The sequence below is a fragment of the Camellia sinensis genome, chromosome 3 (assembly GCF_055761805.1).
Source record: "Camellia sinensis isolate YWXY chromosome 3, ASM5576180v1, whole genome shotgun sequence".
Lineage (NCBI taxonomy): Eukaryota > Viridiplantae > Streptophyta > Magnoliopsida > Ericales > Theaceae > Camellia > Camellia sinensis.
Genome location: NC_138963.1, coordinates 110,630,557 through 110,696,607, shown reverse-complemented (window position 1 = coordinate 110,696,607; position 66,051 = coordinate 110,630,557). Strand labels below are relative to the sequence as shown.

Sequence of the window (66,051 nt, the reverse complement as noted above, 5' to 3'; positions counted from 1 at the left end):
CCCCGAGTGAGGTGACGTGCCTCCACTGGTCAAAACTCTAAAAAAAAAAAATAAAATAAAATAGTTTTTTTTTTTACCCAATCACCACCTGCCACCTCACTGGGGGTCAACCCCCAATGGAGGTCCGAAGCATTAATCTAAATATTTTATGTTTTAAATATTTATTTATTTTTTTAATGTGCACTATATTTCGGGGCTTTTCCCATATTAAGCCAATTTATCATCTTAATTCTCAAACTAGGCCTAGTTTGAACGGAATTCCCAAACTAGGCTAAAGCGCAATTACAAAACACGTTTTCACTATTTGGGCCGAAAATTTGATGAACATTGAAAGCGCTATTAGAAATCACGCTTTTAATTAAGAAAACCACGCTTTTAACATAATTTTTTTTTTAAATTAAGAAAGCGTTATTGGTAGTGTAGTTTTTTGTAAGAATGAGAACGTTATTTGTTATATTCAATGAATAATTGTTACATTATTGGGTTCTCACGATTGAGAAGATGAACAAGTTAAGAGAATGTGTATTTTTCCTAAAATAAATTTTGTCAACATTTTTGTAATAAAACTTAATACATAATATAAGAAGTCACTAATTTACTAAATACTCATACAGGCATGAAAACAACATAACTGAAGTTGCAAATGTAACAATTTTCAGTTACATAGGTAGTACAGACATAAGTCTCCCACAAAAATACATTCTGGACACCTTGAACTGAACACACAATACATACATCCTAGACACCTTGAACGGAACACGCAATACATAAACATAACAGTTAGACAGACAAATATTAGGCAGACAATCTGACAAACTCATTACGAAAACACTTAGTCTAACACAGACATTACATATTAATGCAAGTTGTTATATTGCCAAAGTGTAGACATTAACACCTAATTCGGGCTTAAATCGACAGATGGCTCAGAGTCTGAATAATCCGAAAGCTCAGCGTCAGAGACAAGTTCAGGATCCTCCATGATACTCTTGATAGCCGTAACATTTGGTTTTGTTCTGTTCTTCTGGGCATCCTTCTTAACTATGTGTAGCTGCATATCGCGGGCTAACCTATGCCGCATTTGAGAAATCTCACGTTGTAGTCTTTCACATAGTCGATCAACATTACCAGGATCTTCCTTTTGGATCTCAACAGAACGTGCTTTTGGCACCTTCAGTCGATTTTCCCGACATAATCTTTCCATTTGCACTCGCTCTATAAATAGTGCGAGCCACTTCAGAAGTCTAGCGTTTGCTAAACCATATCCTGTTTGATTATCTGATGGATCCTCCACCAAACCACATGAATCTCGATAGTACTTGGGCATGACAAAATGTCGCTTCCCAAACCTATCATGATAAGCACAAGAGGCATCTAACAAAGTAAATGGTGTTTCATCTTCAGCATCGCCATTTCCCCTTTCCCCTCCTCGTCGTGAATTGTCACCCCTTTGCAAGTTCCTACCACCTCTGCGATTCCCACTCCCTCCCATGAACCATGTAGCCATGCTAATTTTTTAAAACAAATGAATGATAATTTCGTAGGGCGAAATGAGTTGTAAGGTTGTGTCTTCACCTTTAGTCGTTTATATAGTTGGTTATGAACGGTTTTAGAAAGATGCCTCTGCATGACAATCCCACATATACGAACAAGGTATGAGTTGTCACTAAAATGAAAAAACAGAGTAAAGCAAATACTGTGTACCAAGTCACGTGACTTGACAATCCATCTGCATATACCGACAAAATGAGGGCATGCTCACTGTAAGGTAAATCAGTGAATTCACTGTTGCCATGTGACTTTCTGAATTGAGAATCCCACATATATCAATAAGAGATAAGTTGTCACTGTAATAAAAAATCGATCAAAAAATCGAGAAAAACAAAGCCTGTGCACCAAGTCACGTGACTTGACAATCCATCTGCATATACGGACAAAATAAGGGCACGCTCACTGTAAGGTAAATCAGTGAATTCACTGTTGCCATGTGACTTTATGAATTGAGAATCTCACATATATCAATAAGAGATGAGTTGTCACTGTAATCAAAAAATCGAGCAAACCAAAGCCTGTGCACCAAGTCACATGACTTGACAATCCATCTGCATATAAGGACAAAATAAGGGCATGCTCACTGTAAGGTAAATAAGTGAATTCACTGTTGCCATGTGACTTTCTGAATTAAGAATCTCACATATATCAATAAGAGATAAGTTGTCACTGTAATCAAAAAATCAAGCAAAAAATCAAGAAAACCAAAGCCTGTGCACCAAGTCACATGACTTGACAATCCATCTGCATATACGGACAAAATAAGGGCATGCTCACTGTAAGGTAAATCAGTGAATTCACTGTTGCCATGTGACTTTCTGAATTGTCACTGTAATAAAAAATGAAGCTTATGTAGGCAATGTTGTGTTTCACTTAGCTATGCATCATTCGTTGTAACGACCAACTATTTGTATTTCATTGAAAAATATGACTATTTGAATTTTTGTTGTCATTTGGAATTATTTTAAAATCAACTTTTGAATATTCAATTTGTAATATTTTGGGAAACATTTACAATCTCAACTTTTGAAATAAACTTTAAAATAATGGTGGATCTTGTGAGTGAAACGTGGGTTAGGTAAGAGTACTTGGCCACCAATGTTTGTGAATATCATGGTGCATTCAAATTTGTCCAGAAAATTGGTGCATTCAAATCTGTCCAGAAAACTTATGTTACATAGTAATTTCGGAAGTGTTGTTCTCTTTGGGTATAAATCCGAAAAATATGAAATCAGCGTCATTAGAACTGGTTATAAGTCTAGTTTTTTACATTTTTTCCCTTGCGTTGATTGCTATTCTATACTAAGAGAATCGTCAATTTCTTCAAAAAGTTGTAGAAAACAATATGTTTGGGTATAATTAATTGTAAATAGTGATTTTGACAAGCAAATCAAGTAAAACCAATTGGGTTTTAAACTTAGTCCCCCAGCTGGACCAAACACTTGGCTTTGACCTTGTCTATGTGGGAGCTCTAAGACATTACTTAAGGTCTCATTATCATTGATTAGCAGCAACCTATACTTTCCCCGACATGGGAGTTTACATTTAAACTCTAATCGCATTATTTCCCCATGCGTACCAACCTTCGGCACCATCATAGCCTCCAACTCGGCCAATGTTATCCCCCTGTGCACATTATACAACCCCTGAGGTTCGATGTCGTACGACACACCTTCATCGCGATTGCGCAAAATCTTTCCACCGCAATAGAACATAATACTCACAACTTCCATACCTACACTTTGCATTCAAAGTAACTCAATTATTTCAAAATAACAAAGTAAGCACATTTGAGAGCAAACACCACATATATTACACAGGAGTGCCTTTACGCATGGGTCTTTTGGTATTACAAAATATTTAAGTGGCATATCGACATGAACATGGAAATGAAAGTTATTTGCTCCATATATAATAGCATCCTACATGACTTATATTTCTTGTATTATTTAGAAGAATTATCTATTTGTACATTTAAACAAAAAACCATGTGTGGGATCATTTCTCCAATTATCATGAATTAACATTTGAATTCTTTTGTTGTGATTTGTCATGATTTCTTCATCCCTTCTTACGAGCATATGTTTTCCTTTACTCTTTGTTTTATGTTGTTATGCTTTCCCTTTGGTATTATTATTATTATTTTTAAATAATTTTTTCAATTAAAACTCTTTTTTGGGGGCTTTCATGGGTGGGTGTTTTCAAATGCTTTGAAAGAACCTTTTCCATATCTCTAATTGACCATTTGTTCAGGTTTATCAAACCCGTTTTCGTCATGTGTTTCGCGTGTAATTGCTTTCATACTTTGATTTTTTTAATTTCACATTCTATGAAATAGCATGCACATACTGTAAGAACTCTTCCCACAACCTCACTATGCGTGCCATAATTTCTTATTTCATCTTCATGTATTAAACCATCCGTGTAAGACATTATAACCAATAGGCCTTTGATACAGAAAAACTCTACTAAACTAATTCTTCATACTATAAGAACCTAATTTTACAAGCCCTAATTTTTCATACTATAACAACCTAAGAACTTCCAACAGGAAAATCCTAAATTGTTTACAAGTTCAAACTCTAAACTACCATGCCCACAATTGTTCAGTCTGAAACAATAGTATAAAATATTGAAATTCCAACTTTCCATGAAGAATAAAAAGTATCTTGCCTTCTAAAAATATAAACACATTAAGCTTTTGGGTCAATCTCTAATCTAATAGATTCATGTGGCTACAGCTAATCAATTCACTCATGGAGTTACAACACCTCAGTTTAGAAGAAGCTCTGAGGATTGTTGAATAAACATTTGTTTTCTTAACTCCGTTTGATTGGGCTAATTACATTGATAAAGAGGTTATCTTTGCAAATTGGTAAAGTAAATGCCAGTCAAACAGATGTCAGATCAAGTGCAAATCAATGACACATAGACCCTTTGAACTTCTTTTGACTAAAAATCACCACAAGAATTAAGACCAACCAAAAAAGATTTTTTGAGACTTTATTGTGATAACAAATTAGCTACCAATTGTGCTCGTAGTCTAGAATCCATTAAGGAGCAATGCACCGATTGTTTATTTTTCCATGCCTACTGTTACAAGAATTTCGTAATTTCTTTTAATATATTTTTCTTAAAATGGGAAACCCCTTTATCCAGCTAAGCATTCATAACACTCAACATGTTCAAGTAATTAACTATTGAGAATTTATTAACATCAATAAAAGTTTTTGTCTTTTTCCTAAATATTTTCGTACACTTTCAAATCCTTTTGTTATTTCTCATGTTTTCGAAAAGTTTGAAAAGTTTCCAATTCTATTTTCATTTCCAACCTAATCGAAAGAACGTACGGAAACGAAATTTTGATCCTATTAGAGAAGACGGGAAAATTATTACATTTTAATAACAACATTTGATTTCTTTAACATCAATTTATAACCCAAGTTTGACATCACATATGCACACCCATACAGTACCACCGAACAAAGTACTAGCCAAAATTAACAACAAACAAAGAAAAAAAGAAAAAAAAAGCTTACTAAAAATAAAAATAAAAATAAGAAAAAATAAGCACTTTTTCATATTTTTTATTTTTTAGTGAAATTTTTTTCAGACTTCTCATAAATATTAAAATTTTAAGTATATTTATATTAGGTGCATCAAAATAAATAGATTTTTAATTAAAATCTAAAAAAAATCCAAAATAGATGAAGACAAAAATAAAAGCTCTTTTCTTTTTTTTTTTAATTTCTAAACTCTATTAGAATGTGTGTATTTCTTAAATTTAAATTTATCGCAATAGTACCTGTAACCCCGTGCAAGGCATGGGCATTTTACCCTAGTATCTATATATTTGGCCCTAAAGGGTTGCACTCTATCAAAAAAATATGGTTTTACCATAAAATTGTGTAACATCAATAACAAAATGTATAATCTCGTTACAAATTAGCATAATAAAATGTCCAAAAATTTGTGGTTAATAATGTAAAATTTTTTGGCTTAGTTACGATATTCTTTATTATGCCAATTTGTAGTTAGGTTATGCATGATGTAAAAGTTTACGGTTTTGTTGCGGCATTTTTTGTTACGTCAATTTGTAATACGATTACACATTTTGTGGCAGGTGCATATGGTAGCATTTTCCATATATCTAGGCTTGAATAACTCGATTTAGATCTGTTGTTATTGCATACGATGTAATGGGTTGGGCTAGGTTATGGGCTCATTCAAGAAAATTGTGGGCTTATTGTGGGCTTATTGTAGGCCTTGGTCCAAACGGGCCAGACTTCTATATCTAGAGGCTCTTAATTATAGGATTTTCCTTTCTTCAAAAAAGGTTTGATTCCCTTATTAGATGTGGGCTTTTTCTTTTTATATTTGTTTTGAGGATCTTTCTTGCACATATTTATAATTTTCTTTTTATGTACTAAAAAAAATGTAATTAAAATACAAGGAAAAATATGTTAAGTTTGTTGTGAAGTTTTCTCAAACCTATTATATTATTATTTGAAGGCATTTGTTATTCCCAAACTTTTAGAATTATGAACTTTTTTATCTTGTTTTTTCTTTTCTTTTCTTGCCATTTCTATTGACAAATTTAAAATCCAAATGTAGAAATTAAAATTAAATCTTCTAAAATATGCCCCTCCATTCCTCGGTCATTTGGCATATTAATTCCATGTTGATCATTTAAGAGGTAAAGTCTCAGAAAATTATGAAGTCCAAGTGTCCATCTATGGCCGTAGGGTGTTCGAGGACAACAATGTGATGTTCAATCACCAAAAACTCCAAGCAACTCATTGTTGTCCTTTGTTTTTAATCTTTCCTCAACCCACTTACAAAAATATATATATTTTTTGATTGGTATCCGGTCGTAATGACTGACTAATATGATCTCAAAAATACATATATATATATATATATATATATTTGGATTGGTATTCGGCCGTAATGACTAACTAATTTGAGAGATCAATCCCAATGTAGTGGACAGTGGGATTAAGGGAAGAAGAAGAAGAAGAAATCATGGAGTCCACTCTTTTGCTTATGTCTCATCTCTTTACTGACTGACTATAAAGCTAGTGTTTATATGGGTCAATCGTGAATAAGATAGTCTCTTGCTTAAAAATACTATCTGTATAATTTGCATTTATTGAGAGAAAATTATACTACTAATACGTCTTGAATGTGGAGATTGAAAAGGTTGAATTTGGATATTTTAAAGGTTTTGAATCACTAGGAACTCCAATGATGTGTTAAAAATACCAAGTAAAATAGATGCACTACTTGAAATTGACAAGTTGAGAGTTAGCGAGTTAGCAAAACTCTTGCATCAATTCAAAGAGAAGATTGAAAGCTTTCACGAGGAATTTGCGTTAAGGATGTGGTCGTATTAGGCGGGGAATAATGTCACAACTTGGGGATTTTATCAAATATTTGAGTTACGAATTCAATTTTAGATTTATGTGAAATTTTGTAGAAATCCCTATAATTAGGTAGATAATTGTAGAATTTATTCATCATAAGGTGGTGGAAGGATGTAGATAGCTTTCATACTACTAGATCATTGAAATTTATACATATGTAGACTATTAATTAAAATATATAATAGGCAATCATTTGGTTATAAAATGGAAGAATTAGATAGTTTCCACACCATTGGATTGTTGATATTTGTATATATATCTAGACTATTAATTGAAGATTTGAAGGCCAAAGGCATCATTTGGCCAAACTAACAAAGCAATGGTAAACTCTCCGTACTTCCAATTCAAACTTTACTTCTTGTGAACTTGCTATTTTCAATTCAAACTATCTCTACTTCCAACTCAAACTCTATACCATCCTGAAAGTCCATCAGGGTGAGTACCACATGCACACAAACCATGGAAGGCCATGGCCTCCCTGCCTAGTATATATATATATATGGGTTCATTTTATGAGACGTGAACTACCTTATCTAATTTTCAATTTTATGCTCACAAGATATATGGCTATGCATTTAAAAAATTTGATTTTTAGAATTTTGATTTTTTAGGTGTGTATATAAAATTTTGATTTTTATAAAATTTTGATTTTTTAGGTGTATTAGCTTATGGCCAAACGTGTGGTGTGTATACTTGTATAAATCTGTGTGTAGTGTGCTCAGCATCTCCATTGGAGATGTCCCAAGGATCCTAATAATGAGCCAAGGCCAGTAGTATTGCCCCAACTAGGAATGGTGTAAGAATAGAACACCACAAATCCAATCCCACTCTACTTCATTGCTATTCCTACTTTTGTTCTAAAATTTTGCCCTATATTCCCAATATATTTCCAAACACAAGATTATGTCTCAAGATTTCAATATTTCAAAATTCCACTACATCTTGTGGCTAAGAGTGTATTGAAAAAGAGGAAAATAAGGATATTATATGATAAACAAAAAATAGTGAACAGATGAGGGTTTTCAATGCCCTAGAAAATCATATAATATCCACAAAAGTGAACTGAGATACACTGAATCGTATAATGCCCTAGAAAAGTGAACTGAGATACAGAAAATCGTAAACTATATCCTACGAATAACAAAATTTGTAACTTTTCAATGCCCTAGATTCAGCAATGAAATGAAAACCCCAAATTTCGAAATATAATGCCCTAACTTTTCAATGTCCTAATTTCAAAATTTAAAATCCCAAATTTGAAATGAAAACCCTCATTTATGCGATACAAACCTGAATGTGGGTGTTTGATGAAGGTGCTCCCCGTTTTTCCGGTGGTGTACTGTTGGCCGTTGTTCGTTGCTTCCTCTTCGTCGTTGGTCTTCCCTTCGGAGTTCGGCTGAGTGAGGGAGAAAAAGATGGGCTAGAAAAGAAGAAACAGCTTTCATAAAGGGAGAAGGAGATGGGTTTTGTGTAAAATGAAGCGGCTTTCCAAAAACCCTTTTCCATTTATGATAAAATTCTTATTTTAGGCAAACAATATTTGTAAATTGAAAAAAAAAAATTATTAAAAATAAAAATGGTTTTACAAAAACCGTTTTCTATTTATTTTCAAATTATTATTTTAGGCAAACAATATTTATAAATTGAAAAAAATTTAATAAAAATAAAAACAGTTTTAGAAAAGCCATTTTATATAAACTTAAAATTAATTAGGTGTTAAGTAAAAACGGTTTTACAAAAACCGTTTTTATGAAGGAAAATTTTATTATTTTTTTATTCATCAAAAATGGCTTTGCCAATGCCGTTTTAATGAAAACGGTATTGGTAAACCTGTTTCACCCTATATTGGGAATAAAGTAGAAAACACAATATAGAGTCGGACTAAAATATTCAAAATGCCTCAAACAGGGAAATTGGCCTGGAGGGAGGGAGGGAGGGAACGAGGATGTTGTTTCCGCCTTGGAAAATAATTCCCAATAATTATCCGAATTTGTTCAAATGAGGGTCTTTTGGGGAATTAAAAAAAAGAAAAAAAAAAAGAGAAAGGGTCAAATTTTCATTTTGAGTGACATCACTTTCCGTATTTTTTATTTATAAAAAGATAAAATGAACTAAAAAAATTAAAAAATTAATTTTTTATCAACTTTTCAAAACACTCCTAAGTCACTTCTCAAAAAGAAAATCATAGGGTTTGGATTGTTTGGCATGATAAATATAAGTGTATTTATTTAAATAAGTATATTTATTTAACTTATATTATCTCTTTATTTTTTATATATATTTTTATAAAAAAATTAAAAAATATATTTATTTACATCATTTCAAATAAATAAATTCAAAAAATAATTTTAAATTAAATAAATTCAGTAAATATAATAATGGAATAGTGATGTACGTTACGTTTATGCCAAATAAAAACAAAAGTAAAAATAATGATAACCAATAATTAATAGTAGTCACGTTTACGTACAAACGGTTAGATTATGTATTATATTAGTATTTTATTAATTATTTTGAATTTTTGAATTTTGAATTTTTTTTATTATAATAATAATTTCAAATGAAATTATTAAAAGGGATATCAATAATTTAAGGACACCTCATCTCACAATTAAACTCACACATAAAAAAAAGTCAAAAAGTTACTATCATATTTAAGTCATATCATTTTATTTAAGTCACGCCACATCTCTATTACATTACTTCAAACACAACCCATTCCCAATCCATATTTAATAAGAAATCAAAAAGTACACTTATTTAGATCATCCCAAACCATCATAACTTAAGATTTATGAGAGCACTCACTTCTACCACCACTCATCCATCTTTTTTAAACCCCACATTCAAAAACTCTCAAAACCTTAAAACCCTTTGGAGGCAATATTCCTGCGACAACAATGGCAACTATTTGATTGCATACACTTCTCTAGTAATAACAATGAGTAGAAGTTTTTCCAACAATCACAACTCTATGAGACAAAATAAGTATAACAATAAAAACTTAAAAGAGATTCATAACTTTAATGGTATTTTTATCTCAGATGAGATTAATCTTAAGAGGGTAAGTTTCTTAAAAAAAAAATAGCAAAAATAATAAAAAATATTCGTCATTTTTTAAGGACTGAACTCCTGAATATATGACCGACATTCGAGAATACAGGCCCAAACATTTTTTATTTGCTCGGGAACAGGTAACCGAACATTTCTTATTTGTTTGGGAACAAATAACCGAAGCAGCAGTAAAAGCAGACAAACAGATGAGCTCAGATCACCCTTGGGTGGTCAACTGCCCGGTTGACTAAAGGATTGACTAGTCAGTGAAATCTTGCCCAATTTCACTCACACAGAGAGCATACAAGTACAGTGAGGCCATAGATGAATAACGGGAACCAACCAGAGAAACATGAAAATGGATTGTATTGTGCGTGTGAAAAGAGGTAATAAAAAAAAATCAAATAGATTTACAAATCTCATAATGAAGTTGAGAAAAAATTTCTTAATCACCACAAAATTTTTCCACTGTTTTGGGAGGTTCCACCGCCATGAGTTTTGTTAGGATTTTGAGAAAAAGGCTTTTGGGGGTGTATGGGGTGTGCATTTGAATGGGTGAAATGTTTTTATAAGGATAATTTTGGTAATATTTGGGGGGATAAATTTTTTTTAGGGGTTTTACAATTTATAAGTGGGGGTCCAAAATAATTGATGGGATGCTATCTTTATGTTTTTATTTTTAAAAATATTCATATTTTTCACATTTCAATTTTTTTAATTAACAAAGTCGTGAAAAACTGGAGATAAATTATAAATACATATATCTTGGAATTTATTTAAAATACAAATTATCCTACATAGTTTTAAAAATTACAAGTACTCTCTTATCATAATTTTTTATTTAAAAGATTAATAAAAATAAATAAAATTTCTAACTACTCTTATATACAACAATAAAATTGCCTAAACTATTAGTTGAAATATATTTTTAAAATCATTAAAAATTATTAATTAACTTGGTGATTTAATAATAAAATGAGTCATTTGTTATACGATTATAAACTTGAAGGGGCCAAATGTAATTTTCAAAATTATAGAAAACCTCAGAGGCTATATTTGTAATTTATCCAAAATAGGGAGAGCCTTCTCTTCGATCTTCATGTAGACCGGAGAGGTAATGATCTTAGGAGTAGACAAATATAGGGTTAAACATTATTTAGTAAGAGTATGTGTGTCATCCCAAACTTGGCATGGCCCAACATCAGACCTAACTTAGCAATCCCAAAAATAATGTCTAAATTTCAAATCAACCCACTTAACCTAATAAATATGAACTATTCATTTTTTTCGTCTTCAAAGGCTATTAAATTATTTAAACATTTTTAATAATTATTTAAATTTGATATAATAGTAAAATTCAATTATAAAATAAATATAATCTTTTAAGAAGTGTTTTAGTTTTAGCTATGGAAAATAATATATATGTATTTTTCTTTAGCTTTTATTATTTTATTTTGTAACTAAATAATATAAAATTTAATGTTAATATTTTCTAATTGGTCGGGTCGGATCGGGCTAAACTCTTCCAGCCCTAATCCAAAAATTAAATAGGCTACAAAATTTTGTCCAATATGGCCCTATGAGCTAAATATTTTTTCCAAACCCTAAAACTATTAGCTTAAAGGGAAATTATTCAATAATCCTGAAACACCAAGTGGCCATATTCCAAGCCAATCATCAATTATTTAGCCCCATGTTGTTCTCCCATCCCCAACATAAATCGTAATCCCCTACCCTTCTCTACCAATCAAAACCTTATGAAACACCACATGTACATACTCCAAGAATACTGAATAATCACCTTAGGCAAAAATGGGAGGGCCAATAGCCACCACTAGCTATCTCCCGTTTCGATGATCCAAACCGTTTTTTTTTTAGAACTCTTCGTGTATATCATCCACACAAAAAAATTATATAGATCTAATAATTGCAATATTTTCATAAAAACATGAGTGGTCTATTTTTAAAAATATACTTTTTGATTTTTTTTTAACGACAAATATGATAAAATAAAAATATAATGTTTATTAAATCGACGTAATTTTTTTTTTATGTTGATAATATACACAAAGAATTCTAAAAAATGAATGGTTCGAATCATCAAAACTAGTGGGCCTCATGAACTCGAACATCACCTCTCCAGTCCAAATGAGGACTCGAGATAAGCTTCTCCCTAAATTGTTGAATATATTAAAGGAAAATTATTGAAAAATGGAAAGGAGAATAAATAATTGCCACGGATGTAGGAATCTAAACTAGTTGCATGTGACATGGAAAGTTTAACAAAATTGCAAAAATATGATTGATTTACATTTTCCCTCAGTTCTTTTTTTCTCCCTTCGTCTTTCCATTCTTCCACTCATTCCATCCTTTCAAACCCTAATCCAATGCTAGCAACCCTCTTCCCCTTCTCTCCCACCAACCACTCCACAACTTCATACACCTTCTTTTGTCTCCCCCCACATTTCTTAATTCTCTACAATCTAATACACTCCCTCACTTTGCTATCCCTTCAACAGACACCTCTTTTACCAACCTCATCCAACTACTCTAGCATTGTTGTTGACCTGTCAATCCTCCTCGTAACCCCCATTTCATACAACATCTTTTCTTTATTTTGTCTCATTTTCCTCATCTCCGATCCCTCGTCATTCCCCTTTATCATTATCTTCATCCCCTCTAATCTGCAAAACCTAGTCGCTACAACCCCTACACTCACTACTATACTTGTTATAACCTTGTTATCCTTCTGCCATCAAAATCCTTTGTCATCCACATCAAATTTGGTGCACTCTGTTGTTGAAACAAATATAGCGAAACCATATCTCAAAGGAATTAAATGAGGGTGGAAATGGATGTAACGCCCCAAATTATTTAAAACAAAACAATATTCCACAAGACCAAAAAAAAAAACCACCAGTGATCACAAGATTAGTCCCAAAGGTTCCCTTTCTCATTGAATTACAAGTTGAGAATTCACAAATTACATGATAAGTTTTCATAGTTCAAAAAGTTAGAGAGATACATAACAAAATGCCTTATGGCTTACAATTTCTAAAGTAACGCCTTCAATAAACAAAAAGGACTCTCGGTCCCAAAATAAAACAAAGCTCCAATTATTGTGACACATATTCAAATTTTGCTTGGCTCAACAAAAAAGTTTGTTCCACTTGTACTTCATTTGGGCCGTTACAGCTCGCCAAATCCTAAAATTTTGTTAGATAGGAATGAGCAATTTCCTAGTAGAGAATATATTTAATCAAGTATATAAACAATTGATTTAAATTATGCACAACCCATGATTCCTTATCCATGGGCACTAGTTCTACAATCTCATATTCTAATGCACATCTTTCCGTTTAATTCCACATTTCTCCATCCTTACGTGGATGACCAATGAGCACCTCAAACCTTCCACATTCATCGTCCTCGCACAATTGGGCACGTGGACTCGTTAAACATTTCTACATTTATCGTCCTAGCATGATTAGGCAAGTGGGCACCTTAATTTTCCCGCACGGGTAACACCACATTACACATCAAACAACAATCCAAAACTCTAAGTTTATCTCAACACATAATGGTTCGACAAATTCCTAATTCACCCATTAATTTCCATAGATTTACCAATCAAGACCTATGAACAATGTTTAGGGTTTCATAAGAAATTGGGGCCTTTTCTTTTATTCATTCATTTCGCAAGATTTATTATAGTGACTCGGGTTAAAACCCGACCCGTCTGTATTCTTGGACCGGGAACCGGTGATCATGGTTGTTGTTTATACTCCTTGTTGCCTTGTTGTAGTGTGAATTGGTTGTTTGGAGTTATTCAGTTGGGTTGTGAATAGGTTGGGAGTTTGTTTTTCAAAAGAGTTTAAGTCTGTTTTTCTTTAGGTTCGCTCGACCACTCTTTCCCTTGCTCGAGCGGTCTTTGTTTCCTTCCAGTATCTGTATTTGCAGTCTAAAGTAAGAACACCGAGCAAAACATTACATCGTGCTAACCTTGCTGAGCAAACCTTTGTCAAGCTGAACATATTGGTCAAAGACTTAGCATGACCTTCCAAACCGGTCAAGAACTTAGCATGCCTTTCTACACGAACAACATCATACATCGTTTGTCCGGCTGACATTTGCATGTTGTTTGCAAGGTCGACATCCAAGCATCATTTGTCCGGCTGACACTTGCATGCTGTTTGCAAGGTCGACATCCAAGCTTCGTTTGCCTGGTCAACATCCAAGCATCGTTTGCTCGGTCTAACTTGTTAAGCCCAGCAAAGTCAGTTTGCAAAGGTCGCCAAAGTCAAGCCTAGCAAAGTCAATTTGCAAGGTCGCCAGAGTCAAGCCTAGCAAAGTCTCAGGCCTTGATGGGCTCTTCCTGGCCCACCAATCTGGTAAAAATGTCCCTCTCAATTGCCCTTTAATTGCATCTGCTACTCTAAACATGACTAGGATTACACTTCTTAAACTTTGAGCAAAAATTCTAGAGTCTAATATGACCAAACTTGACTCTTGATCTGCGTGGCCCACATTTCATTGCCTTTTAGACTACTAGACGACAACCTCTCTTTCAAAACTTGGGCTTCAAAATGTAACCAAGCTCCATTTTCAACCATGCAGAATTTGAACTAGGTTTGACCAGGCACACCTTCAATACTTTGTCTCTGAGCAGGTCACTGACCATGCAAGGATTTTAAAATTCACCATACACCAGGCAGAAACACATCCACTCTATGGTCGTGCAAACATGGGCAACTATCGAGCTCCTGAGATCGACCTTATGGCTTTCCGCCTAATCTGGGCTCCTACCTTAACTTGCAAAGGCAAAGCAATGATCCAGGATGTATTGATTGCCATGGTTTGTGCTCTACTACATGATTAGGGTTTTTTCAAAATTGAGCAAGTCACCATCGAGCAAATTCCACTTGAAAAAGAGAATTAAAGTTTAACCAAATGATAGCAACATCACTTGCTCCTTAGACCGTGCTCCAAGTGCACAGTTAGGACCTTTCAATTTAAACAAAACACCAACTTACTTTTGTGGAGCAAAATCAACAGGGTAAGGAATCCCAAAGTTGGACAAGCCACCAACTTACTTCTTACCGAGCAAATTCCGCTCAGCAAGGAATTCCAAAATTGATCAAAACTATCAACAAACCTCTAGCCAAGCAAAATTCGTTCAGCAAGGAATTCCAAAGTTGAACAAAACCCTCAACAAACCTCTTCTTGAGCAAATTTCACTCATCAAGAAATTCCAAAATTAATCAAAACCATCAACAAAGCTCTAGCCGAGAAAAATTCGCTCAGCAAGGAATTCTAAAATTGAACAAAACCTTTAATAAACCTCTCGTCGAGCAAAATTTGCTTAGCAATGAATTCCAAAGTTGATCAAAACCATCGACAAACCTCTTGCTGAGAAAAATTTGCTCGACGAGGAATTCCAAAGTTGAACAAAACTTTTAATAAACCTTTCGTCGAGCAAAATCCGCTAAGAAATTCCAATGTTAATCAAAACCATCAACAAATCTTTTGTCGAGCAAAATCCACTCGGCAAGGAGTTCATTTTTAACCAAAGGGTAGCAACATCATTTGGCCCTCGGACCATGTTTCTACTGCACAATAAGGAATCTATGTTACCGAGCAAATTTCACGTGGTAGAGATTTAAGTTTATTATAACATATAAATTCATAAAGCGATGATGGGCTTTGATAAAACAATCTACTTACAGCTACCAAATGGATATCATTTCACGGATTTCACTCAAAATACGATAATGTTAGGAATTGATCCTTCCTAACCAAGATCGGTGAGACACGAAATAACAAACAAGAAAAAAATTAACGAATCAAACAAATCACATACACAAGAACACAAGGATTTACGTGGTTCACCCCAAAATAGGGTTACGTCCACGGCTCTGGCGGTTTTCACTATGATCAGAAAAATACAACTCTCTCTTAACCTAAAAGAGATGCCCCCTCATCTATTTATAAGTATAGAATTAGGGTTACATGGAAGCACATGGAAATTACGAAAGTACCCAAACCCCCATTGGACCCAGTGCTTGAGTGAACAATAAGGTTGAGCGAACAGTACTTATCAAGGTCTACTGACCCAACAATCTCCTACTTGGAACTTGATAACACAAGCTCTCTATCATCTTCATCACATAGAGGAACGCCGCAACACCTTGATCTTCCGTCATCAATTTTGAAGGCCAACTGAAGTTGTACACAACTTCAGTTTGTCAATGGTGACTATCTTGGTCAACATGTTTGCTAGATTCTTACTGCCTTGGATCCTCTCAAGAGACAAGACTCCATCATCTACAAGTGAATGAATGAAATGGTATCGCAGTTGAATGTGTTTCGTCCTAGAATGAAAAGCTGGATTCTTTGCAAGATGAATAGCACTTTGGCTGTCATTATGCAAAATACCCATCTCTTGCGTCTTACCCAACTTTGCTAGGAAATTCTGTAACCAAGTCATCTCCTTCCCTGCTTCAGTAATAGCAACATACTCAACCTTTGTTGTAGAAAGGGCTATAATCTTCTTTAACTGTGAAATCCAACTCACTACTGTACCATCCAATGTGTAATCATAACCAGTAATATTCTTTCTATTATCCATATCACCAGCCAAGTCTGCATCAACATAACCATGAAACCCAATGCCGGTTTATCTGAAACAAAGTGTCATGTCTATAGTACCACTCAAGTATCTGAGGATCCACTTTATTGCCATCCAATGTTGTTTTTCTAGATTACTCATATACCTACTAACCATTCCCATTGCATGTGCAGTGTCTGGTCTAGTACAAGGCATAGCATACATTATGCTATCGATAATTGAAGCATATGGAACACGTTTCATATAAGTCTACTCTTCTTCGGTCTTCGGAGACTACTCTTTGGTAAGTCTGAAGCAGCTAGCCAATAGAGTGCTCACTGGTTTTGCACCATCCATGCTAAACCTCTTGAGAACTTTCTTGACATACTCAACCTGTGACAACTTCAAAGTACCATTTGCCTTGTCCCTGTGAATCCTCATACTAAGGATTTTGTTTGCAACTCCAAGATCCTTTATCTCAAATTGGTTGGACAAAAGTTTCTTCAATCTTTTTATCTCTTCAACGGTAGATCCTGCGATAAACATATCATCAACATATAAGAGCAAAATAATATAACTTTTGTCAAACCTCTTGAAATAACAAGAATGATCTGCTTGATATCTTGTAAAACCACTGCTACACATAAACCCATCAAACTTCTTGTACCACTACCTTGAGGCCTATTTCAGACCATATAAGCTTTTTCGAAGTTTGCATACAAACTCCTCTTTGCCACGTACCAAGAAACCTTGTGGTTGCTTCATGTAAATTTCCTCCTCCAAATCACCATGGAAAAAAGCCGTCTTCATATCCATTTGCTTAAGATACAAATCTTCAACAACCATAATTCGCAGCACCAATCTAATAGTCGTCAACTTCACAACTGGAGAGAAAATTTCAGTGTAGTCAACCCCTTCCTTTTGTTGAAATCACTTTGCAACCAATCTGGCCTTGTAGCGTTTACTCCCATCATAATCTTGTTTGACCTTGTAAACCACTTGTTGTGCAAAGCTTTCTTACCCGCTGGTAATTTAGTCAACTCCCATGTTTGGTTTGCCATGAGTGAATCCATTTAATCCTGTATAGCTGACTCCCACTTGATTGAATCATCAACCTGCAAAGCCTCATCACAACTTTCGGGTTCACCCCCACCAGACAACAACAAATAATGTAAAGATGGAGACCAACGCTATGTAGGTTTAGACTCTTTTTTTGACCGTCTCAACTTAGGAGTAGGAGTATGTGGCTAAGTTTGTGGAATAAGATTTTTAGGATTATTCTAAATCCTACTATTCAAATCATTCTCACTAATCTCCTCTAACTCAACATGCTCATGACAAGTAACAAATTCAGATTCAATTACAGACTTATCCTTATCCTTATGCATTACTTTCTCATAAAATATGGCATCTCTACTTCTGACTATTTTTTTATTTTTATTATCCCAAAACTGATAACCAAATTGATCAATGCCATACCCAATAAAAGTACATTTAACAAATTTAGGATCAAGTTTACTTCTATCAGCAGAATATATATGCACATATGAAACACAACCAAATGCCTTCAAAAAATAAAGATTTACCTCTCTACCACTCCAAACTTCTTTTGGTAGCTCTCCATCCGATGGAACAGATGGACTATGACTAATTAGATATGCTACAGTGTTACCTGCATCTGCCCAAAACATCTTTGGTAATCCGGCATGTATCCTTATACTTCTAGCACATTCATTCAGAGTTCTATTCATGCATTCTGTAACATCATTCTGTTGAGGTGTCGTTCGAACAGTCTTCCCCATTCTAATTCCACTTTCTGCACAGTATTTCTTGAACTCGTTGTCCTCATATTCCCCTCCATTATCTGATCTCAAGCACTTAATTTTGAGACCTGTTTCAGCCTCCACCAAGGTTTTCCACTTCTTAAAAGTAGTATAAACTTCAGATCTATGTTTCAAAAAATAAATCCATACCTTTCTCGTTGAGTCGTCGATAAAGGTAACATAGTATGATAATCCTCCAAGAGATGAAACTGGTGCAGGTCCCCACACATCTATATGAACCAACTCCAACTTTTCCGACTTCTGTTTTCTGCCATCCTTTAAAAAACTAACCCTCTTTTGTTTACCGAAGATGAAATCCTCATAAAAGTCAATGTCTACCAATTTCAAATTTGACAGTTTCCCTTTAGATGTAAGTACCTTCATCCCTTTTTGACTCATATGCCCAAGCCTTTGGTGCCACAGATTTGAGTCTTCCTTCTCAGCAGCAACTACTACTGCATCCCTATTATTCGTAGTCATGTAAATGGTGCCTTCTTTTTTACCACGAGCAACAACAATGGCTCCTTTGGTAATTTTCCACAGACCACCCACGAAGGTTACAACATGACCTTCATTATCAAGTTGTCCAATAGAAATCAAGTTTCTTTTCAAACTAGGTACATGTCTGACATTTTGTATCTTCCAAACAAATTCGTTTAGCAACCTGATTGTTTCATCCCCTTTACCCACAATCTTCAAAGGTTTATCATCAGCTAGATAAACCTTCCCAAAATCACCACCAATGTAATTGTCCATGATTTTCTTCTGTGAAGTAGAATGGAATGATGCCCCAGAATCTAAAATCCAAGATTTAATAGGGCTGTCAATACTCAAGATCAAAGCATCATAAATCTCCTCCATTGTAATATTAGCAGGCTTCTGATTTTGATCACCTTTGTTCTTATTCAATGTTAGGCAATCTTCCTTTAGATGTCCATTCTTTCCATAGTTCCAATAACTCTGTTCTTCTCTAGTTCTGGACTTGCTTCTGTGTTTGGATTTTGATCTGTTGCAGTTCGAGTTTTTTCCTACTGATCTTCCTCTGCCTTTTGTATTCAAGGCAAAACCTGATGTTTCCCCTAATTCCCTCATGCGAATTTCTTCACTCAGAATTAAATCTCGAATATCATTGTAATTCAACTTTCTTTTCCTGAAGAATTACTTACTGCCATTACAATACTATTCAAACTTTCTGGCAAACTAGATAGAAGAATCAAAGCCCTAACCTCATTATCAAATTCGATAGATACAGAACTCAATTGTGTTACCACAATATTGAATTCGTTTAGATGCTTAGCCACCGAAGCACCTTTTGTCATCCTCAGATTAAACAATCTACACATTAAATAAACTTTATTTCAGGCAGAGGGTTTTTTGTACATATTTGAGAGTGCCGCCATGAGACCCGCTGTAGTTTTCTCCTTCACTATGTTAAATGCAACGTTACGAGATAACCTTAGCCGAATAACACCTAGCGCTTAGCGATCAAGAAAAGTCCACTCATCATCCTTCATCTTTTTTAGTTTTGTCCTTGAAAAGGGCTCATATAGTTTTTTTCTGATACAGATAGTTTTCAATCTGCATCTTTCAAAAGCCAAAATTTGTTCCATTGAATTTATCAATTCAAACCTTTTCGTCTGTAGCCATCGCTCCCACTCGAACCAATGCTCTGATACCAGTTGTTAGGAATTGACCCTTCCTAACCAAGATCGGTGAGACATGAAATAACAAACAAGTAAAAAATTAATGAATCAAACAAATCACACACACAAGAACACAAGGATTTACGTGGTTCGCCCCAAAATAGGGTTACGTCCACGGCCACTGCGGTTTTCACTATGATCAGAAAAATACAACTCTCTATTAACCTAAAAGAGGTGCCCCCTTATCTATTAATAAGTATAGAATTAGGGTTACACGAAAGCACACGGGAATTACGAAAGTACCCAAACCCCCATTGGACCCAGTGTTTGAGTGAACAGTAGGGTTAAGTGAACAGTACTTATTAGAGTCTACCGACCCAACACATAAATAGGTACAATAAAGATTGTAGAAATGCCGGCGCGTACCTTCTGGTTTCTCCTTTATTGTCTTGGGGATTATTTGCCTAGTCATTACTATTTCAGGTTCTCCAGTTGTTGTTGTCTTCTCTCTTAATCGAGTTGACTTTAGCCATAGACTTCTTATCCGCCACTATCGAATTTGTCTTTACGGTAGTTTGGGCTACTTCTTCTTCAACACTTATGTATTGGTTAATTTGTCCGTCAATGCTTCCATAGTAAAAAATGGAGTCATTGTCAACGAGTCCCTCAATCTATTCCCACTGGGCAAACCTCGCTTGTATTAGGTGATGGCCAAATCAGTTGGGCATTCATTAATTTCGTTGAATGTCTCCCAGTACTTGGCATTGTAAGCCTTCAACAACTCACCTTGCTCCATGTTCACCCCCATGAGATGATCGAATTCCTTTGGCCTTTTTGTGTTTATCTTGAATCTGGTGACAAACGCCTCTACTAGTTGCGACCAACTCTCAATGCTCCTCTGCGGCAGCATTTCAAACCACTTCAAGCCTAATTCGCCCACACTTGAGGGAAATAGGATGCACATCAAGGTGTTATTTTTCCTGTGAACAACCATGACTTACCGAAAATGGCTGATGTGCATATAGGGATCGATCTTTCCTTTATAGATAGTAAACTTTAGCTTATGAAAGTTAATGGGGAGAGGCATGTTCTCTATTTTTGGAAAGAATGGTGAACTTTGCGACCTTGCCAGTTCTCTATTAGCTGGCATGTGAACAACAACACATGGCGTTGGCATTGTTACCTTTACGCTGCCATGTGTCTTGAGGGCCAGCCTCTACAAAGCTGGTACCCTCTGGGCTTCTCTCAAACATGCCCTTCATCAAGAACTGCCCTCAGATCCTCCGATTTGGCTGAGTAAGAGTATTTAGATGTCGACAAAGTGTGTGAGGGATGATATATGCTCCGTTCAGTTGTCGACCTTTTTGTTCTCGAGCGTGAGCTGCCTGTTCTGTGGATTCTTCTGCTACAAAAAAGTGCAGGTGTAGCATGCCTCATTTGCTCTTCAGAATGATGGGATTGAGTGCGCTCATTGTGGATTTCCACCCCAATAACACCCTTTCCCTTCATTTTATGCTTCAACGCTTCCATCTCATCTGTCATTCTTCGTATCACCTCATCTTGATGCCTCACTGCCCCCTGTAAGCCCTGATTGCTATGTGATATTCTCTGTCACCTGTGGCCATCTGAAAAATGCTGAAGAGTGCATGTGCACTTGTCTCGCGCATCTCTATACAAACCTCTTCTAACGTTCTCTCTAGGAGTGTCCAACACTACAACAAAAAAGGGTCCTGACGGCACCAAATACATGCTGTGGAAACGATTAAACGACGTGTGAGGTATCATCATGTTATAATTAGTCATGGAAAGTCATTCACTTTAACAGCATTCCGTAGTACGCCATTAAAAACACCCCGTTAAAAACTATTTAACAGTGGATCTTGTGCATCATTTTTACTTTTTCTACAACTACTTTTGCGTATCATTAATTGGTGGCACAAATAACAATGCTCATTACGCACCATAAAATATGTAATACAGCAACTTGCTCTGCCTGCCATAGATAAGTAAAACATACCATGGCGTTCACAGAATGCTGTGGAATATTTCATATAATGGCCTAATTTGCTTGCTGTAAAATATGCATTATTATTATTATTATTATTATTATTATTATTTTTTTTTTTTTTTTAATTCAGCAAGTTCTATTTTGACCTATTTTGTACAATCTAACAAACATTACAAACAAGTTTCACAAAACATCAATCAACCCCCAAAATATTGTTTCAAGCATAAAAAATAAACTATATCCATAAATTATGAACATTCAGCAATTGTCTACACATTCCAAACATCCAAAAACTAACTGCAAGTTCGAAACCATCCAAAAAGACTATCCTTAAGTTCTAAATTGTCCAAAAAGTTATAAACCATCCAAAACTGTTTCATATATAAGTTTGTAAACAAAATTCAAAACTATTCAAAGATGATAGAAAACTATTCATCAAAGTCATCAAAAACTATTCATAGATATTAGGATTTCTACTCACAGCTAATGAAATGGGTTGGCCAAGCAATAGTGCTTCCAATAGCATCCTCAAGCACAAACATCTCACGATTATGGTGAAACAATAACGCATTAACTATGACATGGTCAACCCATACTTTTTAACACCCAGGGCCAAGAGGCATGTGATGTACCAATGATTTAGAATCTATTGATGCAATTGTGCCTTTCGCAATCACCACATTTGTTCCATTTCAATTCAACAATTTGCATTTGGCATTGTCCAAGGATCCACCATTTCTAGTTTCATTTGCATCATGCAACTATCATGAAAGCAATACATAAAATAAGCTAATAAATTGAAGACAAAATTAAGGTTATTATTAATACCATATAAAATTTATCCAAATATCTTTATTGTCTTCACTATTTTCGTTACCCTAAAAAAATTGTAATACAATATCAAGTTATATTTGTTTACTCAAATTTAGTAGACGATGTGGGATGTGTATGAAAAATTGACAAAAGCTCTTGAGTAGAAAAACAAGCAAGCAAACAAAAGCATAAGCACCACAAAAATGCAAATGACTAAATTAATAATGCCATACAAAATTTACCCAAATATTTTCTTGTGAGTGCATCTTATGTTCACCACCTCCGTGCACCCTACATTCACCTCTACCGTTTTCCTCACCCTAAAAGAATTGTAATACAATGGCAAGAAGCATTTGTTTATTTAAAATCTTAATGTAATCCATATGAAAAATGACAAGCTTTAGTAGAAAAGCAAGCAAGCAAAAGTACAAGCATGAGAAATGTGCAAGTTTACCTGGGTTTCTCCATGTGAGTGTTTTTTCCCATTTGCCCCTTTGCTTGGCTCTTACAAGTATTAATCAATTTTTTATTTTTTACAAACTCTGTGAAATATCCTTCTATCTAAGATGAAGAGCACATGTGACAAGCAATTTTGATTTTAATAAATGTACACGAGACCCATTATGATAATAAATTTAAATGAGAAGTCTATGGACTGTATAGTTCTTTTCATAAAATTAGAAAAAAGACAAAGAATTAGAAAAAGCTACCTCAGTTTCTCCATGAGAATTTTTCTTGCCCGTTGCATCTTCGCTTAGTTCCTACAAGTTTTAATTGAAATTTTTTAAACTTTTATGAAACATCAATATATATAACATATATTGTCACATTCATAACCCTTTTAACATTTCAGCTCTCATCTTCCGGAGTTCTTGTTCTAAGAGCAGCAATTTTTTATTTAGTTTTCTCATATTTTGATTTTGGTATGTTGGTGCATCAACTTTTGATGGCAATGCTCCAAATCCAAGCCCTCTTACACTACCACACTGTTCTGGACCAAACGCATGAATAATTGTATCATCTTTGATAGACGTTGGCCCTTCTTCTGTAGGAGGCTTGTGAAGCTCTTAAACCTTATTCTGTAATATATAACATTTATGACAAGGAACCCAGGTCAGACAATGTAATATGTATAAAATTTGCGAAAAATGAATAAACAGTGCAAGAAATATATGGATTTTTAAAACTTGAACAAGCCTATAGCCAGTTTGAGCTCAAGCTTGCCATGAATTTGGTTCATTCACAACCCTAATCTATAGTGTTAAGTCACTTTGTTGTTCCTATTTTATGCTGTATATGTTTATCTTTGCTATGGTCTTCATAACATGCTTAGTGTTGTGGCAAGAACCATTGTTGTCTGCCACTTATAGATGTGTGGCTTTTATCTTAGAGGAGAGCATGCTTCCCTCATGTAAATGCCTATTTGAATTACTTTAAACAAATTATAGGGTTGGAGACTATTAAGCAACGTCGTGGTCTGAAAACTGAGAGGTCTGTTCTTCTCTCTGGGCTTGGAAAGGTTAGTTTTAGTTCTTTCCCCTCTTTTCTTGTTAATGATTGAGCTTTTAGGGAGAATCAAAGGGAAGACCTCCTACTTGTTGAAGTATATTTTCTCATGTTAGCTTATAATCAGGGTGTTTCTGTTAACTGAAAATAAAAAGGAAAAGGAAGATCAACTTACTGATGTTTATTTATGATAAGGATCTTCCTAACTTGTTGAAGCATATTTATGATAAGGATCTTCCTAACTTGATGAAGTATATTAATGATGTAGCAGTAGTAGTCCAAGTCCAAGTCCAAGTCAGACACATAGCAGCCCAAGTCCAATTTTGACACATATCCTACTCATATGCAGCCCACTCAAGAGTTATAGGGCAAGACAGGGCTGCAGCTAGATCCACAACATAGACAGTTGGCCAAAGCATTACAAGTTAAGACAAAGTTACAGCCAAGGCCACAGCTTAGAACAATAGAACAACTGCAGCAGTTGTAACCATTGCTTAGTCCAATAGAGCAATTGTGTTAGATGCAACCTCAATAGATTCAAGTTCTTCTCTGATTTTCTTTAATTTTAACATGAGGAGCAAGTGTAAAGCAAAAGCCAACAATATTTCAATTGAATTGAATGAAATCACAAGCTTTAATAACATATTAAGCTTTAGCAGGTTGAGTATAATTTAATACACAGTTATAATGCAATATATACATATTAAGCTAATTCATACCACTGCTTCCTGAAGCACTTCATTGACATGTTTCCCTTTCTATCTTGTATGTCCTTTGATCCAAACATCCACTCTAGATATGGAATCTGGGTCTTGGCTTTAATTTTTCTGAAAAAATAAATAAATAAAACATAATACAAAATTAGAAGCAACAAAATGAAAATGCTTTCGAAATAAATGTTGTCTATATTGCCAAACTTACCATGTCTTTCTTTAGTTGTGTAGAGTCTTTTCTACTCATCGTGGTTAACACCTTCTGCTTTGCTCTCATGTCTTTGAATTTTTCACTCTTTTCCTGAGTGTAAGCATTTGAAATGTCCACATTTTTTTAAGGATTTCTAATCTTTATCTTAATTGTTATGAAAAAAAAAATGAGCTTCTACATAAAATTATTATGAAAAAAAAACTTACAGTGAAACTTTTTGAAATTCGATTTTTCACAAATGCCTTTCATTCGGCCATTCCAATATTATCAGGTTTGGTAAGGGCAATATTACGTGCTAAATGACCTGTACCTGCTGCAACGAGAGTTCTTGTTTTTCTTGATAGTTTAGACTTGTAATTGGGCCACAATTTTGTGAACTTTTGCATCACATGTGTCTTGTGGATATCATGTATTTTGTATCTAAGCTCCACTTTTATATAAGCAAACATTTAGTATTAGAAAAGGAGGAAAAATAATGAATTGCTGTATAAAAATTAACTAGATAAACATACTACCTTCACACAAGCCTATAACTTTTCCTTAATCTCATTTGGAACTTTAGACCAATAATTTATGTTAATTGGCACCAACTCCCGAGCTAAGTTCCTTTCTAAGATTGATAAGTGCATTGATTCTTGTCCTATCAGGTGGTTCCTTTCATTGAAGTTGATCTTATCACACTTTTGCCTGCCTTTGTCATGCATCTTTAACTTGGACGGCCCCCGAGTTTTGTTTTTTGGTTCTTAACCACTCCATCTGCATTTGGTGAGTATTAGAACCTTCATCTGAAATTCTAATGGGTCCATCACTTCTATTATCCATTGTGGCAACAGCTATAGCTTCTTGCTCTTTCCTATGTCTTTTTGCTACCTTTTTAGAACTCTTTATGACACACGAAAAAATAAAGACAAAACAACCAATAATTGATTAAAAATGTGTACCCAAAATAAATCAATTAGAAAACACTTGTTTGAAAGTTACCTTTTTAGACGTTGTTGGTTGGCAACTTTAATTACTAAATCCTTAGAAAAGAATTCCACCTGCAAAAATGAAAGAACAAAACCAAATCAAATAATATCCTTTATATGAGACACAAGTATGTGAAAGAGTTTTGTAAAAAATGGAAAAAACTACTAATTAATTTCATACATACCACAAATATCACATAGTGAAAAAGTGATTCTTAAACATCAATTACAATAGAACACAAGTACTTATAATGTTATTTTACTTCATTACTAGGTCAACAAAACATGAAGAGTAACTCATTAATCACGTAACACTTCCACACCCTTACAATCAATCCTTACATAGCACTCAACTTCATCACTATTAGCTGTTTTAAGCCTAGCTATATTGACATGTGCACATAACATGTAAGCATCATCATCATACATTTCAAAATTATGAAAACCTCTTTGGGGTGCTTCAAGTAAAACTTCCCAATTGGATGTATCAATATCTCTCAAATAAAACACTTGTTTTACTTGTGAGGCTAGAATGAACGGATTTCTCTCAAATTGATGTTTGCCATGTTGTGAGTTAACTAAAGTAAATATATCTTCGACTTTGACACCATTTCCAGTAGCTGCCCAATCACATTTAAATAAAGGGACCTGGAATTTATAATAGTCCAACAAAATAATCTTTTTAATAACCCCATCAAAAGAGATTTTTCTCACAACTTGTGTCGTATCTCTCTAACTAGCTCGACAAAAAGGTTCTGCTTCAATGGAAACACCACTATTTTGTGTATCCCTCTCAACATTGGTTGTATGAAAGTGATGGCTATTAATGACATATCCCAAGTATGACATTGCATCATTTCTTGGGCCAGCTGCAAGCCATTTCAATGTATTTGACACCTCACTACCACAAGAATTGATCTTCTTTTTCAACCATTGACAAAAAGTATCCATTTGTCTAGAATGTAGTAATGCAGCATCCCTCAATAAACGCCTATCCAAACGCTTAAGCTCCTCTGCATGCATCCTAATAAGAAAGCAAAATGGTAAGAACCTAACATTTTTTGAATAGTCAATTACAAAGGAATATTTAACTCACCATACTTACTCTAGATTAGGTTGGACTTCTACACTGTTTATCAGCACACATCAATGAGCAATTTCCAACACATCATGTGGTATCGCTATTGATTTTTTCAAAGTAATTAGGCATTTTTCTAGTATTGTTTCACTTTTAAACTCTAGATTGCGATTATGTCAAGCACCTATTTTAGATGCTTTCTTCATAGACCCATTACAAAATTGCATACACTTTTCAACTAGATAGCATCCTGCTATGCATCCCTCAGGTCTTGTGTGATTTTTAACATGACCTTTGAGTATCTTATGCATATAAACAACAATAAAATTCAGCTTAACAAATTTTTTAAAAGTTTATTTATGTTAGAGAAAAAACAATACTTATATTTAAAATATGATATAGACTCACCTTTCAAATGGGTACATCCAACAAAATTACACCGGTTCACATAAGTGAGCTTCTCGCCTTATGCAAATTGTTAAGTGTAACATAATATCAAAAAATGATGGAGGGAAGAATCTTTCTAACATACACAAAGTCTTGACAACATCATTTTCAAGTTGTTCTATTTTATTCCTATCAATCACCCTTTGACATAACTGATTGAAAAAAGAGCACATTCGGAATATTGTATTCCTTGGTCCTTTTGGCAAAAGTCCTCTCAATGCAACCGACAACAATTGTTGAAACATGATGTGACAATCATGTGACTTGAGTCCAACTAACTTGAATTCTTGTAATGAAACACAATTAGCAATATTTGAGCTATAACCATTAGGCAATTTCAAATTTTGTAGCCTAGAACAAAAAAATCTTCTCATTTTTTGAAAGCGTATGAGATGCTGGTGGCAAGTAAAAATGGGATTCTTTATCCTTTGCATGCAATTCACTTCGAATTCCCAGTTCTGCCAAATCTTTATGAGCCTTAAGACTATCCTTTGATTTCCCCTTAACATTTAAAAGTGCGCATAAAATGCTTTCACAAACATTTTTCTCGATGTGCATCACATCCAAGTTCTGACGTAAAAGCAATGCCTGTAACATCAATCAAAGATTTATTATTCAAAAAATTAGAAGAAAAAGTTTAACTAAGACTAATGACAGACAAAAGAATATGAAACCTTACTTTCCAAGGACTTACATCCCAATATGGTAGATTAAAAAATATGGACTTCTTCTTCCATGGTTGGACACACTCTGACTCTTTTTAATCTTTTTTCTTTTTCATCTGGGCCCTTTTTCTTTTCCTTTCCTTTGTAGTTTTTTCCCAATTAGTTTCAATGTCCCTTATTGCATGTAACACATCAGATCCACTCAATGGTTTAGGCTTCCCTCCAAGTTCTTGCTTTCCGTCAAACCCATTTTTTTTCATTCGAAATGGTGATCCGGAAATAGAAATCGTCTGTGGCCCATTTACATTGTCTTCTTACTGTCATTCAACCACTGCAAGCATGCATTAATGCTATATACAGGATATGCAACTTTCCCTTTTGTGGCACATCCAGCTAAGTTCCCATAAGTTGGAAAATCATTTACTATCCACATCAACATAGCCTTCAAATTAAACATAGACTTGCTGGCTGCGTCATGGACCTTCACACCATTATTCCATAATTCTTGTAGGTCTTCTATAAGTGGCTGCAGATACACATCTATGTTATTCCCTGGTTGCTTTTGTCCCAGGATAAGTAATGTCAACATTATATTTTCTTTTGCCATGCATAACCATGGAGGAAGATTATAAGTCACTAACACCACTGGCCAACAACTGTACGTTGAGCTAAGATTCGCAAAGGGGTTGAATCCATCTGTTGCAAGACCAAGTCAAAGGTTTCGTGGATCCGATGCAAAAGAGGGCCACCTGTGATCAATTGAATGCCAACGAATCAACTGGATGTCACATCTTTCCATCTTGACTTTTGTGAGTGAAATGCCAAGTTAGTTGTTCTGCTTTTTCTTGTGACCTAAACATTCTTCTAAATCTGGAACCCCTTTTTTAATCTTCTTTGTTTGCTTATCTACTTTCCAACGTGAACAATTGCATTTTGGGCATGCCTCCATATGCTGTAAATATTTTCTAAATAAAAAACAATCATTGACCAAAGCATGTATTTTGTCATACCCAAGATCAAATACTTTAAGCAATTTATTTGCTGAATATATAGATTGCAGAAGTGTGTTACCTTCTGGTAGCATGTCAAACATTATTCTCAAATGTTTATCAAAACTCTTGTCAAATGCCCCATGCATATCTTTATGCTTGTATAAATCGACAATTGCTGAGAACTTAGTGTATTTTGTACAACTTGGATATAAAGGAGTTTCGACATCTTCTAATGCTTGTGTAAACTCCCCCTCTCTACTTTCATTTGTAGGTTGCGAAAAATCATCGTGTGCATAAACATCTCTAAACAATCTATATGTTTATGAAATTTCAACATTCTCTAGAACTTCTATAGATTCACTTAGTCATTCCCCATGAAGATCCCATGACATATATTAAGGATCCATTCCTTCCATGATCAAATGCTTGAAAACAGTATCACAATGTTGCTGTGATAAGTTTCGACAACTTCCACAAGGGCGTATGATCATATTGGAATTCCCTGAATTTGCCTTAGCCATATTGACAAATTTTCTCGCTCCGTCTAAATACTCATCCGATACTTTGAAAACTTTAAATTATTATTAATTCCATCCAAACAAAATGAGTACCTTAAGTAATAGCGATCCTGGTTTTTTCCCGTTATTTAATGTATTCCGGACTCGAGTTCCATAGTTGGTTGTTGTTGTCTATATCTTGTTTCCATCCTTTAATTCCTTGTATTTGAGTTGTGGGATGTGTCGGGTAAGTTTGGAATAGGTTGGTTATGAGTTAAAACAAATGGTTGCTGCCCAGGTTTTTCCTTCTTCATTCAAGCGAGGCTTTTTGCGCTCGAGCGAGTCTTGGGTATTTGCTTCTTCACTCGAGCGAGGGTTCCTGCACTCGAGCGAGCTTTATGTTGTGTGTCTCTTCGCTCGAGCGAGCATCCTTGCGCTTGAGCGTGCGTCTGCATCTCTGTGAGACCTGAAAGTTGGCATTCTTCGCTTGAGTGAGCATTCCTGCGCTCGAGTGAGCCCTGTGTTGTTTGTTCCTTCGCTCGAGCAACAACTCTTGTGCTCGAGTGTACGTCTGCGTTGGTTCAGACCTGAAGCTTCTCATTGTTCGCTCGAGCGACGCTTCTTGCCCTCGAGCGAGGTCATTGTTGTGTCTGGTCGCTCGAGCAACAACTCCTTCACTCGAGCGAGCCTCGCATATAGCAGTTCGCAGCAGCGTGTTTTTGATCACTTTTTCATCTTCTTTTTCACTTCAAACCCTAAATCTGACTCTCTCTCTCTCTTTACACATACACTCTCTCTACAAATACACCTCGTTCTTGGGTCTCTCTACCCTAGTCTCTTTGTAAGAAAGCTAGAGCATTGCGTGGGCTATCTATTGATCTGAAAAAGTGTGGATTTGAAGCATCTTGAGTTTTTCCCTTCTTCTACTTTGAGCTTCTCCATTTGAGGTAGGGATAAACTACTCTTTATTATGAGTTTTAACATAAATGTTGGTCATTTGAATAAATGGTGGGATATGAGAAGTTGGATGAAAGTTAGGGTTTTGAGTTTGAAATTATGAGAGAGGGGTTTTCTACTTTTGGGCTCCATTGAGTATATGAGGTCTTGAAATGGGGTTATTTTGATGAAATTTGGTCTTAGGTGCAATGTTTGAGAAATGGGGATTAATGCCCTAATTTGAATTGAAAAAATCATTTGTATAATTAATGATGTCAATTATGGAAATGTGAAATTGATTTGGGAATTAAGGAATTGGGGAAAATTGTGATTAAGTGGTATAGTTGGATTGATAAATCACTCACCTATGGGAAAGTTGATAAATTATCTGTTTGATAAATTTATTTATCTGTTTAGAAGTAACTATTTTGGGCTATCGGTGGAGGATAGCTATGATTGTTGTAGAAACTGCATGATGATTAGGTGAAATGAAACTAATCACTTGGTTGATGTCATTGAATATGACGGTTGGATATAAATATTGAATATGTGAATTGTTGGGTCATTGTATATGACAACGTGTTTAAATACATTGTATATGTATATTGTTTGGGAGGAGATAGGGGATGTACTCCATTGTTTGGGGGGAGATAGGGGATGGACTCCATGGATAATTAAGTTGGTCGGAGTGTCCAGGGTGAAAGTCCCGAAATCTTATTTATATTTGGGTGTCGGTTCCATTGGACATAGTTCCGTAAAATGGCAAGATATGGAAGTGTATGATTGATGTTTGTGATTGAAGTGTTGATAATATGAGTTGTAGTCTCATCTTGAATTGTTTGGATAATAACGAACTATGTCATGAATTGATTTGGATAAATAAATAGAAGTGGATTGAAATAAGGATGCCAATGTTGGTTGGTCATGGAAAGGATGTGAGTTAGTTTACAATTGTTAAACATTTATCGGATGCTAATGTTTTAGTTATTTCTCATATACTGTTTAGTGTATCTTTATTAGGCTTTGGCTCACCCTAATTGGGACACCATTTTCAGGTACCGGTGACATGCTGCCTCCAAGGTCATAGCTTGGGAGGTCTTGGGACTGAAGTCTCTGTTTTGTTGTTTCATTTTATGTTTATATGTTTTTCTTTCCAAACCGAGAGCTTTAAATTGTAAAGGGCTTCTGACCCTCTTTTGTTATAACCAAGTTATGCTTGAAAAGATGTAAGCCTATAGGGCATTTATTTTGTTAATATTAGTTAGAGTTACAACGTAACATCTTTGTAAGGAAGACTTTGATGAATGGAATACAACTTTGCTATCATGTTTATGTATCTTTCGAATGATTGTTTTATGTCATATTTTGAGGGCGTTACAACCTTAACATTTGAAAGCATATTTATAGTCGCGTTTAGAAATAAACCTTGGAAAATGTACCCATGTTTTGTCCATCTTGAACTTTCCACTTGCTAACAAATTGCATCCACAAAAACTACTCGAATTAGTTACATGCATCAATGCTCAAAATGATTAGCAAATATACTAAGATGGTATTTAAGAGTTTCAGATAATCTAGAATCTAGAATTGTAATCAAACACCATTAATTGACCTTTTCTTTAATAAAATAATCAAATTAACCCAAAGATTTATTTTTAAAAAAATTAAAACCCATTAAGAAATGAATTGAACAAATACAAATTTCATATAAAAACACACATGCATTAAAATATTTGTGTATGCATAGAGTTTTCATATTGGATATGGAAAGATTACATTAAGAATCATCTTATAGTACAAAAGCAACAATTTCACATAACAAAAAATAAGGCAATACAATTAAGTTAAGTAGGTTGAGACACTATAGCACTTTAAAAACAGTCCAAAATCCCAATAAGCAAACATACAAACACAATAAGCACAATTGGCATAAAGAACATTATTTGAGGGGGAAAAAAAATCAATTGACAGGAACAGTACGAAGAAGTAAAAAATAATATTAGAATGTCTTTTAGAGTCATTTTTACTCCATCCCATCATTATTTATTAGACTATAATACAATAACAACAACAACAACAACAACAACAACAATAGAATAATAAAGCAACTCAGCTTTAGCAAGCCAAGGTGCTGCAAGCACAAACCAAATCCAAGGCAGAGCTGCAGCATGAGCTACAACTTCAGAAGTGTGAGGCCTAGTTGCAACAGATCAGTGTTCAGCCACTGTCATAAGCCAGGCTGCAGCCCATGTCTTAGTCCAGAACAGAGTAGCAGCTAAAGCTGCAGCACTTAAGCCCCAATTTAACACGTGTGTATCTCAAAATATGTTGTTATAGAATTAGTTTGAGCTGCTAGTTGTAGACACCCCATTTTTGACCGTCCTCTAGACTTGGACGTCACCGGTGGGGACACTCGGTGATCATCCATGTTCGTGTTCGTTTTGAGTTCCCAGAGGCCTTGGTTGCGCGCCTTGCCTCAGGATCTTTCAACTTGTTTGTCTTGCGTTTGGTTTCGCACCAAATACTTGTGTTTTTGCTTTGAGGGGTAGGGAATGGCTTGTTGACCATCCCCACACCCCATCGGCCTTCCCTTTGCATCACCGGCCATTAATTGCTGACACCGGCCATGGTTTCTTAATACCAATGGCCGGTCGGCACTCCATATGGCCGGCCGGCTATCTGTTTGGCCGGCGACCTCCTTTTTTGGCCGGTAACACCTTTTTGCCTTCTTCAAGCATAGTGCATGCCAGCTGTGCTAGCTGGAATACACCAAACCTACCCCGGGGCTAACATGTGGCTGTTTTGCCCCTTTTGCCCCCTTTTGGTCAAAGCTTCTTGAGGAAGCTTGACCCTTTGTCAAAGCTTTCTCAAGAAGCTTGGCCAGCTGTCTTAGCTTCCTCAAGACGCCTTGACCTCCTTGCCCCCTTTGCCCCTTTTTACTTAGCTTCTTTGAGAAGCTTAGAACCATTTCTTTTGCCTATATAAGCACCTCTCTTCTTCCATTGTAGAGGGTTAGAGATTTTGAACAAAAAACTAGAGATTATACATATATACATCTGTCATATACTCTCTCTCTCTCTATATATTTCCCTCTCTCTCATCCCTAGTGTGTGTTTGGAGGCCTAGAAAGTGTGTTTTGACCTTAGTTTTGCACTAAGACACACACCATTACACCTTGCTTCGATCTTGAGGGGCTTTGAGGTTTGTTTTTGAAGTTTTGGACTGATTTTGGTCAGAAGAGAGTGGCTGGACCAGCTGTTCTTGAAGTGTTCTTCAAGGGTAAGACTTTAGCTTTGTTTTTCCCAATCTTGCATTAGTTTTTGACCTGCTTTGCATGCTGATTTAAGCTTTGTGTATAACATAAAAAAGTCTTGTATTTGCATGCTTGAGATCTTTCATTAAGGTCCTTTTGTGGTTTGGGGTCAACCTCCCCCTCTTAGGCCTTGTTTGGCCCTTTTGGTGCTTTCTTTCTTAAGCTTTGGTTACTCTTGAGTATTGGCCTTCTCACCACTAAAATCCAGAGGATTTTCAGTGGTGATGAAGTGGTTTTGAGGTCTTGTATAAGGGAGGGACACCCCTCTCCCTTCATTGTCTCATGTGCTTGTGTTTTGGCTCATAAGGGTAGCATGTATGCCTAGCTTTGTTTGGCTTAATTTTAGAGGTTATTTGGTGTTTATTTAGCATGTTTTACCTCTGTCCCATGTTGTTTTGTTGGCCCCTCTCATGCTTAATACACTTGCTTTGTATTCCCTCATTTTGCCTAGAAATGCATATAGCCATTAGACCATCATGCTTGCATATTCTTGCCTAGCTCTGTGAAGCTTTTGGTTATGATTTATCATGATTGAGGTCTGTTGGGTGCTGGTTTGGTCGTATTTGATATGTTTTGCATAGCCTCTTTGCATTTTGGCTTGTAAGCCTTGATGGTGTGAGTCATGAGCATGCTTGAGTTGGGTTATTTCAGTGATTTGAAGTCGTTTCCGATGCTATTTCAGTCCATAACCCATGCTCGTATGATTGCATTTATCATCCCTTTCATGCCTTGAAGAGTTGTTTTGTTGTGCCTTAAATGAGCATTGTGCATGCCTAAGTGTTTAAGCCTGCGGGGCTGCCATATCAGAGGGTTTTAGGACTTATTTCAATGCATCTAAACTCTGTTTTTGGTTGTATAGCTCATGCCATGTTGGCTTGGGGGTAGTGGTGGTAGAATACTCCTTGGTTATGCTTTAATCTTGGACCTATTGGTGTGTATGCTTACATGAGTATTTGTTCATCATTTTAGGTATCTTTGGTCACTGTTTTGGGAGTGGGCTGAGGTCTGCCCTTTATGTCTTAGGTCCACCATTACATGATCATGTTGCATTGGTTTCATGTTCGCATTGTATCATACTCGCATGCTTGCATATTATTAGCTAGTTGCATTTCATGTCTTAGCTTACATGTTTGATTGCATTGCATTGCATCTTACATGCCTAGCATTGTACCTTTGCATGTCTAGCTTGCATCACATTTGGCATGTTTTGCATCCTAGCCTCATGTTGCATCTTCGAGCCAAGTTTGTATACATGCATTGCATTGTTTGGTTTGGGGTGTCAAACCAAACTTTAGGGGTGAGGAGTGTTCGTACTCCAAGTGACGAAACACATCTCAACCCTCGGTAGCCAATGCCCCTGACTTCAATATGATAGGGTATTGGCACTCATCTCTTTTGTTGCATTCATTCACATTGAATTGCAAACTTGGCCTCTTAGGCCATCATGCGTCGAAATGCGCAATTGATGGCCCGAGGGTCGAGGGTCATGCTCCCTTGAGTCCCTTGCATGATAGGGAGTGTGTCCATGCTCACATTTGCTCAAAAAATTCCATGCCATACACTGCTTGCCCTCTGCTACTGCCAGCTGCAAGTTTCAGCAGGAAGAATTGGCCGGCCGGCAGTGTTGGGTGCCGACCGGCAAAACATGTTTGGCCGATAGCTTATTCAGTGGTCGGTGATCGTTCCCTCCAGCCGGTGGTGTTTCTACTTGGTCGGTGGTGTCCCCCAGAATCCAAAGAGCATACCCTTGGACTTTGACAGTCCTCAGAGGAGCAGAGCAGTGTAAACAGAGGTAACAGTGGCATGGTACGGATTTCCGGGCAAGACGGATTCGAGCATGCATCATCCACGCATTCCGAGGAAGGGCTGCGGTCACTTTCCCCTTTGCATTTAATTTGTTAGTTAAATTAGAACGTTCTGTAATAATTAATTTAGCATTATTTATTCAGACTGTAATATTTATTCGGACCCTCCGAGTGAGGGCAATTGTGTAATAAGTGTGCGTGAGTGTGTGTATGTCTTCCAACCCCATGTCTTTCTTCCCTTTTATTTACCTGCTTATGATGGTTAGATTAGGGCATGTTTCAATTAGCATACAGTATGATAGCATGTTTGCATTCATTCATCTGTTTTGCATGCACTGGGCTCGGTGCATCATACTAACTGCATTTGTATTTCAATTCCAAATTGAATACGTGTTAGCTGTAGCATTTCGCATGCCATGTTTAGAATAGCCGAGCCCATTTCTAGTTGCATTTCGCATGTGTTGCATTAGCCATCTTAAACTAGGATCATGCATATGATTACTAACTAGTTTCTATTTTGACTTGGAGTACTCGGTAAACATTTATGCTTTAGCATACTGCATGCGTGTGAGTGTTGCCATAAAAGCATGATTACCATGAGGCTAGCTGCTTATGTGTTACAAACTGCCTGAATGCCTGTGGGTGAAGGTTGGATTGTTTGAGTTGGAACAACTCGTCGAAATCCGTATTTTAGCCTACTTACGAGTAGCAAATTTCAAATTGTTTTCCAAACAAACGGATATGCAATGCTTTGTTCCAATCTAGGCGATTTGGTCTATCCTTGTTTGCTGTGCGCATAACATAGTAATTCTAGGCTAATAACCGGAATAAGAACACATAACGTTTTCAAAAACGGATATCACGGTTAGTAGAGGCCGATCTTCGAATCGACCGAGAGGGGGTGCTCATAGCTGGTCTTCCCCAATCGTACTCAAGCTCCCGAGCCGAGGCAACTCTGGTGATGACAGACACATGGCCTTTGGCACCGAGTCAGGGTTTCCTAAATTCCCCCATAAAAAATATTTAGGTGGCGACTATGTATCTGGCAAAGCAGTCCATGTTTGGCACTTCTTTCCTAAAAATCTGTTTTCCAAAACGATTTGCCGGATTTGGACTCTTTGGTTCAGATTAAGAACCGTGACACAAATTGAGTCCGAACTGTAGCACGAAGGCCTCACGCGGGCGCGTCTACACTAGTCTGTTAGGAGCTGACCATAATTTAGTTGAGCAGTTGTAACTCTGGTTAGGCAGTTGTGGTTAGGTTAAGCAATAGATTGTATATAATAAATGTAATCTCTGGTTTTGTACATCATCTTCTTTAGATTTTCTTTAAAATATTGTTTTGGAGTTAAGTGAAGCATCAATTTTTAATTGAATCTAAAGCATGAGTTTTCCTTGTATCAACTATTAACATTTCTTAGCAAAGACTATAATGACAGCAAGCAATTATTTTATATGAACACAATCATTATCTCATGAACCCACACCATCACTAGCATCATCAAACAATAAAATGGGCATTGCAAAAGCCCCAAAACCCAAAACGAATGGGAGAGAAGAATGAGATTTGAAATTGGCAAAAGAAAACATTTAATTAGAAATAAAAAGTAGGTTTTAAAATAAAATAAAATAACTATGAATTTTTTTTTATTTTTTTTATCAACAAAGAAGTCTTCATTAAAACAAGAAGATAAAGATACAAGGTGATGAATGTGAGCACTAGCACCCACATACCACAGGAAAAAAAATAGAAAAAGGATACGAAAAGTAGCTAAGGAGATCTTAGCTACCAAACACTCCCCACACCACAAGACTCTACAAGTATAGAATATAACCTTCCTGTAACAGATCCACCTTCTTAACAACTTTACATTGCCGTGGAAAAAAAAGAATAAAAATATAGTCCACTAACCATTGTTCCCCATTAACATGAAAACAATTTTCAACAACAAGTTAATAGACACCCAACAACATTCTAAGAACAACAGCGGGCGGAGAACATGCTACAAGCAGTTGGAGGGGACAAACGTAGGGGAAAAAATAATACTAATCACTCTGAAACACTACCCATGATGAAAAAAGCACAGTAGAAACAATTCGCTTCAAAATCGTGTGGGTTCCACCATGAAGAATACCTTTTAAGTTGAATCTGAACCCACTTTTCGTTTGTCAATTTCAAAACAAAAATACAAAAGAAAAAAAAATTATAAAAGCAAAAGTGAATGGGAAAAAAAAAATTCATTACTTTCACAAAATCTGTAGTTGACTCTTCAATTCACGCAACAGATCAACTTTGGATTGAAAAATAAATGTAAAATCTTAAAATAAAAAATCAGCCACTGTCAATGTGGTGGCCTAGATAGTGAAGAGCGCTCAAAATCAACTCTCTCACACATTTAATAAATCACTTATCTGAAAATGATTTAATCGAGTAATTGCCTTGATAAATCAATTCTCTCACACATTCATAATTTATGCAACTAATTTAAAGTAATTGCCTTGATCATATTAATTGAGTAATAGTAATGAAAATAAAAATAATTACCAGAACAAAAATTAAACTAGTAATACTTCATTCTATATATATATAGATAAAAGTTTAAAATAAAAATAATGAGGGGCTTTCATATATAAAAGTTTAAAATAAAAATAATGATAGTGAAGGGATTTCATGGCTTCGAATAGAACACCTTAAGGAAGCAATCGAACTCAAATATACAACCGAGAATAGAAAAACTAGACGACGATAGATACCTTTGATTTCAGATACACAACCAAAGAGAAGAGATGAGATGAGATGAGATGAGCCTAATAACCCTTAGCAATTGATTCGGCCTTCATCATGTGAGAGAGAGAGAGAGAGAGAGAGAGAGAGAGAGAGAGAGAGAGAGAGAGAGATTGACAGATTGAAACCCTTGCTATGTTTCCCTTCTGATTAGGTGAACTAGAAGGCAAAGAGTTATTTTGGGAAAAAAAATAATCTAACATTTTATTTTGGTGATTGGAGCCAAAAATTTTATTTTGGCGCTTATTTTTTTCGGTCATACCATTCACAACATAAAATGTGCGCCATAAAAAGTGCAATATTTTCAACGACTAACGTTTTGTACGTTGTGAAAAGTGCAATACTTTTAACGGCTGGCGTATGTGTGTCGTGTATAGTTGATGTACTAACGGCATGCCATAAGCATGTCATAGAAAGTTTTATTATTTACGACTAACATTGCAAGTCGTAAAAAAATCATTATTATTAGTATTCACCATCTACGCAATAGACACGCCGTGGTTAGAAAATTATTTACGACATGCAAAAAAAGCAAGTTGTAAAAGTAAGAATCTACGGCTTGCCTTTATTGTATGTCGTTGATGTGGTGCTGTAAAAAATCAATTTTGTTGTAGTGCAAGTTTGTTATTGGAGGTACAAGAGGCAAATCCTCGCGTCTCTTAGCTACCTCAAGTGTGGTTCCATCAACAACGAACATGGGTGTATCGTCAATGTTGGCCATTCAAATCCTTAAGAAAAGCTTGATCACCAAGGTTTTGTCTGCGATTCCCATAGATGATTCCAATTGTACAAGTATGAAAAATACCTTGCACGTGTACTCCTTGTGATCAAGTTAGAAATCCTCTAAATGATGGTGTTCCTCCTGCGAAACAACTTTGATGAAACAGCAGGTGTGTACCGAAAAAGCCCTCCGACGCTTAACTCAGTTCTCAAGCTCTATATGGGAAAAACTCCGTAAATTCTATAAACTAAAGATGCATTACCTCGTTCTAGGTTATCTCTGAACTTTTATATGTTTCGTGTGGTAGAATCCTAGTAGGACTCTAATTTCTCTTCGTAGAGTCCTATTAAGAGTCCATCTCTTATAGGATAAGGCCCGTCCTTTAACACCCTTATCACTAAAGTCCCAGTTAAACGACCTAACTCCCAGGCTAGCAATCGAGCTAAACAAGCCACTAGCCGGGTTGCATGTTAACTGTGCAGTCGCATAGGTTGAAACTAACTCTAAGTAAGAATGCCAAGCAAAACATTACAGCGTACTAACCTTGTTCGGCAAACCTTTGTCAAGCTAAACATACCAGTTAAAGACTTAACATGACCTTCCAACCCGGTCAATAACTTAGCATGCTTTTCTGCACGGTCAGCATCATACATCGTTTGTCCGCTAACACTTGAATGTCGTTTGCAAGGTCGACATCCAAATACCGTTTGCCTGGTCTAGCTTGATAAGCCTAGCAAAGCCCGTTTATAAGGTCTGTTTGCAAGGTCGCTAGAGTTAAGCTTAACAAAGTCCATTTGCAAGGTCGCTAAAGTCAAGTATCCGTTTGCAAGGTTGCTAGAGTCAAGCCTAATAAAGTCCGTTTGCAAGGTCGCTAGATTAGGCCTTGATGGGCTTTGTTGGCCTACCAGTTCGGTAGAAATGTCCCCCTCAACTGTTGAAACAAAAATATCATACGAGTTCATATAGAAATGTGTAATAATTTTTCAAATATCAAACTAAAAAATAATATTTCCAAAATAATATTTTTTAGGTACATCTAAATTATGTGTATTTAAAAAATAAAAAATTCTTTCAAAATATTAAAAAAATTATTAAAAACAAAAAATATAAAAAAAATATCAATTTTTTAAAAACTAAATTCAAAATATTATAACCAAATAAGATAACTAGTACAGTAAACAAAAATAAAATAAAATTCCGTGAGGAAAACGTTTTAACAAACGGAAGCGTAACGAAAAACAGCACAACAGACCCACCACCATTAATCTTTGATTGATTCATTGTATTTAGGACCTCTCAACAAGTTTTTGTTTTGGGGACTATGAAGGTTGAAACTAACTCTAAGTAAGAACGCCGAGCAAAACATTACGGCGTACGAAGGTTGAAACTAACTCTAAGTAAGAACGCCGAGTAAAACATTACGGTGTACTAACCTTGCTTGACAAACCTTTGTCAAGTTAAACATACTGGTCAAAGACTTAGCATGACCTTCCAACCCGGTCAAGAACTTAGCATGCTTTTCTGCATGGTCAACATCATACATCGTTTGTCCGGCTAACACTTGAATGTCGTTTGCAAGGTCGACATCCATGTATCGTTTGCCTGGTCTAACTTGATAAGCCTAGCAAAGTCCGTTTATAAGGTCCGTTTGCAAGGTCGCTAGAGTTAAGCTTAACAAAGTCCATTTGCAAGGTCGCTAAAGTCAAGTGTCCGTTTGCAAGGTTGCCAGAGTCAAGCCTAATAAAGTCCATTTGCAAGGTCGCCAATGTCAAGCCTAACAAAGTCTATTTGTAAGGTCGCCAAAGTCAAGCCTAATAAAGTCCGTTTGCAAGGTCGCTAGATCAGGCCTTGACGGGCTTTGCTGGCCTACCAGTTCGGTAGAAATGTCCCTCTCAACTGTTGAAACAAAAATATCATACGAGTTCATATAGAAATGTGTAATAATTTTTCAAATATCAAACTAAAAAATAATATTTCCAAATAATATTTTTTAGGTACATCTAAATTATGTGTATTTAAAAAATAAAAAATTCTTTCAAAATATTAAAAAAAATTATTAAAAACAAAAAATATATAAAAAAAAAATCAATTTTTTAAAAATTAAATTCAAAAAATTATAACCAAATAAGATAACTAGTACAGTAAATAAAAATAAAATAAAATTTCGTGAGGAAAACGTTTTAACAAACGAAAGCGTAACGAAAAACAACACAATAGACCCACTACCATTAATCTTTGATTGATTCATTGTATTTAGGACCTCTCAACAAGTTTTTGTTTCGAGGACTATGAAGGTTGAAACTAACTCTAAGTAAGAACTCTGAGCGAAAAATTACGGCGTACTAACCTTTCTCGGCAAACCTTTGTTAAGTTAAACATACCGGTCAAAGACTTAACATGACCTTCTAACCCGGTCAAGAACTTAGCATGCTTTTCTACACGGTCAACATCATACATCGTTTGTCCGGTTGACACTTGAATGTCGTTTGCAAGGTCGACATCCAAGTACCGTTTGCCTGGTCTAACTTGTTAAGCCTAGCAAAGTCCGTTTATAAAGTCTGTTTGCAAGGTCGCTAGAGTTAAGTCTAACAAAAATCCATTTGCAAGATCGCTAGAGTCAAGGGTCCGTTTGCAAGGTCGCTAGAGTCAAGACTAACAAAGTCCATTTGCAAGATCGCCATAGTCAAGCCTAATAAAGTCCGTTTGCAAGGTTGCCAGTGTCAAGCCTAACAAAGTCTGTTTACAAATTGCCAGAGTTAAACCTAATAAAGTCCGTTTGCAAGGTCGTCATATCAGGCCTTGATGGCTTTGCCCGGCCTACCAATTCAGTAGAAAATGTCCCTCTCAATTGTTGAAACAAAAATATCATATGAGTTCATAGGAAATGTGTGATAACTTTTTCAAATATTAAACTAAAAAAATAATAATTCCAAAATAATATTTTTTAGGTACATCTAAATTATGTGTATTTTGAAAAAAAATTCTTTCAAAATATTAAAAACAAAAAACTATAAAAAAAAAATCAATTTTTTAAAAACTAAATTCAAAAAATTATAACAAAATAAGATAACTACTACAATAAATAAAAATAAAATAAAATAAAATTCCATGAGGAAAACGTTTCAACCACCGGAAGCGTAACGGAAAACATCACAACAGACCCACCACCATTAATCTTTGATTGATTGATTGTATTTAGGACCTCTCAACAAGTTTTTGTTTCGGGGACAATGAAAGTTGAAAAAGGTTACTCCAGTGATGAATAATGATTGCTCTAATAAAAGCGTCCACTCCCAAACATGTCATTGTCCGTGACCGACACCACCCCAAAGCGCTCAAAACCCTCATAAACAATCACTCTCATCCATGTATTGTTCTGTGTTGTATATCCGTATTCTATTCTAAAACCACTTGATTCATCTCAATCGCACCTCTTGTAATGCTGAATTGCCAACCAGATCCGTACAATTAAACCCTAGGTTTGTCGCCGGACATGCACGGTCACAGTCGCCTCGGCCGCTCCTCGCCGCCGTCGTCGCCGCGGTTCCGCCACGCCCGCACCAAAAGTGTCGGCGGCGGCGGTGGTGTTGGTGTTGGTGGTACGAAGCTGCAGAATATTTTGGAACGGTTGTTGTATGTGCTTATATCGGCGATGTTTAGGCGGCGGGGTGTGCTATTGTTCGCGCCGTTGTTGTATATATCAGGAATGTTGTTGTATATGGGGACGTTAGGGTTTGATGTTGTTGTTGTTAGCAAGATTAGTGGTGGTAGTGTTGCTCCGCTGGGGTCTGTGTATCGGAGTCCTCAGGTTTTTGAGAAGCTCTGGCCATTCATGGAAGCTCAAAACAATGGAAGCTCCCCCAATGCGGTAAGCTTAAAAATTAAAATAAAGAAAATTGTTATTGATTTGTTTGATTGCATTTCAAAAAGTCATTATATGCAAAAATTCGGAATTTGAGAACCTAGAGAAAAAGACAATATGGAGTTCTTGTGTAGAATATGTACTGGATCGCGTTCAAGGGACAACGAGGCTGTTTATTGCAGCTTATGGAGTTACTTATAGTTTTTTGTTTTTCGGGAAATCTGTGTCTGAGTCTTTGGGGCAGCTTCTGCTTGTAGTTGTAGTTTATGAGATAGAAATAGTTTAAAAGAAGCTAAAAAAGGCTGACTCTTGGGAAGCAATGAAGACGTGCTTTTAGTTTTTGTTTTTTGATTATCAGCTTTTAGCTTGTTAGAACTTGCACCAAATAGACCCACTAACTTTTGGCAAATCTTATAAACTGTCACTATATATATCAAATAAAAACTGGTGTACCAATGCACGAGATATGGAAAGGCAATATGTAGGTAGCCTTACCCATTTATGTGCCTATTTACTTAATTTGAGTGAGACTCGTAATTGATAAATGAGATAAATTTTACTTTTCAATGTTTCATTTTCTTTAGTTGATTCCCTTCAACATTTTAGAACTCTTCTTGGGAATTTGTCTTAATACACTAGCATTTTCTGTCAGCATGTCCATCATATGAATGAAAAATTTTATTGCGATGTAATGAGTTAATGTGACTGACAAAAAATGCTCACATTGAAAATCCACAGTTAATGCATGCGTGGAATCCAAAGCTCCATCAAGGCTGGAAGCCTTGTGTCAATTATAGCATTTCTCAATCAGGTTTGAGTTTGTTGTACACCACTTATCTTTTAATTGATTAGCAGACAAGAGAATTTAAGACTGCATGCCTAGATCAGGCTCTACTGTGTTAATCTAAGCATATTACAGTTTTAGATATATTATCTAAGCATATTAGCATATTACATTGAGGTTGGAAGCATTGCATCAATCATAGAAGGATAGATTATAGAAATAGAAGTGCTTTATTCATGTGAGAGTTTTTTGTTCCTATCAAATTCCCCCAATTCATTTGCCACTTTTCTCTATGTAAGGTTTTGAAATTTAAACAGATATATCTTGATATTATTGATTGAGAATGATCACTACAGAAAATGGTATGAGATTGTTGGGATCTCAGCTGAAGATGTTTATCTACGATACAAGGTGTGGATGAGTGTGGGGTTTATGGGAATGGTGACTATACATGTAGTACGGCATTGGGTTAATAAAAACCAAGCCCAGTGAAAATTGATGTAGGCCTTCTTCTTTATCTTTTCTTCTTTGGGATTGGAGATCACTGATTTTATGCTGAACTGCTGAAGGAGATGGAGCCTCTCTATTTATAGGAAGGTTAGACCATGAGGCCCAATTGATGGCTTTTGTTGGCAGCAAAACTTTAGGAAACTTTTAAATGAAGATAGTTTCAATGATTTGATCAATCATGAACAATGGGATGACTCTACCTTTGAATAGAGAATGGTTCATAAAATCACTTTCAAAATTATATCATAGATCAAGTTAAGTGATAACCAAAGCAATGCTCTATCACATAGTAATTGGTAAATGGTTGCAGTTGCATGAGATGTAGGAAAAGTGAAAAAAACTTCTTTGGCCTTGTAAAATTTGGTTGCTTTAGAAAAGCATTGGACATGATATCCATGTATTTACGGGGAAAAGAAACTGAAGAAGAGGATAAAATTTATCTTTTAGACAGTTAGGCAAATTGCAGAAGAGGCTCACTTTTTAAGGCTCTCATAATTTTAGGAAGGATTCAATGGATCTTTCATTTGTAAAGCTTGTTCAAAGTTATTAATGGATGTATAATTTTCAGTAGAAGATTACCAACTTGCTATTTTGTTTGATTTTTCTTTTGTGCCATTCAAAGAATTTGATTGATATTTAATGACCAAAAATTATGTAAATATGAAAGAATTGTATTGTTTTAAAGCTGGTTTGTGGTCGATCTTTTTTTTCTTCTTTTAATATTGATAAGGTAGGATTTGAGTAGTTATTGGGAGTCCAATGGATTTCCCATGAGATGACCTAATTATATCTTCAATATGGCCTGGTACTGTATTGAACTATGTAATTTAAATTTTAAAACTGAAACCATACTCCTCGTATACAATTGAGTGAAGATATGTGCTTACCATATGAGAGGTTCTTTCCTCTGGATCAATTATACACAAATTAGTGTGTTTTCTCATGTAAGTTGTGGGTACTTGTACTGTTTAGTCACCAAATTTTCCAAAACCTAAAGTTACTAAGAAATGGGTCCAACAATGTATATCAAGCTATCCAACACCGTCCCTCATGTGCAACCCCGTCTTGCACGTGGAGAGACAAACAGAGAACCAAACAAAAAGAGAAGCAAACAACCAAACAACGAGGGAGAAACCAAACATGAACAAAATACTAAATGCCAACAGAGAAACTCGAACCCAGGACCTCTTTCAACTAGGGCTTTGATACCATGTTAAGTCACAAATTTTCCTAAAAGCCTAAGCTATTAGGAAATGGGCCCAACAATGTATATCAAGCTATCCAACATGTACCACACTTGCCTTTTTTTGATTTATCACTAAAGTCTTTTGTTGTTGATTAAAAAAAAAAAAAAAACATGTACCATCCTTGCCACTCAACAAGCCTTAGGGGTGCCATGTCATCACCATCTTGACATCACCTTCAAGTGGCAGTCTTTCTAAGCGAACTAATTGGGGGTCATATGCCTAGCCTCAATGGAGGCATATAAACCACCAAGTATGGATGTTTGGCCCACTAGAATGCTTGCTGCCCCAGTCGTGAAAGAGCCTGGGGCATGGCCTATTGAGAGTTCATCACCAACTCTCCTTTCTCTAAAATCTTTCCCTTTCTCTCTGTAGTTTCTTTCTCTTGTTTCTCTAGAATTTTTTATGTTGGAGCTCGAGCCACCAAAATCCATGGATTATTGTGGTTTCTCCAATGTCACTGAGAATTGACTTCTTAATTTGGCAGCAAACAAATATAGAAGGTGACTTGGGTCTTCTTTAGGGGTGTGAAAATGAGACACAACAAGGTGTGAGTGATAGGTGTTTAGGTGTATGTAATGAAGTGCAAAACAGTTTGTGTTTTGAGTGGTGACATGAGAGCTTTAAGTGTGGAAACAATTATGTCCTTGACTTGTCATTTGGGTCATGTCTTGTGTACTTACTATGTTGTGAAAGTTTTTTTGTACGAGTTTTTGTTCACAATATAATACAAGGCCTTTTTTTTTTTTTTTTTGATTTTTGTGTCCACTACTTTTCATTTTCAACATGGCCTATAGAACTCATCAGTTGAGCCAAGCTCATCAGTTCGGCAGTGCTATGGCTGAACAACCCCAGCTCGCTCAAGCAAGCCCCCTTCGACCATGTCCCTTCCTGCCTCGTTCTTGTAGGGTACATTAAGTGACTAGCATAATCGCTCTGTTAGCGTTCCTCTGCTCGGAAGAAACATAGTTTGGCCCTTGGCTTGCCTTGTCTCTCCTATGCATTTACCCCCTTTGCTGGGATCGTTATCATTACTAACATGGCTATCACTTGGCATCCTAGATTAGGAGCAAGGCCTAGACATCCACTGCTTGAGATCATTGGAGGTTAAGAATTAAGATCAAGGTCTCGTTAAGGTTACTTGGCTTGCTTCCCTTTGTTGATTAGCTCCTCCTTGACCAGTCGTAGAGAGAAGGGCGTTTGCCTAACACCTGACATCTTGAAAGATGTATAATATTTACCCCTTACGTTATGCCGTGATACACCCTCTGAAGGTATCATACTAAATTGTGCAACTGCTATGATATAGAATCTTAAGTTTGAATCCTCAAATGCAGTGATGGACTCAATACTTTTCTCTGCCGAACCAAGGAGAGCTGGCCACCTGTCTATTGGTGAGCTGGCTTGCAACGGCCTTGGAGCCTATATACGGGAGTATCCATACATGTAGAAAACAACAAGAACACTTTGGTTATCATCTTCTACAACGCTAGTGATTAAGGTATCTCACTGCCACCCTCTCTTCCTCTAAGGCTGCTTTGGTTCTCTCCTCTTTTGCCCCCCCGACAATTCATGACTATTGAAGTGCCCACCATCTTCCCAGAGGTTCACAACCGACCACCTCACTTCTAAATACCTACCTACCAAGTATGTTATTTTACCTTCAATCTTTTGAACACTGCTTTGAGTATGCATATAGTCCAATTAAAATAAATGTTCGTATTCAACAATGGTTGGTCTAACTCCAATTTTTATGATGATACTTGGGAAGATACAAGTTATAATTAATTTATTGGTGCTTGGTGTTTCACTAGATAGGCTTACCTTTCCAATTTCTTGTTTGTGTGCTACAATGTTTAGGAATTCTAATGCCAAGTTTTGCACGGAGCATCAATTTTCATTGTTTGGTTCTTGTAACTTGATGTTAAGAAATATTAATCTGAATAGTTTTATTTTGTTTGACTGTCTGTCAAGAAGACAAATTGGTCTTTATGTATTTTTTAATGCCTTTTGAAAGCTTTTGCGGAATTTTCCCCCCTCTTTTTACTGCACTGCTTTTTCTTTGGTTATTTTATTAATTGTTTGCCTTATGCTTCAAGGGTTCTCAGAATTGCCGAAGTCAAATGGTTTCCTTATAATTGAAGCGAATGGTGGTTTGAACCAACAACGGTTATCTGTATGTTTGACTCTCTCTCTCTCTCTCTCCCCCCCCCCCCCCCCCCCCCCCCCCTCCTTTTTAAAAAAATATTTGTTCTTCTGGCTTCATACCTAGGGAAGAGATTGCTTTACAGTAAGTGTACAGTGTGGGGCCAAGATTTTGCGTAAGTAGGAATAAATAAGTAAGAAAAGGTTGACCTAGTATATGAGGCTCCTGTTAAAGTGGGGAATGAGCTTTGGGAGGGCAATATGTAAGCAACCTCACTCTCATTTTTGGAGAGGTGGTTTCCATTACTTCAAAACCCTAGCTACTAGGATGCTAATGGCAAGCTGTTACCGCTGGGCCAAGCCACCCTTTTAAGTGGAATAATGATTGCATTTTTAATTTCGTAAGTTCACAAAGATTAAGTTCAAAACAATATGTTTTGATATTTCCTATAAAATAGACAAAATTACTGATGTTGAGAATAACAAGCAATACTTAGTAAAATATTATATCACTTTTATTATTTGTGCTTGATACCTGCCCTTTACTTCTCAAATCTAGGTCAGGCGTTTACCAATATGTCAAAGTATGGGTCACTTCCTCCCACTGAAGGCATGGTGGTTTGGATTTCATTTGCTGCTCGCTTCTTAAAATGATCCAAAGCTTCCAGTAAAAGTGCAAATTATTTGTATATGCTTAGTTATCAACTACACTAGCCTTGTATATGACCTAGAAGCTTATATGACCTAGAAGCTTGATATGCATACAAATTAATTGCTAATTTTTGTTCACACATTTTTGACGACTAAATGTTTGTAGAGTCAAATCGAGTTATGCTTGTCTCACTTTTTAACACTGAATATATGCATAGGTTAAATACACAATGCACCCCTACAGTTTACTTAAAATTCCAAATTGGTCGTCATTTTTCAATTGTAACAATTAACAATATACTTACAGTTAAGTTGCAATGTCAACATTTTGTGAATGACCGTTACATGGCCTGACAGCAAATGCTCATGTGGCATTTGTAGAGATCGCCACTTGGGCATTTTTCATTAGGCCATGTAATGGTGGCTCACGGAAGGGTAACATAAAAACTTGGTTGTACTTGTGGGGGTTAATTGTTAGAATTGAAAAATGAGGGACCAATGTGGGATTTAGGTGAAGTGCAAGGGTGTACTATATATTTAACCCTTATCTGCATAGTAAAAAATGTCCTTTGAGCCATTTTTGGATTTTATGGATAGTGTAATTTTTTTTTTTTTCAATTGTTTCTGATAGGTTCATGAGCTTCTCTTGTATATCTTGCTTGTACTTGGATCGCGTTTCCTTTGGTCTCTTTTAGTGAATCCTCTCTTCCTTATATAGAAAAGAGAAACTATTTATGTATATATATATATATATATTCTTCCAGTTCAGTATGACATTACACTGATTTCCATTTTTTGAAGACTTCTCTTGGTCAGTTTGAATTTTAAAGCTTCGGTAAATCAGTTTACTGGAGAATAGATTCCTAACTCCCTTGGAATTTTCTACTCTGTACTTGCCCTTTGAGATTTTAATTTTTCAATGATGGGGGTGGTCTTCTAAGGACTGGAACAATGATTGGGTATTTGGGCATCAATGATTATAATACATAACTATATTTTGTTTAATGCCTCCTTTTTTTATGCAGATATGTGATGCAGTAGCTGTGGCGGGACTTCTAAATGCAACCCTTGTTATTCCAATATTTCATTTAAATAGTGTTTGGCGAGATTCCAGGTGGCATTTGTGTGATCTTCAGTTTCTTTGTATAATTGTTGCATTTTTCTGAATAGTTTCAAAGTATTAAAATTTTAAGCTTTATGTGTTTCGTAGACTTTTGTTAACTTCATATCAATCAACTTGTTATCCCGGTGTCTGCTAACAATCCAACTGGCTTTTTCAACTGTAGCTTAGCTTGTCTGAAGTGGACTGCCCCTAAGGCTAAGACAATAATTATTTTTTTTCTGGAGTGTAATCTTGTTAAGGAACTAACTAAATGATTTCGTCTAGTAATTTGATCGACAAAATATGAGCAAACTCAACAACTTTTGCTTTGATAATTTTAGCTGGGACTGCAAATTAGCCAACTAGAGTTGTGCTTGGAGTGCTTAGGGTTGGCTTGTTAAATACAGATCATGTTTTGAGCTTGAGTTGAACGTCATCAGAGACGTTTAACGTAAAGTTTGGTGTGATTTGATAAAGCTATAACTTGGCTCATCAAACTTGGACTAATTGCATAAACATTGGATACCAATCTGTTTTCCATCTTGACTAGTGGAATCACAACCCATAATAAGTACTCCCTCCGTCCCAAAATAATGGTCCCTTTTGGGGAATCCAACTTGTTTTGGTAGTACAATTATTACACTTTAAAAAATTTGATTTTCCAAAATTACCCTTTGATAGTACATTTTTTTGGGAATATCAATGCCATAATTGTACTTTTTATGATGTTAATAAATTTAAAAGAAGGGCAAAATAGGAAATTTATATTATTTTTGTACTTGATTTTTGAAAAGGGGCTAATATTTTGGGATAATAAAAAATAGAATAGGGGACTAATATTTTGGAACGGAGGGAGTTGTAATAATCTAAAACAATACAAGTAAACTATCACTATAGCAAATAATAATTTAATCTAAACAAGTACAATAGAAATCAATTATCTGAACAAACTGAAATTATAATTTAAAACTTTTAAATTGATAAAATGAAATAATATTTAAAATTAGGGGTGGGCTTGGTTCGGTTTAAGAGGAAACCAAGGACCAAAGCACTACCTACTGTTCTATGAAATTTGGAATCAAACCATGCCATGAAAATCATTCACAATATGCTTACAAAATATTGCACACAACTTAATCAAACATCAAGTAATATGCCATCACTTTTCAAACAAGAATTGTTTAGATGATTGTTTCAAACTAGCTTATTGGTAGTCGACAACTAAATGAGATGAGGGAGTCAAACAATTAAGGCAAAGGGTTTTTATGAGATTTTAGAGTTAACAAGTATATATATTGGTATTAGTCAGGTACTTGAGTGTCTATGGTAAGTACAAAGTATATATAATATATGTAAATATCTAAATGATCTGATTTGGTTCCAAACCAGAACCATGGACTGAATCAAGAAGTACGGTTCACCTATATTAAGAATTAGGACCGAACTGTGCATTGAGAAAATTAATTCAGTTTGGATCGGATCAGTTTATGGTTTTTGTCTCTTTTTTTGGCTCAGCCCTATTTACAATGTACAAACTGGTACAAACTTGAAAACAATTTGAAATTGAATTAAATATACAAAGGAGAATTTGGGTGAGATAATTTGGGTTACAAAGGCCGAAGATTCACAAAGATTAAAGATTGTAATCTCTTCCTTTTGGACCTTTCTGAACTGAGGAGAAGTTATCCGCTTTAGAGGCTGGGGCAGATTTCAGTCCCTTTGAAGGGGGAAGTCACTGAAGCCCAAAGTGAAGAATATTGAACCAAGGCCCAATTACTGAAAATTTCTGATTGGCAATGAGAGTGATTAATTTTAACATGAGAAATATAAAAAAATCCCAGCAGTAAATAGAAACTCGTAAAAATATGTTTTTGATCTGCTTGCTAGCCTCTCCATTTTTTAAACGCCTGGTTATAGTAGAAAAGATGTTCTGTTGGTATCACATCATTTAACCATAATGTTTGTTTGCCTGATTTTATTTATCGTTCTTAATAGATTAACTCCATTACCTTATGTTTCAATGAGTAGACCTGTATATCTTTTCCCTTCTTCTTCTAGCTGTGAGAAATCAGAAACCATTAAGCAAAATTTCCTATCTTTTCAAATTGTTGTTGCAGCAAGTTTGGGGACATATTTGATGAGGAATTCTTTATATATGCGCTAAGAAATCATGTGAATGTGGTTAGAGGGCTCCCAGAAGATATACTACAAAGCTTTGACAATAATATAAGCAGCATCGTGAACTTGAGAGTAAAGGGTTGGTCAAGTCCAACCTACTATCTTCAAAAGGTCCTTCCAAAGCTGCTGGAGATGAGGTATGTTGTGCCTTTATTACCGGGATCTGGCTTCTCATTTCCTGCATAACCAAAATAAATAAATAAAGAAAAATTTACTCATCTCGATTTCAAATTATGGTTTGGGCAGAATATTCTGTTGAAATTCGATTCACATTTCAATGGATGGAAATATTAGACATGTGAAATTTGATTCACATCAAGTCAAAAAACATATATGAGGCACAGATTCTCTGTTTTGGTCAAAAAAATATTGTATACTATCACATAATATGGTCTGTATGTAGTGGTCAAACACAGAATTGGAGAATTGCAGTGAATGTTCACTTGGACTTCCACTAGTATTCTTGTGGTCAGCTAATACAATTATGGGGTCCTCTTTTGATGGATTAGAATCATATTGATCTTGTTCTATATGATATATGTTATTTTCATAATTTCAGATTCTTTTCTTGCCAAAGAAAATTTAAATATGGAATAATGAAATGTGACTAATATAAGATTGTTAATTTATTTAGTTGAGTTTATTTTTCTCTTTTTTGAGTTATTTTAATTGATTTTAGTAAGTGTCATGCTAACAACAGCCCACGGGGTTGTTAGGGTGGAAAAAATCACATTTTTTCAAACATTTTTACATATTTCTGTACACTTTTTACAAGCACGTCGAGGCTAATGACCATCCCTTGGACGGTCATTAGCATCTGCCTACCATGTTATGGGTTCAAAACTGGTTTAGGGGTTGCCATCCTTCTCCCATGACAGTTTTGGGGAGTTGGTTGATTAGAACCAGGGAACTCGGAGGAGGAGAAGAAGGCAAAGGAACAAAATCTACTGAGAAAGAGGAAAACAGAGGTATACCAAAGTCTCAATTATCAATTATGCGAAAAACATAGGAATTCTGTACATTCTGTCCTTGTATGTATAGTCAGTCTAATAAGGAAACAAAAATAAAATCAAAGAAAATCCTATTAGAACTATAATCCCTAAATAAACTAAAATTTCTACGTTCTCCTATTTACCTTTTGTCCAATGCCATGTCAACCCCCGTCAGTGGTACATTGTACCAGAGAAGTCAATTGCTTAAGGGGTTCCTTTCAGTATTTATTGCCATTTTTTCTCGAACTGTTTAATAGCAGACATACCTGTGAAGCATTTCAAATTGCGTATATGTTTTTATCATTTTAGAAGTGATGTGTATATCTTAAAATGGTAGTAGTGGCCATGCTTTTTGTCACATTATCAGTTCACTGAGTCATATTCTTAAGTGTTATGCTTGCATTGCATTACCTTCTTTCATGCAATCATGGACCACTGAAACATTTTGTGTAACAACTACAGTCGTTTCATAAATCATGCTGCAGGGCTGTTCGGATTGCACCTTTCTCTAACAGATTGGCCCACGCTGTTCCTTCAAACATTCAAGGGCTTAGATGCTTGGCCAATTTTGAAGCACTTAGGTTTTCAGAGCCCATACGAATTCTTGCGGCGAAGATGGTTGACCGAATGCTTCATAATAACTCCAAGAGTGGGGGAAAGTACATTTCAGTGCATCTCCGGTTTGAAGAGGTGGTGTTCTTTCTTTCTTAAAATTAAGAATATAGAAGTCTGAATTTTGTTTTGCAAGTATGTACTACATCATTATTAAGTGTAAAACCTTCTCTTATTAAAGGATATGGTGGCGTTTTCATGCTGTGAATATGATGGTGGCAAGGAAGAAAAGCTTGAAATGGATATTGCTCGTGAAAGAAGTTGGAGAGGAAAATTCCGTAGGAGGGGTCGAATAATAAGGCCCGGTGCAATTCGGATGGATGGTAAATGCCCATTGACTCCGTTGGAGGTATGTAACTATATAATTTTATGATTATCCCAGTATCTTAGTTCAAGTGCTCCAATTAGTTAATGTGGTTGCTTTGGTTGGAGTGGAATCATTTTCCAGGGTGTGTCTCGAATTGGTCTCTGTCATGGTTAGAGAATAGGTTTCTTCAAGTTCTGTATGGCTGGGTGTCTGGGCATGTGGATCCAGATTTGTTTACTTTTTTAGACTTTATAGATGATGTGATTGGCTAGTTTTTGTATCCTTAGCATCTCTTTGATGCTCTTTGTTTTTAATAAAATTTATTTATAAGTGTTGTTTATTTATGTATTTTAACTTTTGGTTTTGCTCTGTCCTAGCCAAGGGTTGGAGGTGAACTCTGGTTTATTTGTCTAGTTTTGATTACCTTATGAGCCATTCATGCATCAGTGTGCCAATTAAAATAAGCTTTTTAGGATTTCAAATTAAAAGCGGGGCTAATAGTTTCAGATATTTTGGACTATGAGTATTTATGATAAACAAGGTAACCCCAATTGATTCAATTATTTCAATTCCTTGAATTATGAAAGTCAGTTGAAGGTACAGATCATTGAGTATTGCATTGAGAGGAGTCTTTGTTTTATTTGTGGTTGTTCATATTCTGGTAGAAATGCACCTTAAAGGACCAGCTAACTTTATATAAGCAAGCACATGGTGAAAGGCTGCAGATGTGAATAAAATCTTGATAGTCATGGGTGTCTCTATGCCGCCAACTCATCCTTGAAGACACTAGAGGCAATGTAAAACATTTAGACAACTAGGCTGGAATATTTTAGCCTCCTACATATTGCACTAAGGTTTTCTTTTGCCTCCTCAGTTCCTATTTTCTTCTATTTTTTTCCCTTACCTGCTATATCTAGGAGAAATCAAAGATATTTTGGTACTTAGTTGGGTTTCAATCTACCCTATGCTAAAGAAATTGGATACTGCTAAAGAATAAATATCTTTGTTATTGCTGTTAATGCAGAAGTAAAATTCTGATCACTTTGGGAGGTGGTGCCCTTGTGTGTCGTGGTGTATTTGGCTGGGTCATTTGAGGGTTTAGTGATTCTGATCCATTGTTTAAACATTAGAGCATTTTGGATGATGTGCCTACAGATTCACGGGGTCGGGGTTTGTGGCACCTTCTTTATATGTGTATATATATATATTAAAAAAAAAAAAAAAGACTGCTTTGATTTGTTTTGTCTTGATCAATTTTGTTTCAAGGATAATGTGAACTTTGTTTCAAGGAGAATGTGAACTTTGGGCCGTGTTTGGTAAGACTTTCCAAAACTAATTCTACCCTTCCCTTACATTCTAATCCTATGTTCGGTAAGAGTTTTCAAATCATGATTCCAAATCAATGTCAAAACACATTTAGAAAACATGTTTGGTAAACCAGACAGTTTTTGCATATTTGATCTACCCGGTCGTCCGGAATAGTACTCTCTCTCTCTCTCTCTCTTTATTTTTTATTTATTTTATTTTTTTTGCGCAATTGCCAATCGCCATCTGTTATTTGGAGAAAAAAAAATTATATTTGTTTTTGATATTTTTTAAATATAGAAATTATTTCTTTAGACCAAAACGACAAACTATTTTTTTGAATTGAATTTTGAAAAGAGTTTGATTATGAGTTTTGAATAGAATTTTCAATAGAGTTTTGAGTTATGTGTTTGGTTATGAGTTATTAGTTTTTCAATTAAGTTTTGAATTTTTTTTTTCAAAACTCATAACCAAACAACTTTTCTTATTTCATATGTCACATCAAAAATTCAAAACTCAATTCAAAACTATTTTCAAAAATCATAACTAAACAAATTTTCTCTTTTCAAATTATAATTTCAAAACTCGCAAACTCAAAATACAACTCTATTCTCAAATCATAGTTCTAAAACTTTACCAAACACTACCTTGGTTTTCCACCCATATTTCTTTGTGATGGAAAACTGATTTATTTTTAATTTCTTTCAAAACCCATGTTTTGTTGTATTTTACTGGAGTTGGAAGCATTTATTGGAGTTTGATCACAAATCCATGTTCATGGAAAAGGCTTTTAGGGGTATTATATATGCTCTATATTTGAATTGAAATACGCTGATAAAGAAAAACCTAGAAGATTGGGAACGCATCTGTGCAATGATGAAGATAATTATAGATTGAGACAGAAGCCTCCTCAATTAATATTTAGAGTTTTTAGTCGACTTCATTTTTGTTTTTGGTAAACTTCGTGTTGCTATGATTTGCATTAAAGAAAAAAAAGAAAAATGAAAAAAAGCAACTTATGATTTCATCTAATAGTTATTATGTGATACTTGCAAATATAATGTTCATTAAGGCCATGTTTGGTTTGCTTTTGAGAAACAAATTTTGGAGAAAATTTTCTAAAATTTTATTTGGTTCAATGATTTTGGAATTTTTTTTTCCAAAATCACTCTCTATCTCCTACACATCAATCAATTACTTTTTCTCTCTCCACTCTCTTTCTCGAAAAATGAAAAAAAGCAACTTATGATTTCATCTAATAGTTATTATGTGATACTTGCAAATATAATGTTCATTAAGGCCATGTTTGGTTTGCTTTTGAGAAACAAATTTTAGAGAAAATTTTCTAAAATTTTATTTGGTTCAATGATTTTGGAATTTTTTTTTTCCAAAATCACTCTCTATCTCCTACACATCAATCAATTACTTTTTCTCTCTCCTCTCTCTTTCTCAATCATTTTTTCTCTCTCACACATCTATTCAACTACAAAAAAATATCAAATCATCCCAAACTCTCACACTCCAAAACTATTTCCAAAATATACAACCAAACAAACTAAAAAAATTTCTATACTCTTTCCCCAAGATTTTTTTTGAAAATTTATCTCCCAAAACCAAACTGAACACACCCTAAGTGTTTTTTGGTCAAATGTATAGATATGTAAGCTAATATTTTTTGAAAGTATTTTGCAATTTCTTTTTACACAGATTATTTTTTAGAATTCCGTTACATGGTAAAAATATTGTGCAGTTTGATAATTATAAAGCACCAAGTGGACTATTACTAGCTACTTGGGTTTAACTTTTAAGTTTTTGGGTCAGATCCACTCCATTCAAGTTGCTGGGCCAGTAGGCTACTTGGGGCGAGGTTGTCTTTTTTATGGACTTCAACTCTTTCTCTTTATCTCTCTCTCTTTTTTTTTTTGTAGCAACTCTTTTAATTTTTTGAACTTTAATGTCTTGATTGAGTGCATCTAGTTAGAGTTTGATGGTCCTTAAATCAAGTTTTTTTGGTTTTGTAGGTGGGAATGATGCTTAGGGGCATGGGTTTTGATAATAATACCGCTGTTTATGTTGCTTCGGGAAAAATTTATAAAGCTGAGAAGTATATGGCCCCACTTAAACTAATCTTTCCACGTTTAGAAACGAAGGATACGTTAGCTTCCCCAGACGAACTTGCTCCATTCCAGGTATTATGCTGGTCTTGTATGTGTTCTTAATGCAATTTTTGTATTTTTCAATCAGAAAAGGTAAGCCTTTGCAATAACCTCTCTGATGTAGGGGCACTCGTCTAGGTTGGCTGCTCTTGATTATACAGTTTGCCTTCACAGTGAAGTCTTTGTCACAACTCAAGGTGGGAATTTCCCCCACTTCTTGATGGGTCACAGGCGCTACTTATATGGAGGGCATGCCAAGACAATCAACCCTGACAAGAGAAAACTAGCACTATTATTTGATAGCCCCAATATCAGGTGATCTTCAGTATAGCTCTCCATCCAACTAACTTTTTTTACTGGACCTTTAATGCACTTATCTATGTGCGGGAACACAAGCTGTTAGCTCTTCATTAATTTCTTATTTGAATTCCATGGTTCTATTGAAGAATAAGTTGATCATGGATATTGTATGTTTTTCTGTTCTCTTACTACCTTTGGAACAATTTGAGTTGGATACACAATATATGCTCCCTGGAGAACTAATGTTATTCTTTGAGTACAATATTACATCTTGTTTTACAGAGTGTTATAAATAGAGGTGTGCGATGAGTCCTTTTGACATCCAAATGCCTAAAAAATTGATTGGAAAGTCTAGATTTATAGCATCATGTTTTTTGGCTATATATATACATGTATATACATATGAATGCAAAAGAAGAAAATATAGTGATTCTTATGATTAATAAGTATCACTTGTGATCCAACTATTAGGAAATAGGTGAGATGTACTTACATAATAAAAAAAATTATGTATGCTTGTATCTGAACAGCAAGCTAAAGTTTCTCTCCATATATATTAAACATATTCTGTGGTTGTAGATAACAATTTTGTGGGTCTGTATAGTTACTTTCAATATGTAGTATTCAAATGGCTGAGAGTTTGTCTGATAAAGTTGGAGATATTCAAGAAAGTTTGCAGTTAATTTGATTGTGGAGGAAGCACTGTCATCATTTTATCTTGAACAAAATTTAAATCAGGCATTTCGTCTGTAGTTTCACCATGAGGCATGGCATGGATTTAGGTGCCATTTGCCTGTTGCAATGTTTGCCTATAAGATGAAGACTGCCTTTTGAGAGTGTAAAACATTGCTGTTTTTGCTTTTATCTGCAAACTTGTCTTTCTGTTTTCTTGCATTGATAGCTTTGCAACCGACGCTTCATTCTGCCTACTCTTTGTGGATGTTTTGATGATTGATCCGATTGAATCTAAGATAGGAATAGTTGGTTTTGGATATTTTTTGTTAACCATTTCATATATTTCACTTGCCTGCCAAAGAAAAAAAAAGAATATATATATATATATATATTTTTTTTGTTTGTGTCAGAGATATGCAAATAAAAACTAACACCAATTTCATTTTTATATGTTTGACAGATGGGTGAGCTTTAAACGCCAATTGCAAGATATGCTTTATCACAGTGATGTAAAGGGAAGTGAATTGAGAAAGCCCAGTGGCTCACTCTACACATATCCATTGCCGGATTGCATGTGTAAGCAGCAGGCAGATGTCGCAAAGGAGGAAATTGGTAACACAGCAAAATAAACTTTGATCTTGGATTGTATATATAATGTTGTCTGCAAGTGTTCGGAGTTTTTATACTAAGCATATATATATGTATGTGTATATATATATATATATATGAGTTTTTAACATCCATTCTTTTCATTTGTATTGAGGGGAGAAATTCCAAGGTTTTGATTCTTTCATATTCATTGACTCAGCTGTAGTTTTTATAGTGTGATACTCAAAATTCATTGTATATGACACAGTGGTTGTGCATAAGAGATTATTATTTGTTTATTTTGTTGAGGAAATAGGAATATGATATAAAACATTAGTGTTTATTGGTTTTTACAGATTTAGCCAACACGTAGGCTGGCTTAATATAGACTGGAATACTTTAGAAATACAGAGACACTAAACTTCTAATAGATTTAGTATCCTTAATAATTGTAGCCATGTTCCACTCGGGATCACATCTGCCATTCAAAATATTGATCAAAACTTGGCAGTCTTGAGTATTGATACTCTGGTAAAGCTCCACCCCATTGCCCATTGCCGCGCATCTTGGCACACCCAAGCTTCTGTTGCCAAAGGATTGTAAAGGTGAAGTGAGAAAGCCTTTTGGTCCACCACCAACCGATCTGCATTGAAGCACACCCAAGCAATACAAAAGTCCAGACTGCATCATTAGTAGATATATTTACAGCAGAAAACCTGTCCAGAGGTTGTTCGTAAGTGGTAAAACAGAATATAGCCTATTATTAAAGCCATTTATGAGTTCTTGAATATGGTGCACAACTTGGGCAATGTTAATGGTTTTTCCTTGAAAGGTTGCACTATTTCTTTGTTTCAAGTTAGTCCAGAGAATCACAATGGAATGAATGATCACATCTTCCTCCTTCACCAGTTCCATCCACTTACTAAACCATTCTTTAGTTTCTGGTTCTCCACAAGAAAAATCCAAACTCAAGGATGATCACCTCTATATTCTCTGTAAATTTGGGCAAATGAAATAGGTATGATCCATGGTTTCAATGGCAGCAGCGCATCTAGGACAAACTGGATACAAGTCTATGCCCCCCCTTTGCAGATTCCATCCAACCGGAGGTAGATTGTGAAGGCACTTCCAAATAAACATGCTTTTCAGAATAACCCTGAAAATTCTTTGTATATAATCTCTCTCTCTCTCTCTCTCTGACACACACACACACGGGTAGTTCTAAATGCATTCCAAATTATACGTTGGACATCCCATTACTTGCAAGTAAAAATTTAATTTTTTTTTTTTTTTTGGTTCAGTTTGAACATCCAAATAATACCAATCTTATCATCCAATCAGCCTCTGCCGCTGTCAGGCCACTTCTGCCACCATAGGGCTGCTTCTTCCACCGCCTTCAGACTCCCAACAACCCCGTTCCACCGTTTGCCGCCACTGCTCGCAAACTCTCTTTTTTCTTTCTTTTCTTCTTTCATCACAAAACAAAACAAAATTGAATAAAATAATTTTAAAAAATAAGAACACAGAGATAGTGTGGAATATGAATTTAGCAGATCAATATATACATGACTCAACTTTACTGTAAAAAATCGGTGCCTGTATATATACATGACAGAAAACCCTTCCACTGAAATTGAAAGGGTTCCCATCAAAAGGCAACTCTCTAATCAAATACACACAACCACAAATATATACGTATATATATAAGTTTATTTATTGGGACTTACACGCAAGTCCTTTTATATATATATATATATGTACAAAGAGAGATGATATGAGTTACTAGGAGGAGGAGGAGGAGGAGGAGGAGGAGGTCGGTGAATCTGTGGACGGGCAAATGATTCTGCTGTGATGGTAGCCATGGTGTTGAGGCAATGATGCCAGAGATAACAGCCGGAGCTGAGAATGATAGAGATTAGGGTTTTGATTTAGGTCATTCAGGTAATTTGATTTGAGGATAAAATTGTATTAAAAAACATATAGAAAACAATCAACATTTTGGGATGTATTTAGAGTCACCCCTCTCTCTCTCTCTCACAATGTGGCAATTAAACTTTGAAGCACATTTCACATTCAAATTTGGCCCCCATTTATTGTCATATTAAGGGGTAAAGTTTGCTATTAATATATGTGAATCTTTTTTTTTTATTATTTTTTTTTTTAGAAAAGCATAAAATGCATCAACATATTACTAAAAAGCAAAGTACATAGAGAGTGCTTACAACATTACAAACAACACTACATGGGATTAATATAAATACTGCACAACCCATGTATTACCATCATGGGGAAAACTTCTCTCAAGAGTAACCTTCAACACGCAATCCTTATTTCCCTCTTCTCCTTTACTTTCCCACTCTTTCTCTCCTTTAGTTTCTCCGATTTACCTCAGCTCGTTTGACCCTCTTGAAGAAGTAAAGAGGAAAGGGAATTTGGGTAAGGTGGGGTGCTCAAGTGTTGGTGGTTGTGGTGGGGTTATGAGCTTGCAGTGGTGGTGCGCAAGTTTTGATGGCGCAGGGGTTATGGTCTTGTAGTGGTAGTGAACCAATTGCTAATTGGTGGGCTTGCAGTGTTGGTAGTGGCATGTAGGTAGTGGTGGTGGAGGTTGTGGATTGTGATGGTGACAAAAGAGAGGTGGCTTGTGATGGTGTGGTGGTGATGTGGGCTATAATATCGGTGGCGAAAGAGAGCTAGTCACTAGTGTGTTGTAATGGGAGAGGAGGATAGAGAGGTATGAGTGGACTTTTATTATTATTTTTAATTAGGTTGATTTTCTTTGCTTTAATTCATTTAGTAAATTAAGTGCAAAATGGGAAAATTTAAGGAAAAAATGATAGACGTCATAATTTTTTGTTCAACTCACTGTCGAATTTCTAATTGCAAAGGTGAATTAAATTGTGAGATCAGAAAATCCTCTCACATGGATTATTGAAGAGATTCAATGAATAGATGGGTTTTGCCCCGTAGATCAGCAAAGATAAACATGGTTGACACCACCCAATCAAGGTTGACGGTCAGGGACACTCTGATGATAAAGTTAGACCTCTTGAATTAAAGAGAATAGATGAATAACTTGTAAAATGCTTGTGTGTATTGTAGAGATGAGGCATACTTGTTTTCTATGGGATGCTCTTCTTTTATAAAGGTGGGTGTGACTTGTCCTAGACATTTACTCGATGGGTTTCCTTACTTGGGCTGAACCCATTGTTAGGACTTGCTTGGATTACCCTCAATAAGCTGGGAAATTTTAGGTTACCACAATTGTCCCAAAATTTTTATTTTCTTTGATAGAAAAAATGAGAGTTTTTATCGTCGAGTTGATCACAACAAAGAGGACCAAAGCAGTCCAGATCGTGATATATGCGACGTAAAACCCCAGATCTTAGTTGATCTAAGGTTTTGCTCATAATATCCTCCAACAAGTCTATATGTATGTATGTATGCATATGTGTGTGGTAAATCAACAAAACTTGTTAGAGGATCCCCAATGTGAGTATTTTTTTTAACAGACAAGCTTTTCTGTTCTCTCTCTCTCTCTCCTTCCCATTTTTTTTGGTAGTTGTTGATGGTTGATTGTTGTTGATGATGGTAATGAATGCTATTGATGATGCAACAGATTTGTAATAGATAAAAATTCCTAACAGATTTGTTTAAGAGTAGAATTGTTTCAAATCTATTAAACCTATTTGTTGAAAAATTGTTTAAGAGTGGAATTGTTTAACATATAAGAAAAATAAATTTTGATTGTGTGTGGTAAAGTTTTAGAATTATGATTTGAGAATAAAATTGTATTTTGAGTTTGTGAGCTTTGGAATTATGATTTGAGTGTAGAAAATTTGTTTGGTTATGAGTTTTAAAAAGAATTTGAATTGAGTGATGTAACATATAATATTGAAAAGTGGATGATTTGAAAAGTAAGTGTGAAATTAATTTTCTAAAGCTATAACCAAACAACACACTCCAACTAAGTGATAGAATTAAACTTCAAAAACTTTACCAAGTAGAGCCGATTTTAACAAATAAGTTAACAGATTTCTTTAAACCTAATTGTTAAAAATTGTAATGAATAAGAATGAATTCTTAGGTAGGAAAAATGAATTCTTATTTTAACATATAAGAGATCGTTATTTTAATAGATAAGAAAAATTGAACAGACAGTAGAAAACATAAAATTTGAAAAAAACAATGAACAGATAGGAAAATTTTTGTACAAATATGTTAATCATATAGTTTAATTTTGATACTGTCTAAAATATAATTTCATAAATTGTGATTTTTTTAATATACATATTTTATGGCATAAAATATTATATGTTTAAAATATATGGTATATGATGTATCTGTTATAAATATTATTTAAATAGAAGTTACTGTGCAAGATCTAATTTTACTATTTACGTTTCGAAAAATCCGGTTAGCCACTATTCATCTTTTGACAAAATTGATATTGATTAGTTGTATTCTTTTGACAAAAGTGATATTGGTAAATTATTTTCTTTTGATAAAATTGATATATCCACATGAGATGGTTGATTATTTTTATTAGAGTGTATCTAAAAATCTCTACAAAGGGTATATATTTTCATATATGATATAAATATTATTTAAAGAGATTTTACTATGCATATAAATATTTTAATAAAAAAATTACTATGTAGTCAAATATTTTAATAAAAAAGTTACTATGCCGTTACTGTGCATCATTTGTTTTTTTACGAGAAATGTTTGAAATAAAATTGTATTATTTATCGAAAGCGATGTTTGGCCAATTGTTTCAAACTTGGCATCTTCTCCGCGTGAATCCGAGCCACATTTTAAGCATCACCAAAGTCAGAGGAGGAGCGTGCCCTTTCAACGGATATTATTTCTATTATATGTAGAAGTATTTTGGTGTGAGAAAAATAAGAAGTGAAGAAGAGAAAATTTTGTGATATTGACAATTATTTGTTTCATGGGAGTTGAAGATGATGAGATAAATATAAATTCTCTTACATATGATGAATTATTAGATTTTATTGAAGGGGTACATGATGATTTTCAAAAGATAATTTCAAAACAACCTTTTCTCAAAAAATCAAATAAATGTCTTTTAAATGAAAATGATGTTTTCAAAAATGAAAATGAAATTTTGAAAAATAAAAATGAAAGTTCAACAAAAGAAAATGAATATTTATCTAATATAACTGAAATGTTACAAAAAAAGAAAAAAAAAAGAAAAAAAAGAAAAGGAGATAAAAGAAGAAAATTACATTTTGAAATCAAAAGAATCTCCTATTTTGAAAAATGAATTAAATGATTTAAAACTTGAAAATGAGGATTTAAAAAATGAAAATATAAATTTAAAAAAATCTTCAATTGATTTGAAATTTGAAAATGAGACTTTTAAAAATGAGAATGAGATTTTGAAAAAGCAAGTAGATGAATTATTTTTAAAACAAAATGCCTCAAATGATTTAAAAATCGAAAATGATTCTTTAAAAAAGAATAAAGTTGTTTTGAACGAAAATATTGAAGATTTGAAAAATATTCTTTCAAAATTTACTCAAGGAAGAGACACTTTGGATAAAATTAAAAATTGTACATTTGGTAGAGCTAGAATTGGATATAAACCTTTTTCAAAAGGAAAAATTTTCAAAAATGGTTTTGTTTTTACATCTTCTAGACACTCTAATCTTACATATCATTTTTGTGGTAGTAAATGTCATATTTCAACCTCATGTCCTGTTAAAAGAAATTCTTTTGCTAAAATAAAAAGAATAATGTTTCGTAACTTGAAACATGTTGGTCCGAATGGCTCAAATACCTAAAACGGCATCGTTTTGGGAAACTCTTTTTTTTTTTTTCCCTCTTCCTTCCCCCTATGTTTTTTCTGTGAAACAAATAGAAGAAGAGAAAAGACGGAGAGAAGGAGAAGAGAGTGCCGCCAATGAGACGAAGGCGTCGGCTGCCGCCGAAGTCATTGTTGAAGAAACTTGAAAAGATTCGAAAGAAACACAGTTACTATGCAAAAAAACTTGGTTCATCTTAAATGAATCCTTTTTCATTGTTTTAATCCATCAGAGACCATATCTTCTAAAAACACCATGAATTTCTCTGTGCCTTAAAGCCAACAATTTCTTATTTTTTCCTCATAAATGGAATCCCTACAACTTGAACCAAATAAATCCTTACAGAAGACCCAAACCAACCAAAATGTTCCCAACAGATCTCCGATTGACCCAAAATGTTCCATTGTTATTTATTTATTTATTTTTTTGCTTTTGCTGCTGATGGAAATTCAAATTGTTTGGAGAAATTGAAAAGTTGAAGCAGATAATGCAAAGAAGAGAAGTGGTGTTTTTTAGAGAGAGAAAGTGGGTAAAGAGGAGAGAGAAAGCTTACTGAGAGAGTGTTTGGAGGACTGAAAAATGTAGGGAGATAAGGAAGGTTAGATCTTTGTATACACAGATCTATATATATATGTGTGTGTATATATATATATATATATATGAGAGAGAGAGAGAGAGAGAGCCCACCGTCATAGTTTAGAAGGAAGAGGAAGCAGACCAAGGCAGAGGAGGAGATATAGAGAAAGAAAGAGAATGAGAAAGAGGGAAAGGCGGGCCATTTGAGCCATGTAAAAGTCGACCTACGTAGCAGAATTGAAATAAAAAGGATACGGATTCCAAAATCAAGTAACTTTGAAACAAACATTCATGAATCCAAAAAGGTTTAGGTACCCAAATCGAATACTTGATTTGTTTTGTAGGAGTACTTCAAGGTGACATCTGGTAAGAGAAATGTAACACACCGGTAATCAAACCACAACATTTATTAGCAACCCGTTATTATAATCCAATTACAGGACACTTATGTGAATAATAAATAAAGGTAAATAATTTTATAAACCGAAATCCGTCACATTCTTAGAGATTCCTTTTCAAACAAGAAAAGAGAGAAAATTAAATACACCAAATTACCATAAGGGTTACACCTTTCAAGACTAAGGGTTTTGATTTCAACAAACAAAATCCTAACTTGACAAATAAGCTCGATTGTTGTAGGGAAACATCATCAAAGAAGCTTCAGCGCTCCGTGT

General features: G+C 35.1%; 1 protein-coding gene across 2 annotated transcripts; it reads left to right on the top strand.

Moving 5' to 3' along the window:
- Window positions 1–42,652: 42,652 nt before the first annotated feature.
- Window positions 42,653–59,272, top strand: LOC114317317 (O-fucosyltransferase family protein). 2 transcript variants are annotated; one of them, XM_028264023.2, is made up of 10 exons: window positions 42,653–43,430; window positions 44,163–44,235; window positions 48,062–48,138; window positions 49,784–49,872; window positions 51,978–52,175; window positions 53,516–53,720; window positions 53,824–53,991; window positions 57,276–57,443; window positions 57,535–57,725; window positions 58,846–59,272. In XM_028264023.2, the coding sequence occupies exons 1-10, from the start codon at window positions 43,056–43,058 to the stop codon at window positions 59,012–59,014; spliced, it is 1,713 nt and encodes a 570-aa protein (XP_028119824.2). In that variant the 5' UTR covers window positions 42,653–43,055; the 3' UTR covers window positions 59,015–59,272. The 2 variants fall into 2 exon arrangements, with proteins under 2 accessions (XP_028119824.2, XP_028119825.2); XM_028264024.2 differs by having other exon boundaries at window positions 42,658–43,430; window positions 48,071–48,138.
- Window positions 59,273–66,051: the final 6,779 nt, after the last annotated feature.

Excerpts from the sequence above, each read along its gene's own strand:
- LOC114317317 (XM_028264023.2), top strand. The coding sequence starts at position 43,056 with ATGCACGGTCACAGTCGCCTCGGCCGCTCCTCGCCGCCGTCGTCGCCG. Across the intron at positions 48,139-49,783 it reads TGAACCAACAACGGTTATCT|ATATGTGATGCAGTAGCTGT; the intron begins GTATGTTTGACT and ends TTTTTTATGCAG. Across the intron at positions 53,721-53,823 it reads TGCATCTCCGGTTTGAAGAG|GATATGGTGGCGTTTTCATG; the intron begins GTGGTGTTCTTT and ends CTCTTATTAAAG.